We start from the raw sequence: 72,089 nt of genomic DNA, 5'->3' as shown, positions 1-72,089 counted from the left end.
CTACTGATTCTAGAACACGCACATAGCGGAATAAGTGGAGGCCATTTTTCAGGCGATAAGACGGCAAAAATTGTCTTAACCGCAGGAATATGGTGGCCTATATTACATATAGACGCTGAAGAGTTTGTAAAGCGTTGTGACGCATGTCAGCGCACCAAGGTGCCGATAAAGAGAGATGAGATGCCACTACGGCCAATGATGGAAGCAAGGTCATTTGCAAAATGGGGCATTGATTTTGTGGGACCTATTTCACCCCCTGCATATCGCACCCATACCCAATATATCATTGTGGCTACGGACTATCTCACAAAATGGGCAAAAGCCAAGGCAACACAAAAAGCAGATGCACGGACCACTGCACAATTTTTGTATGAGAATATTTTTGTACGATACGGTTTACCAATAGAAATAGTCAGTGATCAAGGAACACATTTTCTTAATGAAGTCATTGAATATCTGCTAGAGGAATTCATGGTCATACACAGAAAATCTGCTCCATATTATCCATAGGCAAATGGACAAGCTAAGGCCACAAATAAAACACTATGCACGGTTCTCACTAAAATTGTATCAGAGTCAAGAACAGACTGGGATCAGCAGCTACACTCAACACTATGGGCATACAAGGTAGCTTACAAAACATCGATTGGAACGACACCGTACAACATGGTGTTTGGCCTAAATGCTATATTACCCATAGAGTTCTTAATTCCAAATCTACGAGTAGCGAACACTTAGAATGGACAGGGCATGATCTCTCTTCAAGAATAAATGATCTTGAAAAGCTAGATAAACTCCGCTTGAGAGCTGTAGCTTCAATCTATGCTAAAAAGAGAAGACAAAAGGAGTTTTTTGACAAGCATGTGTGTACGAAAGATTTCAAAACAGGTGATTATGTACTTGTTTATACCTTGAAGCAACATGCCAAAAAACTTAAAAAGCGAGGGATGGGACCCTTTGTGATTAGTGATTTATCACAAAGCGCAGCTGTCAAGCTTGCTACATTAGCAGGAGAAGAAATGCCAAATTGGATTAGTGGGTGTCAATTGAAGAAATATCATTTATCACTAACACAAGAATATGCTTCAACAAATCCATCAAGGAAAACAACGAATGAAGGAGAAATAGAGGGTACGAGAAGAAGCTCAAGCATAAGCAAGAACGCATTGCAAAAATAAGGCTTCTACGACAACAACAACAATGTGAAGCACCATTGCGAATCAATGCCATTCGACTAACGAAGTTTGACGAAGACACAGTGGAGCCAATAATTGCAGTCAAAGTGGGTAGCAATCAAGTTGAATCGACGGCATTGCTTGATTCGGGAGCTCAAGCAAATTTGATCTCTTACAGATTATACAAACAGCTCAAGCCCACAGGTCAAGTTCATCCTACTCCATAAGTGTTGGAAAGTAGTACATCACATTCACTGAAAACATTGAGCTGGACTATATTGCATGTACATGCACATCAATATATTTACCCACACAAATTCTAGGATGAAAGCACACAACATCCCATGATGTTGGGACAACCTTGGCAGAAAGAGTACAATGTGCAGATAGATTGGAATACGAATGCAGTCAAAATTTAGCATGCACAAGAACAACAGATGGTAGCCTTTGCTCAGCAACCCCGGAATAATCCGCTGCTAGAAATGCAATCACTGGATAAAAATCCAAAGGGAAGGATGCCACTAAAGAACAAAATGATACCCAAGGCTAACCAACAGGGAATTGCCAACATAGTTCACTACAAGTATGACAAGTCACCGACCGCAGTGAACAGATCAGAGTTACCAACAAGAGAAAAACAAATATGGGTGCGGAAGGATAGAAATGACATGGCAGACAAAAAACAATACAACGGAAGAATTCAACCGAAGCAGATAGTTCAACCAAAAACCAAGGGAATAGAACAGATATGGATCCCAAAGAAAATGCTCAACAATAACTCAAATGCAGCTCGCATTTGGATCTCGAAACCAAAGCAAAAGGAACTCCATTCAGTACAAGCAACATCGGAAAGCAGACAACTGCATAAGAAACCAACACACCGATTTATGTGGATGCCCATCAGTAGCAATAAACCCTAAACTGGCAAAGACAAGCTGCCAATGGAAAGCAAAAGAGATACGGTCTACGGCCATTCCGGCCAAGCCAATTCTCTCTAAGGAGACAACTACGGCCATATCCACAATAGCAACAAAGCCAGCAACTTTTGCAAGAAATACAATCAAACAAAGAGCACTAGATTTACAGCTCTTACTTGCAAAGAATACAGGAAACCTCGATGGTGAATGCCAATAAGCATCTTGCTTATACCCTTCTCTTGCAGAGCATTAGTTTTTCCATGCATTGACCGAGTATGCATATTATAGTCCACATTACACGGCCAAGCATTCGCACAATTTTTTCAACCCATGCACGGCACATACTTTGAGGCGATACCTTGTCGTCCGTGAGGATTCCGGCTAGGAGGAGGGGAGGCATTCTCAAATGCGGACCCAATAGAAAGAGCAAAAAAGGGCATGTTTTTCGACTATTTTTAAGGGTTGTTGTTTGATTGCAAAATTTTCTGGACTAACCCAAGTACATATGCCCTTATACAGCATGAATCTATAGGTATATGGGGCCAAACGCCAAATCAAGCCCCTAGGTGTGTATATAAGTAAAAATAGCCATTTTTTGGGCAAAATATTGGTAAAACGGAGAAATCCGGCCATAAAAATTGCATGTGAGTATATATAATGTTTTGCGGTGATGTTTTGATTTATTATGATTTTTGGGGATTTTTTGGGCTTGATTTGCTAATTTCCTTTTAATTTTGCTAGTTTTCGGCACAAAAACTTCAAAAATACAAAAACCAAGTGAAAAACGATCGTAATGAAAAAAAAATATGGGGATGATCAGTGACTATAGAACAACCTATGGTACAGTGGGGGTGCAATTATGAGATTGGAGAGGAAAGCGTGTTTTAGCCAGATTTTGACCGAAATGCCAAATTTCTGGTAAACATGGCAAATGAAGTCCAAATCAAGAAATTTTTGAGCCTAAACCACATCTCGTAAGAAGTTGGGAGCACATGTCAAATTTCATGAAAAGTGGTTCGGGGGACCCCATCATAAGAATTTTTCACTTCATTTTTAGCTCATTTCCACTATTGACCTTTGAGAGAGAGGTCCTGCCACCTAGAGCGAATGGAACTTCCAGCAGCTTCTACGACGCGCACGACTACCCGACGGGCTTCAGACATGAGAGGTAGGCTCGCCACCTTGAGCTTTTCGTGCATGTTTGTCGTTTTGTCGCGAAAACTAGCGTAGGGTTCACACACAAAGCGAGCAGTAGAGACCTACAAGTAGAAGTGACCACCTAACGGCTAACCCAAAAGGAACGAAACTTCATCGGCAGCTTACCCTAGCATAGGAGACTAGTCTTAGATGTCCAAAGGCACTAGAAAACCATCAGGAAAAACCCTAATTCCTAGAACCCCGCAAGAGGCCACCAAATGGGGAATCGGCGGAGAGGCGCCCAAAAGCTACCAAAATTCATGGGTAGGAGCATCTCGACATGCTCGACAAGTCTATATAGCCCACATGACCAAAAGGTGACTCGAAGCGGCACTAAACTTCAGAAATGACATCAGACACACAAAGCGTCAAATAGCTCTCGCGACCAAACCGCATGTCCGTTTGCCACCAAACTTCACGAGCGGCTTTCTTAGACCATCAACAACCAAGACTTATGGTGGTAGACCACCACAAGTCATCAAAGACATGTAAACGCAACCACGGGTGCTTCTAGAGCGACAAATTGCCAAACGGAGCTCCGATGAAGCCAAAGTCGACAAAAACCATACGGCAAGGATCCCCAAGGGATCGGGAAGCTATGGAGACCAACATCAAGAAATTACATCGCCGAAAAGCATTCCAAAAGTCAGAAAACGGCTCAGAGTCTCTGAAATCCACACAGGGAGTTACTATCTATCCATTTGACTTCTTTGTTGAAATTAGGCTTAAAAGGGACTCATGAGGACTAAGGGCAAGCACCAGTAGCAGTTACCATTAAAAAATCATCAGGAAACATCCTACGCGTAGGATATCTCAAGGCCATTTATGGGCATAGAACCCAACAACTCTCATCACACACATTTTCTGAATAGCCTTTACATGCTAGCCACCAAGTTTCATCACATTTGAACCAAAATTGACCTCATATGCATGAAAAAACGCGAAGTTACGGCATAGAGGCAATAATGGGCCATAGACCTACCAAAACTTGTCCAAATCACATAAAACTTGCACAACACATTCATGAGCACATAGCCAACCAATCTGTGTGGTCACCTTCAAAAATTGATGAAGTAGACATCCTACGCGTAGGATGTCTATTTGACATTTTTGGCCTACAGAGGGTATTTTTACATTCCAGATCTTTTCATAGCATCTTCAAGAGCTCATATATCAAGTTTCAAGCCATTCTAATCATTTTTGACCCTTTATGAGCCCAAAAACACTACACATGGTCTTACCAACACCAAATCTTGTCCAAATCCAAATCCAAGAGCATGGCCATGTTCCACATGCCAAGGACTACCCACAGAACAAATCCCAAGCCATTTTGATGAAATAGACATCGTACACGTAGGATGTCTCCAGCATGTTTTTGAACTTCTGTGCAAACAATGACATCATGGGAGCCATTACCATGGTGCAACGAGCCCATATATCAATTTTTAACCCATTTGGATATCATTTGCCACCTGTTGTGGAAATCCTACCCAATTTGTGAGCCTAAAGCCTGAATCTGCCCAAAATTCCACTTTTTGATGCCCAAATCCAAATCCAAGCACATAGCTATGTTGTACAGGCCAAGGACCACCAGCATGTCATGTTTCACCAAAATTTGATGAAAAAGACATCCTACGTGTAGGATGTCTAGATGATAATTTTTTGCCAAAATTGTACTGTGAGCACATGCACAGTTTCACAAGTTCCTTTTAAGTTTTATTTTCAATTTTCAAGTCATTTGGATAGTTAAAACTCAGTTTCTAAGCTGATATGGAAAAAACGCTAACTTCGGACTACTGAGTGCAACAGGATCTAAGGCAGCCGCAAAGTCACCGGCAAAGAAGAAGAGGATGACCATAAAGGATTATTTGGAAGATGTAGAGCCCTTCGTCATACCAGAAGGAACTCTAAAGCCAACTAGCACATGGATCCAAGAATACCTGCTAGAGTCCAATGATCTAAAGATCTACCAAGGCGTTGTCGTGTTGTGACACGTACATAGTGGGAACGCATGCTACAAGATCTATCTTGTAACTTTTTAGATACATAATTATCTTTTCTATAATGTACATATGCATATTTAAGTATAATAATAATCCTTCTATCTCATCCTATTATTTTTCTCAAGGGTAACCTATCCTTACTTTACCATCAGAAAATACTATGGGAACAGCTCAATAGCTCCGCCTCTTTAACTTGGGGCAAAAAGCATTGATTCTTTATTTCTACTATCTCATTATCATCTCACACCCTAGCTAGATCCTATATCTAGGGTAAACTCCAATATATATATATATATTCTATGTATTTTTTATATTTTTCTTATATTTCTTTTTAAATAGCTACTAGGAGGAAATCACATCCTAGTGGCACATTAGGTGGCATGATTTCAAAGATACACTTATTTTAATGCATTATTGCAAGCATGATTACAAAACTTTGTCAAGGATCAATATCATCCTTTCATATGGCATGAGGTGTCCTTTGGAATTAAATGAAAGTCTAGGCTAAGGGGACCACGGAAAGACTTTTGCTGCCAGAAATGGACCCTATTTTCATGAATTTTTTACACGAGGTTCCAATCCGAATTGGAAAATGATTTTAGAATGAAAATCGTAGCTAATGAGCTGAAGTTTTTGCCCATATTTTTACTTTTTTATTTGGAGCCACGGTTAAGGAGATATGATCAAAATACTGGACCCCAGTCTACCCACATCATGCACGGACAGCTCATTTCCAACTTTTCCAATTCCTATTCACACTGGCTCCTCTCTTCTTGTGTAAACCCTTGGGGATTCCCTTCACCTATAAAAGGGGACCTCTTCTTCCTTGAAAAGGAACTCAAGCATTCAAGCCATTGATGAGAGGAATTCTTGAGGGAGTGAGTAGTAATGCCTAATTGTACTTAGCCCCATTAACATAAGCCCAAGCCTACACTTTCTCCTAGAGGAAGACTAGCCATTCTTGTACGCTATCCTTGGAAGATCAACTCTAATCAAAGAAGGTGTTGTACTTGGCATATCAATCAAAGTGGAGTGCTCCCCTCTTCTTCTCTCTCCATCAATAATGGTGCCGAAGGGTTTGTCAAGTAAGATGTGTTCTACATTGATGTTTTCTTGATTTCTTGTTGTTTTCTTTTTCATCTCTATTCCGATATATATATATATATATATATATATATATATATGTATCTAATCTCATCTCCTTAACCAAACCTATCTCTCTCATTCTTAGTAATTCATCCTCTCTGCACATTCTAGGTTCTCTTTTCTACAGGTACATCTCTCCCCACAGTATCCTTATTGCCTACAGGCAAGAATAGGGCTTGGGAGGAAAACTTCTCATCTCTTCACTTCTCTCATATCTACATTTCGCACATACTATCCTAGATGAATAACCCACATGATGATCATTTCTATCGCTTTCACTCTGTACGATCTATTAGAATTAACGTATGGATTAGCCGAAAAATACACTTTCAACAACGTATAGTGTTTCTCTTTGGCCCAGAAAGGCTTAATGAAATACTTCTATCACCGGATCCCATCATACTACCTCTCATAGACTATAACTTTTCTTTTGACGTAAGCGTAGTTATCTTGGTATGAACCAAGAGGATTTGTACACACAATTAATCCCAATCACTAGACAAAATATATATATTATGGTAAGCACAAAACTACAATTCCAAAGAACAATTCGTAGCCTATTTGGTCAGTCAAGATTGAATGCCATTAACTCATCTATTAACCCTTTCATATTACCCATGATACGATATGACCATAGCCTTGATGTTTTCATTTTCGTATTGTTTTGACATTCTCTTTTGTGTTCTTTCTTTGTGTGTGTGAGTGCAAGAGAGAAAGAGTGAGTCTTCTTTGATTGCACTTATTTCCAAACCCTAGTCTTCATGGCATCTATGGTTTAACTCCTTCATATAGTTTTTGTTGAGTTCTCTCACAAACTCTCACAGCCATAAGCCCGGTGCTTTCCTGGGAAGACCGCAAATTTCTCGATATATTTTTGGTGAACCTGACGCGAAACTGCCAGGGTGAGATTTTGTGGGTAACCATGGGTGATCATGTTGAGCAACAAGGTATGCATTTTGACCCAGCAACAATGCAAATGTTTGAAGCATTTGCAATGTTCATGCAACAACAACATGCCACTGAAAGAAGGGAGATTTCAGCAACGAAGGCCATACAAGCAGTCGTCAATAGAATGGATCAGTTCAATGGCAAAGATGTAACCAAGTACTTACGCGAGTATGTGAAGGAGATGGAGCTGCATCGCGTGTCAGAAGGTGAGATGATTCAAAGCTTTGAGCTAGTTGTTGCTCCAGAAATTAGAGAGCATGTTAGGGTAATTAAAGATGGGCATGGGAGAAATTGGGAAGAACTCAAAGTAGCTTTAAAGGAGGAATATTTCATGGAGGACTCTGAGAGAGTGACCAAAAGGAAATTCTTAGAATGGGTAGTCAAGCCAAAGCAAGGACTATCAATAACAGAGCTACTTAGGGAATTTGAGCGGCGCTATGCACAACTCACCAGGACAGAAAGGGTCACACTAGATGTAGAGAAGACAGATCTTTTCTTACAAGCTGCAGGTAAAGAGTTTCAAGAAAATTTGGAGCTTCTTCTTGAAGATAAAGATGCTGATCAAGGACTAAAGACCGACTGGAATGAGGTTGAAGGTGCTGTCTCACTGCTTGCCAAACGACAAAGAAGAAGGGACAAGATGGTAGTAAACACTACAAGTCCTTCCACCTCAACTTCTGACAAAATTGTAAAGCCTACTTTTATCGCTCCTAAGTTTGATGAGTCCATGCTATATGAGCTTGTGAAGGGAATGCGTGACTTGAAGGTGAAGTTTGTAAAGCTTGAAGAAAAAGGCTAACCATCAGGGCCACTTCCTAGGCAAAGACAACAGCCCAAAGAAGGGTTTGTTAATAGATGTATTTGGTGTGATAGTACAAACCATGTAAGAAGGGATTGTGATGATTTTAGTGATGCTTTGTCAAAAGATGTTGTCTTTTTTAAGGATGGTAAAATCCACTTCAAAGAGACAGGTCTACCCTTGAGAACTAACTTTGGGAAGGGGGGAATGCAAACCTTAGTTGAAGATATGGTAACTAAGCATGCCACCTCTTCAGTTGAGGCAGCTACTTTTGGAGTAAAAATTGAACATTTTTGTGATGAAGAGGTGAGTGACCATCATGGTCAAATTTGGCCAAATGTCATGCAATTAGCTAAAAAGGGAAAGCTTACAAAAGAGATTCTACATGAAGCAGGTGATTGTATACGTTTAGAAACAGGATGGAATGATCCAGTGGACTCATTGTCAGTGCATGCCTACATTACAAAATGCCAACAAAATGAGGAAATTATAGAAGAGAAGCGCAAACGTGAGAATGCTGATGAAGGACCATCAAAAAGAGATTCTAGAAGTGGGGGAAGAAGCGACTCAATGCCTTCTCAAACACCCTCAACACAAGGAGCATCTCCACCTGAAGTACTCATGGAGGAGTCTACAATAGGAAAGAAGAAAGAGCCAACGAAAGGTAAGACAAAAGGCCCAACTTATAAACTACAATCTAATATTGAGGTTGCTACAGATTTAAACAAAGTCTTGGAGGAAAGGATCTTGAATAGCAAGATTGAGTTTACTCTGGGAGAAGTTCTTGGCATTGCAAAGCGTGAATTCCATGAGGAGATCATTGACATCATCAAGAGGAAGAGGCAAACCCTTGCTGAAGTTTCTCGTCCACAGGTTGAAGGGGAAACCTCAAAGACACAAGGGATGCAACTGCAAAATAAGGAGAATGATGGAGCTATGGTAGGATGCTACCAATCTAGTGGGAGAGTGAAGCAAGTGTATTTCTCAAATGATGATGAAGAAGTTGAAGATATTCCTAGGAGTTACTATTCACGAAGTCATTGGGCAAGGGCTACTACAGAAACTTTGGTCAAGGTAGGTGATCTTGAAGAGCCATTTGTTGCCTTGATTGACCATGGTTCAGAAATAAAAATAATGTCAAAGAGTCTCTACAACAAGTGCAAATGGCCGATGGACACAGATCATGGCTGGATGGTAAAAGTGGCAAACAATTCATCCGGTGAATTGTATGCAGCATGTCCAGGTGTGAAGGTAACAATAGGTGATGTAAAGATTAACCAAAACTTCTTTGTACAGGATACATCTTCATATGATCTCATCCTTGGACAGCCCTACACTGTGGGAGTTCGAATGGAAACAAAGGTAATGGATGATGGTTCAGCATATGCTAGGATACGTAGCAAAGATGATAAACGAGCTGTCCAATTTCTCACAGTTTGTGTGAACCATGAAAGAAATCGTGACAACCTCAGAGAACATCCTCTACCAAAGGTGAGAAAAGGGTTTCATGATCATAGAGAAATGATGGGTTTTGGCCAAGTACCATTGTAAAGCGGGATTGCAGTGGTACAGAAATAAAAAGGGTCTCGCCTGATCCAAAAATAGGTGAAGCATTTTCAACGAGCTCCTTCGTAACAAAGAATGGATCAGTATGTTTTACAAAACTTGAAGGTTTGAAGAGATGTGAGAGGCAATATGTGCATAATGTACAAATAGGCATGAAAAAGAGTGGGTTGCTAGAGCCTACTGAAAATGTTTTGGGTTTGTGTGAACAAGTTTCTTTTGTAGATACTATGGGTGAGATTGATGTTATAATGGGGTCTAATTTGCATCTTGAAAATGAAGTTGTGGAATTTTGCTCTATGGAAATGTATCAAGTAATAGAAGCCTTTAAAGAAAGCCAAACAGTTGGCCTAAAAGTCCATGTTGAAACTAAATACAAGAGTGTAGCAAAGAAGGTGAAACCAGTAGCTTCACCCTTACCACCCAACAACAGGGAAAAGATTGAGCAGGCTTCTTTACAACCAAGTTTGAGGAATCCTAAAAAGATTGGGCATACCTTCACAAAGGAGTCTTTCCAAGACTTGCAGATTGGTCGCGAGGAGTTTCTAACACAGGAGGAGACAAAGTGCTTCAAAGAAATGCTTTCAAAGCATGGTAAGGCTTTTACATTTGAGCCACATGAGATAGGATGTGTTGATCCTTCTATTGTAGCTCCTATGGTAATTTTCACAATACCTCATGTGCCTTGGAATCTGCAGCCTATTCCGGTTCCAAAGGCTCATTTGCCAAAGTTAGTAGAGCTACTAAATGAGAAAATCAAAATGGGAATCTTGGAGCCTTCTTGTGCTCCATACTCAAACACGTGGTTCACAGTTCCGAAGAAGAATGGTTCTCTACGCTTCATCCAAGATATGCAACCAGTGAACAAGGTGACAATTAGAAATGTAGGTACAGGTCCAATTGTGGATGAGTTTGCAGAGGCATTTGCAGGGAGGGTAATCCACTCAATGGGGGATCTCTACTCAAGGTATGATCAATTTCAGCTTGCAATCGAAAGCAGAGACTTGACAACCATGAGGACACCTTTGGGTTTGGTAAGGATGTGTACCTTGCCACAGGGAGCAACCAACTCGGTTGCACATATGATGAATGGGATGAATAAGGTCTTACGTGACTTTATTCCTCAAATCACAATGCCTTTCATTGATGATTTGCCTATCAAAGGATGTGAAGAAAGTGACAAAGATGAAGCTTTGGATCTCAAGGGATGTCGCAGGTTTGTGGTAAATCACATAAATGATTGTGATAAAATTTTGTCTAGGTTGGAAGAAGTGAATCTTACATTGTTAGGGAAAAAGTCTATGTTTGGTGTCAATGAAGTGCTTATTGTGGGGCACATGTGCGGGCCATATGGTAGGAAACTTTGTAGATGCCATCCAAAGAATGAAAGAAACGTGCACTAGCATCACTGAGGTTAGAAGGTTTCTGGGAGCATGTGTCTTCTATGTTATTTGGATTCCACATTATGTACATGTAGCTGATCCTCTTTATCAGCTGCTTAGAAAGAATCAGAAGTTTAAATGGACAGAAGCACATGTAAAATCCATGAAAAAGCTAAAGGAGTTGCTCCAGTCAGCAACGACTTTGAGAAAGGTAGACTATGAGTGTCAAAGGCCAGTGATTGTGACAGTAGATACCAGTCCTACAGGGATTGGATGGGCAATAGGGCAAGATGACAAAGAAGGACACAGGTATGTGGTAAGATTTGGATCAAAGGTACTAAGTGCTCGCCAAAGAAACTATCCACAGATAAAGAGAGAGCTATGGGGTATGGTTACAGCCTTGAAAAGTGGGAAAGAGTACCTAATTGGTGCATGTGTGGTTGTAGAAACAGATTGTCTACCACTTCTTGGGATGATTACAAGCTGCTCAACTCCAGACATTGCTATGTTGCGGTGGATTGCCTACATTAAGTCCTTAAATCTTGAGTTTAAGCACATTGCAGGTAAAGACAATACAGTGGCAGATATGCTATCAAGGGCAAGGTATGAAGATGAGACAAAAATGATTGATGAGGGAGATGATGTAGGCACAAAGTTCTATTCTATCTCTCATGTCAAAGGTAACAATGTCTGCATGACTAATCTACTTGAATCATTCTTGAAAGAGCTTTATGAAGGTGATTGGCTTCTTATTGGAAGCTACTTGAGTACTCTAACAAAACAGGATGATTGGTCTGAACAAGAATTCAAGAGGATACGCTGGAAAGAATATGGGTACTTTTTGAGGGATGGTTACTTGTGGAAGCATCCTAAACAAAAGGGTGCTACACCTCAAAGGGTTATATGTTAAAAAGAGACTCAAGTAAAGCTCATGCAAGAGTTTCATGAGAGTTTATGGGCTGGACACAGGGGTGTATGGGCAACCTTCTCCAAGTTGAAAGAAAAATACTGGTGGAAGGGTATGTATAAAGATGTATCTCAGTTTGTAGAGACATGTGTAACTTGTTAAGTGTATTCAAATGTTCGACATCGTGATGGATTGCACCCTACATATCCACTAGCCATGCACTATAAATGGGTTGTGGATCTAGTCACAATGCCTCTAGGACTCTGGCAGATGAGATACTTGGTTCTTGCACGAGAGGACCTAACTAACCAGGTTGAAGGAAGAGTAATTTTTTAGATACATAATTGTCTTTCCTATAATGTACATATGCATATTTAAGTATAATAATAAGCCTTCTATCTCATCCTATTATTTTTCTCAAGGGTAACCTATTCTTACTTTACCATCAGAAAATACTATGGGAAAAGCTCAATAGCTCCGCCTCTTTAACTTAGGGCAAAAAGCATTGATTCTTTATTTCTACTATCTCATTATCATCTCACATCCTAGCTAGATCCTATATATATGGTAAACTCCAATATATATATATTCTATGTATTTTTCATATTTTTCTTATATTTCTTTTTAAATAGCTACTAGGAGGGAATCAAATCCTAGTGGGACACTAGGTGGCATGATTTCAAAGATACACTTATTTTAATGCATTATTGCAAGCATGATTACAAAAATTTGTCAAGGAGCAATGTCATACTTTCATATGGCATGAGGTGTCCTTTGGAATTAAATGAAAGTCTAGGCTAAGGGGACCACGGGAAGACTTTTGTTGCCAGAAATAGACCCTATTTTGATGAATTTTTTACACAAGGTTCCAATCCGAATTGGAAAATAATTTTAAAATAAAAATCGTAGCTAATGACCTGAAGTTTCTGCCCATATTTTTACTTTTTTATTTGGAGCCACGGTTGAGGAGATATGATCAAAATACTGGACCCCAGTCTACCCACATCATGCAGGGACAGCTCATTTCCAACTTTTCCAATTCCTATTCACACTGGCTCCTCTCTTCTTGTGTAAACCCTTGGGGGTTCCCTTCACCTATAAAAGGGGACCTCTTCTTCCTTGAAAAGGAACTCAAGCATTCAAGCCATTGATGAGAGGAATTCTTGAGGGAGTGAGTAGTAATGCCTAATTGTACTTAGCCCCATTAGCATAAGCCCAAGCCTACACTTTTTCCTAGAGGAAGACTAGCCATTCTTGTACGCTATCCTTGGAAGATCAACTCTAATCAAAGAAGGTGTTGTACTTGGCATATCAATCAAAGTGGAGTGCTCCCCTCTTCTTCTCTCTCCATCAATAATGGTGCCGAAGGGTTTGTCAAGTAAGATGTGTTCTACATTGATGTTTTCTTGATTTCTTGTTGTTTTCTTTTTCATCTCTAATCCGACATATATATATATATATATATATATGTATCTAATCTCATCTCCTTAACCAAACCTATCTCTCTCATTCTTAGTAATTCATCCTCTCTGCAAATTCTAGGTTCTCTTTTCTACAGGTACATCTCTCCCCGCAATATCCTTATTGCCTACGGGCAAGAATAGGGCTTGGGAGGAAAACTTCTCATCTCTTCACTTCTCTCATATCTACATTTCGCACATACTATCCTAGATGAATAACCCACATGATGATCATTTCTATCGCTTTCACTCTGTACGATCTATTAGAATTAACGTATGGATTAGCCGAAAAATACACTTTCAACAACGTATAGTGTTTCTCTTTGGCCCAGAAAGGCTTAATGAAATACTTCTATCACCGGATCCCATCATACTACCTCTCATAGACTATAACTTTTCTTTTGACGTAAGCGTAGTTATCTTGGTATGAACCAAGAGGATTTGTACACACAATTAATCCCAATCACTAGACAAAATATATATATTATGGTAAGCACAAAACTACAATTCCAAAGAACAATTTGTAGCCTATTTGGTCAGTCAAGATTGAATGCCATTAACTCATCTATTAACCCTTTCATATTACCCATGATACGATATGACCATAGCCTTGATGTTTTCATTTTTGTATTGTTTTGACATTCTCTTTTGTGTTCTTTCTTTGTGTGTGTGAGTGCAAGAGAGAAAGAGTGAGTCTTCTTTGATTGCACTTATTTCCAAACCCTAGTCTTCATGGCATCTATGGTTTAACTCCTTCATATAGTTTTTGTTGAGTTCTCTCACTAACTCTCACAGCCATAAGCCCGGTGCTTTCTTGGCAAGACCGCAAACTAAGTACACTAAGTAACACACTCTCTATTGTGTGCCTTGAGCTTCCTTCGTCTTCTCCAAGCTGTGTGTGTTTCTCTGCAACCCTAATTCCAACAATTGGTATCAGAGCGGGTCACGTCCTCCCGAGCTTAGTCGCCAGCTGCTCCAGCACACGCCTGCTCACTTTCTCCGATTTCAGTGAGCTTTGGTGAGCGTTCGCAGGTCCACAAAAATTTTGGGAAAGCTCGAACAGCTTGGTCTGCTCAGAATTTTGATTTGGGCTCATTTCGGCCTCCGTTTCCTATACAGGCAGCACTGCACAGGCTATTTCGTCATTTTGTGCAGAATTTTTGTCAGTGCCGTTTTCTGCATAATAGGTGCCTTATAGTCTTCTACGGTTTGTGCTATATAGCACAGGTAATTCCCACTCCGTTTCTCCTATTTTCGGGCAGTTTTCACATCAGGTGCAGCATTTACCATGGCTGACAACAACAACACAGATGTGTTCAAGATGTTTGCTGCTGAGGACAGGTTGGATGGGGACAACTACCCTATGTGGGCTTATATGATGCAACATGTTCTTGTGTCAAATGGTGTCAGGAACATTATGCAGGGCATTGATGTACGTCCTAGTTCTGAGGATGTAGGCGATGTTGAGGATGTTGCAGGTCTTGCTGCAAGGATTGCCGCTGTTAGAGTTGTTTTACCTACGGTAGAACAAGCTCGCTGGGATGTTAAGGATGCGCAGGCTCATGCATTGATTGCGTTGTCTGTGAAGCGCACCATTGTTCCTCACATCCGTTCAGGAAAATCTGCAAAACAGGCTTGGGATATTTTAGCAGGTCTTTATGCAAGCCACAATGAGGCTAAAATTGCTTTGCTGCGTAAAGAGCTGGAGTCGAAGATTATGCATGAGGAAGATGATATGGACACTTTCCTTGCTAGTGTCAAGGATATCAATGAGCAGCTTATTTCTGCAGGTGAAATCATTTCAGATAGTTCCCTTGTGCAGACTGTTCTTGATGCCTTACCAGATTCCTACCAGACTTTTGCTAGTACTTGGAGACTTATGACCCAAGGAAATCCTGAAGTTGTCAAGTTTGATGCATTATGCACATTGCTGTTGCAAGAGTCACTTTCCAGAAAAAACAGGACTAGGCAACGTGCAGTTGAACAGTCTTTTATTGCTTCTCAAAGAAAGGGTGGTAACAATAATGCAGCCACTTCTTATGGTTCTGCTGCGAGTGGAAAAAATTATGTTCATAATGCTTCTGCTGGCAGCACTTCGTCTGGCAATTATGGTGATAAGGGCAAAAAGAAGATGCGTTGCCATTATTGTAAAGCCAATGATCACTTGATCAAGTCGTGTCCTAAGTTGAAGGCCAAAGAGGCTAAGGAGAAAGAGGGTGGTTCCACTGCAAATGCTGGTTCCACTACAAATGCAGCCATTGTTGAGTCTTCTGTGAAAGGAGACTGTAATGATGATGGTGATGTAGAATGGGCTTTTAGCGCAGAGTGCACTTACAATCCTGATGTCCATGATGCATGCTTGTCAGTTTGCTGCAGATTCACATGTGTGGTATTTCGATAGTGGTGCTACAAAGCACATTACCTCACATTGTGAATTGTTTACCTCTCTTGAGTCTGTCCCTCATGGGAATTCAGTCACTTGTGCCAACAACGCCTCTTATCCAATTCAAGGAGTTGGAAAGATTGTGCTCACTGTTGCTAATGGCAGTTCCTTCACACTTGTTGATGCACTTTATGTACCTGGGATCAAGAAGAATCTCTTGTCTGTATCCGCACTTGCTAGACTTGGACTTGTAGTCAAATTTGTGGATAACAGATGTACAGTTCATGATCTCAGTTTTGGTGATGAAATTGTTGCATCTGGGCTTTTGTGCCGTGGGTTGTATAAGCCCACTTTTTATGACAAGTGTGGACAAAATTTTGCAAATGCTGTTGCAGATTCAAGGGCTATTTTTGATGCAAAACTTTGGCATGCACGTTTTGGTCATCTGAATTTTTCCAGTTTGCTGCGTTTGAAGAAATTCGATATGGTTGCTTCTTTGCCACCTCTTGAAGCACCTATCAAACATGTTTGTGAAGGCTGTATTTTGGGTAAGATGCAGCGTTCTAAATTTCCAAAGGATGGTTCAGTTCGGGCCACATGCAGGTTGCAGCTTGTGCATAGTGATGTTTGTGGGCCCATGCAAACTCCGTCCTTGGGCAATTACCTGTACTTCGTGACTTTCATAGATGATTACTCCAGGCATGCATGGGTATTTCCGCTTAAAGTGAAGTCCGAAGTTTTTATGTGCTTCAAACAATTTCTGGCTATGGCTGAAAATGTCTCGAAATGTACTATGGGCACCCTCCGTTCCGATCGAGGGGGGGAGTATATGTCTCATGAATTTAATGCATTTCTGGCTAGTCGTGGGATAAAACACCAATGTACAGTGCCTTATACACCTCAGCAAAATGGTGTTGCTGAGAGGAAAAACAGGTCACTGACGGAAATGGCACGATGTATGGTCAAAAGTCAAGCTTTGCCACATTCTTTTTGGCTTGAGGCCATTATGTGTGCCACTTATGTACTTAACAGGTGTCCTATGAAAGCTTTGCAGTCTATTACTCCATATGAAGCATGGCATGATAGAAAACCTTCTATTGAGCACATGCGTGTTTTTGGATGTTTGGCATATGCTTTGGTGCCACAAGTGCAGCGCAGAAAATTGGATGATAAGGCTGTGAAATGTATTTTTGTTGGTTATAGTGCTGAAAGAAAAGGTTACAGGTTGTATCATCCGCAAAAAAAATGTATTCTAGTTTCTCGGGATGTAGTGTTTGTGGAAGATTCTGTTCAGCCCTTGCTGTCATGTACTAGAGACAGTAATGTAAGCTCACAGGACATTTATGACACTTTGCGTGACAGTAACTTGGATGCACCTTTGTCTAGTCGTACTCTTTCAGGCTCTTGCCATGCATCTTATGCATCAGATTGCTATGCTTTGGTTGTGTCTAGCTTACATGATGTTGAGGAACCTCTGCCTGAAGCACATAATTCAAAAAATTGAATGCCTACCATGCAATCAGAATATGATGCACTTATAGAAAATGATACATGGACTTTATGTGATTTGCCTCCTGGCAAGAATGCCATTGGTATGAAGTGGGTTTACAAGTTGAAACGCAAGCCGAATGGTGAGATCGATCACCATAAGGCTCGACTTGTTGCAAAGGGTTATGCACAACAAAAAGGCATAGATTATGAAGAGACCTTTGCTCCCACTTGTCGTATGACTACTGTGCGTTTTCTATGTGCATTGGCAGCTCATTTTGGTTGGGATGTACATTAATCAGACATTGTTACTGCTTTCTTGAATGGTGACATATTTGAGGAATTTTATGTAACGCAGCCTCGCAGTTTGTCATAAAAGGACAAGAGGACAAAGTGTGCAGATGTAACAAGGCTTTGTATGGGTTGAAGCAATCTCCTCGGGGCTTGGTATGAGAAAGCTGACACTCATTTGGTTAAACGAGGCTTTCATAACAGTCCAACAGAAAGCACATTGTATGTAAAGCGTGAGGGTGATGTACTTCTCATTGTGGCTCTTTATGTCGATGATTTGTTGACCACTAGACCAAATGAGAGACATATTGCTGAATTTAAGGCTGATTTGAATGCTACTTTCAAGATGAAAGATTTGGGGCTGTTGCATCATTACTTGGGTATACAGTTTAAGCAGTGTGATGGTGGTATTGCCTTGTGTCAGAAAAGTTACATAGAGACATTGCTATGTAAGTTTGGACTTGAGGATTGCAAACCTATTGCCACTCCCATGGAAAGAGGTTTGAAGTTCAGTCTACATGATGCTGGCAATCCTGCTGATATCACTCTTTACCAAACTGTTGTTGTTGCCTCATTTATGTATGCAACACAAGGCCAGATATTTAGTTTGCAGTCTCACAGGTCAACAGATTTATGCATAGCCCAGGGTCTAAGCATTGGTAGGCTGTCAAGAGGATTTTCCGCTACCTTAGGGGCACTTTACATCTTGTCCTGTTTTACTCCAAGGGGGGATCATTGCCGCCAGACTTACATGCTTTTTCGGACTCCGACTGGGTTGGTTGTTTTGACACGCGGGTGTCCACAAGTGGTTTTTGTTTCATGCTTGGCAGTTCATGTATATCATGGTTGAGCAAGAAGCAACCTACTGTGGCCACTTCGAGTTGTGAGGCTGAGTACAGGGCAGTCTTCACAGCTATGGTTGAATGGCTCAGACCCCTTATGGCTGATTTGGGTGTTGGACAGGACACTGCCAACACTATCTACATTGACATTCAGAGCGCATTGGCAGTTGCGAGGAACCCAGCTTTTCATGCTCGCACAAAGCACATTGAGGTGCATTACCACTATGTCAGGGAGAGGCTCTCAGCAGGAGAGATCGTCTTGGCTTATGTGCCAACACAGGACAACCTTGCAGATCTTTTCACAGGACAACCTTGCAGATCTTTTCAGATCTTTGCGGAAAGCTTAAAGCTTTCCGCAAAGCTTTGGGCTTACTCCCCTTTGTGGACTGATCATGTCCTCAAGGCATGACACTTCCCTTTATTCATGTGCCAGCTGTCCTTCACCGCATCACTTCAGGGGGGATTTGTTACCATATACATGTGGTAGTGATGTGTGTGAACACACTAGGACCGCCGGGGCATTTTTTCCCTCTTTAGGAGATTTTCCCCCCCGAGCATTGTATATATGCCCATCACTCTAGCGCTATCTATCTTTCCATTGCATACTAAGTAACACACTCTCTATTGTGTGCCTTCAGCTTCCGTCGTCGAGTCTCCAAGCTGTGTGCGTTTCTCTGCAACCCTAATTCCAACAAGTTTGTAGTCACACACGAGAGCTTTGTAACACATGTCATATCTCAAGCTCTGTTCACTGCCTACATGCAACTTTCTACAGGATGTCATGCTCTGTAAGAGATGCAACGGACCCTGAATTACTTCAGTCCTTAACCATTAATTGTGAAAGAAAACCAGTTGTAAATGAGATCAATTGTACCTTGGGTGCATGACTTATAGATGAAGCACATATGCATGACTACATCAACAACTCTACTCCAATAATCTGTACTCACAGACCAGACGTCCAATACTATAACAACCTGGCCTTGAATAAGTTGTACAATCGACATTACCAAAGTTGAAATGAAGACGAATGGAGGTAACATAAATTTCCTTCAATAGTGGCTCCAGACCCTAAGTTCAACGAGCTAGATTTGATCGCAATTGGTGTGTGCTACATGATCACTAAAAACACCGACTTGACAATTGGTGTGGAAAACGGTGCAACATGCATCGTCGATGCCATAACACAAAACACAAAAGGTGAGGTTACATGTATCATTGTCCTCATTCATTGTACTAATAATAACTACAAAAGAAGAAAGAAAAAACACAAATAACTACAAAAGAAGAAAGAGAAAACACAAATAACTACAAAAGAAGAAAGGCAAAACACACTCGACATCCACCTTCAAAAATGCAAGCCCTTGCCAAATTAGTCATGCTCTTGTTCCCTTCAGTGCTAGATACTAAATGTGAATCTGCATATGTCATATGTATTCTACCGATGTTATATAGCAAGGCCCACCAAGCAAGCCTAGTTACTTGGTGAGCCTAGGGTCCTTTTTTCAAATAAGGCCACCGTATTGAGCCACTTGGTTTAATCCTCAGCATAGAGTCGGAATCTTAATCCAGTGGCCTGCGACCTCGCTCAAAGGAAAAAAAAAAGCGATGTGAACTTGCGCTGCGATCTCACTCGAAAAGCAGTAGGTAGATCAGAAGGCCAAGAAGCAGCATAGTATAGGAGGGTGCTAATTGTTGATGGTGTTGGCTTTCGGCAAGAAAAAGCACCAAAGCTAGGGGTTTCTTGAGGGAGCAGTGATGGCCAAAATCAAGGAGGGCTGACAGAGTCGAAGAGGAGCACTTCACAGATCGAGGACGAGAAGAGTTGATGGGAAAAAGTCTACGAGCGGCGTAGGCAGAGGAGTTAATCAGAGAGGACAAGGAGAAGTGCTAACAAGCCTAGAAACGGGTGAGGAGTTATAGGTTGAGGGCGTGAAGAAGATTTGAGAAGTTGGTGTCACCTGGTGTAAGGTCATAAACCAACATAAAGAGGAGGAGAAGGCAAGCAACCAAGGGAAAATGAACAAGATTTTACAGAGGGTGCCCAAGCAGGTGGTTGGGATCTACAAACAAAACGGAAAATCATTTATTGTTCTAAGGGGAGCTGTAACGTTATAAAGAGGCAACAGGTAGTGCTAGTTGAAGAGCAAGTAAGAACGAGGCAAGAGAAGCTAAACAAAGCATGCAGCTACAAAGAATAGGGAGCCACTAACGAGTAGTGTAGAGAAATTAATGGGGGAGCATTGGCATTTGGAGGAAGCAATGCTTCAACAAAGGAGGTTGTTGAGCAACAAGATTTGTAGCCGGAGCACTAGTGCCTAGAGAAAAGAGCACCAAATGTTTAAGGGGTAGCCATAATAAGAGCAAGAGCAAGCTATAGGGAAAAAAAAACGAGCAGTTGGGAGAATTTTAACGAGCAGGACATAGAACATAAAGTTACATTTGCGAGTTTTGTGTATGGCAGGAAGGACATATATTCACAACATTGCGCGTTCCAATTACACAAGCGCGACTCCAACTTAACAACATTGCAAGGTCCGTTATCTGCATCCAATTTCCCATGCGCATGCGTTTGCTTGGCGCAACACATAAACGCTACGAGGCAAGGCACGGCTTCCGTTTCTTATAATGTTTTGGAGAGACCACAATGCTAGCTCTCCATCAAACTTTTGTATGGCACCTCTGTATGACGTGCACTGTATACTTTGCCCTTTCAATCTGTGATGTTTCATTGCAAGATGTTATGTTTAACTATTCACATTGCTTTTTTTAGCTTCACTCAAATATCGGCTTATAGATTGGACCATCAAAAAGCAGTAGTACAACATTGCAGGTTAGTAAAGTACCTCATTTATTGTTGCAGTTCATTCATGCTTTATCTATTTTCTTGTTTTAGAATTTTTTGCATCACTTCCCTTGCTTCGGTTTATTTGGATCTCGTTTTTAGAAGTATACACTCGATGTCGATCAACATCTGCACATGATAGTTACACACATAACTCTTTGCATATGGTTGCTAGACAATGCATCTAATGTATTACAATAGTGAATGCATGTGGTGTATCACATTAGTGAATTCACCTTGTGCATCTTTACTTTAGCTTTAAATAATTGATACCATACTAGGTGTTTAAATAAATGATCACATACTATATATGTCCTCGTTTCTCTCGTACTAGGTGTCAGTATGAAATTCTCAATAAGCTAGGGAGCAAGCTACATCCAACTTGAAACTAGTTTATCCTCCATATGCTAGGTCATGGTTTGAAATTATTGCATTGTATAAAGATTGAAGCATGCAATGTGACATCTTTGCCCACAATCTAGAAATATGTCCTTCCTGCACGACAGTATATGTCACATATATAGTGATAAACGAGATCGACAGACAAATGAAATAGACACTCCTGCTGCCCTTACTTCTGTATTATTGGTGGCGCTTTGCCATCGGAGCGGCAGCAACAAGACTTAGCACCATTGCATCTACAATCCATTACCACTTCAAGATACCAACCACAAATCAACAGTATGCCCTCTCTATTCATGAGACCGATGAGAGATATTTGGACATAAAAGAGGCAGATATTATAATTATAGATGAGCTATCCATGTTAACCCAAACGACTTTTGACCTTATCGTAAGAAAAAATGTCAACATAACAAGCAGTACATTGGCAGATCCCTTCAGCAACAGATGTGTTCTCTTGCTCGGTGATCTTATCCAACTACCCCCAGTTTGTAGTCACACACGGGAGCTTTGTAACACATGCCATATCACAAGTTCGGTCCACTAGCTACATGCAACTTTGTACAAGATGTCATGCTCTGTAAGACATGCAATGAACCCTGAATTGCTTTAGTTCTTGACCATTATTCGTGAAAGAAAACCAACCTTATATGAGATGAATTGTACCTTGGGTGCATGTATTATAGATAAAGTGCATGTGCATGACTACATCAACAACTCTACTACGATAATTAATCTGTACTCACAAGATGAAACGTCCAACACTATAACAGCCTTGCCTTGAATAAGTTGTACAATCAAACTGGCATTACAAAAATTAAAATGAAGACGAACGCAGATAACATAAATGTCCTTCAGTAGTGGCTGCTAGAATCTAGACCCTAAGTTCAATAAGCTGGATTTGATCGCAATTGGCGTGCGCTGCATGATTATTCTATAGATGTTGTATAGCAAGGCCCACCAAGCAAGACTAGTTTTCTTTTTACATGTAAGAACAAGTTGGCTTGTAGCATGATTATTCTATAGATGTTAGAGGGCTCCCCCATACACCCTTTAAAAAAACAATTTAAAAAAGGGCCTTCTAAAGTTTGAAGGGCCCTGTCAAAATTTCATTATGTGCCCATATACCCTTTGAAAATAGGTTTTCAAGTGGACTGTGCAAGGAATTTCACTTTTGACTTGTTAACCTTCTATACCAAGTTGTAGAAGGACCCCCTAAAACTTTTGTGCTACATTTTAGGTGAAGTACCCTTTACTTTTCGGTAACCCTATGAGGCTCAAATTATTTTTTTGCAGGGCCCTCTAATAGCACCATTAGAGCACCGTTAGAGGGTCTATGGGGAGCCCTCTTATATAGCAAAGCCCACCAAGCAAGACTAGTTTTCTTTTTACATGTAAGAACAAGTTGGCGTCTGGCAGAAGAGGGTGATGCCATCTTCAGTCAAATAATAATTGGAATGCCAACAATTAGAAGCACACAGCTATGATTTCCCTGGCACGGGCCAATTTTCGTGCAGATCCTGTAGCGGGTCTTCGTGCTCTTTATGCACCATCTCGTAAAAATGGTGTTTCTGCCTATTTCTTTTGCGATGCTGCAGAGAAGCCACATAGTTATACCACTCTAGCGGAGCCATGTCGAAAGCAGCTGGAGGTCAAGAAAAGCAAATTCGTTGCTTTGGCGGCTCCTGTTCTCTCGGAACGGGCGGCTTTCTCTTTCCTGAGTGAGGTATTCCTCTCTTACTTACTTATATACACAGGCATGGCACCATTGCACGACTTTTTTGTTTTTGTTTTTGGTAAGCAATTCGACCAAGATGATTGGATTAGCTCACAAAGTCGTCCAGTGTACGCCAGTAGAAGCTAGTAAAATGTTATTAACAGGAACTTAAGCAGATATATAATTGCCAATTCATCATGTGATTTCATCATTTACGGAAGTCATGATGACATGAACCTACAAAAGCAACACATGAAACCCAAGACACACACGCTACTAATTGTAAGCTACATTCTTATGACATTGGATCAGTGCTAAATTTTAAATTTGAAGGTGGAAAAACCTACAAAATTCAGAAAAATTTAGTGTAAAAACCTTGAATTTTAGTCAATTTACCTCGACTATTTCTCAAATGTAGGTTTGCCTCGGTTTTGAAGAAAAGTTTTTTCGAGCATTGCATTCAATGCTCACTAACAACACATGATTATGCCTTGTACAATCATTTGTGCAATAATGGTTATGGAAGGGTACTGACTAATATTTAGAATCTGTCTGGCATGCATGCTGTACGAACAGGCTCACCAAGGTGCCAAACTAAGGTTGTCTATTCTAAGGATGGCTCTTACATGCCCTTATCATCAGCCAAAATGTCATCTTTTGCAACCTTACATTAGATCTTTTTAACTTATTTTAAGCTCCGGAATGCCGAGCCGTTCTGTAGCTTATTTATGTTATATCACATTTATAAAATATCTATGTGCAACCACCTGTCTTTTTCTTCTCCCCTTTAATAGTAAGACGAGGTTCATTTTTGTGGTCCAATGTCTCAAAGTGATGACATGGCGGATAGTAGAAACCCTAATTTCTGCCATAAACCCTAAAATTCCTGCAAACCCTAATTTCTACCAAAAACCCTAATTTCCGGAAATTGCGGAGGCTGAAAATTAATAAATTAGTTTTTTTTTGGAAAATGATGAGCGACGCGAATTTTGCTTTTTTTTATAAAAAAAGAGAAAAGACTCTCTAAGAGATAGAGAGAACTGATGCTTTTTATTTTAAAAGCTTTTGGGGCTTTGCTTTTGGGCATCCCTTGTATCTTTAAATAAGTGGTGAGGGCTTCACTTCTGAGAGCATCTGGACGCAGAGTCTGAGAGTGAAACCCTAACCGCTCTCTTGTACTTTGATGATTGATTAATATAAAAAGAAATACCGAAAGGGGCGCCAGTCTTTGGGGCCAATATCTCTAGGCACGGAACTCCGCCGGGCCAGTGCAAATCTATTGTGATCTGTGAATTGTTTTGAAGTGGTTATTTGGTGCTGTCTCGATTGATTCTTGACTTGGAGTGTCCAAGTCTGTTATAGTGGTATCAGAGCACGGCCGATTTCTCTTCTACGAGAAATCCGATCCCCGAAATTTTTTCTCCGCGGCACCTATGGCTTCAGGCAATGATCAGTCGACTCCCTCTTCATCTGGAGATGCAGGCAGGGATCACAACGAAGATTTCGGCAGAGAGTATGGCCCGCCTTAGCCTACTTAGGCGGAGCGGCGAGAGATGGAGCGTCGCCAGTTGATCGACGATGCGACAAAGATGATGCTCAATTTTGCCAAGGACCCAAAGATGGCAAAATATATGAACCAGACCTCTTTGGAAGAGGTACAGATGGAGTGGCAAAGAACCACAACACCACTCCCGAAACCCGCTCTCAGGAAACCTTCTGCCAAGCCGGATCACTTAGCGAGACTGTTTGTGGCCCAGATTTTTAGATTACTTGGCATGCCTAAGACAATTGTCTCCGACAGAGACCCCATATTTACGAGTTTGTTTTGGAAGGCAATTTGGGAGAACATTGGCACGTGGTTGCAGTTCTCGTCATCGTTCCACCCGTAGACTGACGGGCAATCCGAGATTGCCAATTCAGTGGTTCTAGATTTATTGAAGTCTTATATTTCAGATCAGAGGACTCAATGGGAAAGATATTTACCTTTGGTGGAATTTGCCTACAATAACACGATACACTCGTCGACGGGGAAGGCGCCATTTGAGATTGTTGAAGGTGCTGCGAAGGTTCCACCCTTCCTGAGCACGAAAGATAAGATCTTTGAAGCGGATGAATATACGCGAGATCTAGATACGGCTTTTGCCAAGGTTCGCGAGACTTTGCAGAAGTCTCAAGAACGACAGAAAAAGGCAGCGGATCGCCATCGTCGCGACATGAAATTGAAGGAGGATGATTGGGTGCTCTTACGTTTTGAGAAGGCACACCTACGAAAGAAAAAGGGAAAGGAGAGGCTTTTTCCAAAGCTTAGTATACGATACTACGGCCCTTTCCAGATTACTGAAAAGATAAATGAAGTCTCCTTCCGATTGAAACTGCCAGATACTTGGAGGATTCATAATGCATTGCATGTGAGTCTCTTGAACCCTGTTAAGGGTGATGTGCCTGATGATGGGGAGCCTGATGAGCAACCCGAAGTGGAAGAAAACGAGGAGATCCTTGTTCCTGAACATATTTTGGCACATAACGATACGAAGAAAGGTAAAGTCCGAAGGCGGTTCTTGGTTTAGTTCAAGAACTTTCTTGCATTTGATGCGAAGTGGATGGAGGAGGAGGACCTAGCAGATACTCCTCAGATTGTGAAACTTTACCTCGATGTTTTGGTTTAGCATAGTCTACTCCAAACGGAACCCAGAAACTCAGCTTGGCCGAAGATCTGGTGCAGTGGGATGCACAAAAGGGGAGTTACTCCGCTCCTTTGTCAACAGATGCCTCGATTTTGATACTAAAGTCACTGATGTCTCTTTGAGCTTCAGGGATACTGAGAGCTGACACTATTCTGCTGGATGACTTTATGAAATGGAATTCCTGATAATGATACTGATTTGTTCTTGACTTCTTGTGAGTGCAGGAACTGATAGACGAAATGACTACAGCATTTTGGTCTGATTGATCTTGAATAGACATGGTTGCAATAGGGGTTAGTCAATCGGACATCGTTGAGGTCCCGATTGGACCTAGATGTGATTGCTAGCTACATTGCCGATAAATCATAGTCCAAGATCTGAATGAATGTTGAATGTCTGGTGATGTCCTGTGATGTCGTGTGATGTGATTGTCGATTTTGTACATGTGCTAGATGTGTGTTCCTAGTACATAGGTACTAACAGTCAGTGTCTGCTAAGACGGTTTATGGCTTTTGTCGGTTTTGCAGGCGTAATCGCGGTCGATTACAATGCTTTCAAGAGGGGGGTATGTCACAAAGTGATGACGTGGCGGACAACAGAAACCCTAATTTTTGCCAGAAACCCTAAAATTCCTGCAAACCCTAATTTCTACCAAAAACCTAATTTCCGGAAATCGCAGAGGCTGAAAATTAATTATTATTATTTTTTTTGGGAAAATGATGAGCGACGCGAATTTTGCTTTTTTTTATAAAAAAAGAGAAAAGACTCTCTAAGAGAGAGAGAGAACTGATGCTTTTTATTTTAAAAGCTTTTGGGGCTCTGCTTTTGGGCATCCCTTGTATCTTTAAATAAGTGGTGAGGGCTTCACTTCTGAGAGCATCTGGACGCAGAGTCTGAGAGTGAAACCCTAACCGCTCTCTTGTACTTTGATGATTGATTAATATAAAAAGAAATACCGAAAGGGGCGCCAGTCTTTGGGGCCAATATCTCTAGGCACGGAACTCCGCCGGGCCAGTGCAAATCTATTGTGATCTGTGAATTGTTTTGAAGTGGTTATTTGGTGCTGTCGCGATTGATTCTTGACTTGGAGTGTCCAAGTCTGTTACATCCAACCTCATCCTCATATATACACTCATTCTACTCAAGACAGGAGCCAATTAGTCATCAAAGAAGCCTTGAATTGCTTCATGTTTTGCAGGAGGAGAAGAGCCCCTCGATCGACATTTATCAAACCCCCAGATGTTGAAGGAGATGTGAGAGAGCACATTGAGATGGCAACAAATGCCAGCAAGAGGGAGAAAGCTAGAGCAATAATGCTAGCCCATAACCTAGTAGCTCAAGAGTGCTATAATGAGACCTAGGCATGATATTCTAGTACATGAGGTGGCTTGTGAGACTGAACAACCTCCGCTTGCTACAATACGACGCCTCTTTGTGTAGCAGGGAGGTGTAGTTGTGGTCCTCAAACTATTTGTAAGCAGTGACTCGAGTCCTTCGCTAAAAGCAAGGGGGTGACTAGAGGAGGAACTTTGTGTGTCTTTATAGCTCACGCAAGAAGCAGCTTGACTTCGGTCCCTTGACTCTATTAACATCGAAGTGTAGCTTGTCTTGAAAAGATGTAGTTTTATTCACCCACTTCATTGGTGCTTTGCTATAAAAAAGAGTTGACCATCATGCAAGAGCATTCCCCTTTAGAAAAGATGCTGCCTTTCTAGAGGCTTCTGAGAAGTTGCCTCTAGAGAAAGCAGTGCCAAACTGTTGTATGAAAGAGAGAGCTCGATGGGCATCTTTGTAGCTCGAAAAAGTATCAAACTACTCCCTTCCTTGAACTCCTTTGTCCTCTTCTTCTTGTTTTCCAAGTTGTCTTACTACATAGCTCGTAATAGGTGATCCTTCTTGCTATAAAGTGCACCAAAAAGTGTGGGTATCACTGTCTGGACTATTAGAGGTAGTAGAGGTTTTCTCCAAACTGCTAGATTGCTTTTTGTGCTTTCTAGACTTTAAATAGCTTTTCTTGTGCTTTCTTCGCTTCGACCGTCTTTTCTCATCCTCGCTCGAGCTGGAACTAGAACTGGAAGAAGACGAAGAAAAATTGGGATCGTCCTCAAAGCGAACACACTTCTTTGATTCTGTCACAAGACGGGCACCACGTGCCGATAGAAAAGAAGAGACTGAACAGACTTTTAACACTTTAATAACAACGGATTTGAAAGAGAGAGAGAGAGAGAGAGAGAGAGAGAGAGAGAGAGAGAGAGAGAGAGAGAGAGAGAGAGAGAGAGAGACGACACGCGACACGGAGTGGCGGAATTCCACCCCAAAGAGTGTTGGCTCCAAACCTTGGCGCCCCTTTCGGTATTTCATTATATTGCATCAACACAATACAAGCCGATACTCGAGACTCTACACCTTCTCCAGGAAGCATGCCAGAGAATGAGCCCTAGCCTCATATTTAAAGGCCCTAGGCCCCAAAAGCAGTTTTTTATGAAAAGCCTTTTAACTCAAAAGCTTCTAGTCCAAAAGCAATGCCAAAAAGCTGCCAGCGTAAATCATGGAATTCCGTACAGCAGTCAGCGCAAAACGCGGAAATCCGTACAGCCTGCTATGTCATCATGTCAGCGCAATTTCCGGAATTTGATCGTACAGCTGCCACGTCATCAGTATTGGCGCAAGTCTTTCTCTGTGTGTGTGGGTCCTGCTTTATTTTAATCCTTTATGTCTCTTGGGGCCCCATCGTACGGGGTCCCCATAAGTTGGTAGGACTTCTTTTTCTATTACTTGTTCTTCTTAGGGTTTAGGCCCCTCGGCCGACATTTGCTAGTTGGCTTCCTTCTTCAGGGCTTTGACACGTCAGCAGTTTGTGACAGATTCCATTGTCTCTTTGAAAGTAGATTTCCGACCCAAATAGCCGGCATGATCCTTTGACTTTTCAGACGCTTCACATAGTCCTAATCCTTGGAGTATCTAACAAGGTGCCTTGCACAAGTGTCCACTTGAAGCTGTTGCTTGTACTCAAATCTATTGATCCTCTGTTGAAGGCTTGCCATGGTCCTGACGCATTAGAAAAAGGCTTGCCCTCGTCGGAATCTCTGTTGGTTCTCTCCGTTTCCCTGTTAGGATTTGAGTGCTCTTCATCCTCCCGCAAAACTATAGTAGGTTCGATGTGTTCCACTTTGTCGGTTTCCTGCTAGAACCCATAGGGATGACTGTGTAGTTTGTCATGTTGTGTTTGTTCCTTCGGGATAATTATTTTTAGCTCGTGATGTTTGACAAATTGATGTGTGTGGAACATGTTCACATGGTCTTTCTTTTCATAAGGACTTTGAATTGACTGGGTTACATTCTCAATAATGTTCTGGTTTATAGACTGAGGGGTGCTGTTTTCTACATAGGTTACTGATCCTCGTGCCACACACAATTGTTGGGCGTACAAGGTGGGCTTAACTACAAATTACTTCTGTGAGTCTTCTGCAGAATTGACAAAAACTCTGTGAGATACCGTTGAGCAGGTCCAAGGTGCTTATCGCTTCAGTGACGATGGGGAGCCTGGTGGCACTGCTGGCAAGCCGATCTACTCATCTATTGTTGCATCTGGTCTTGATGGAGTCATGGTGGTTGTGACCCGGTGAACTATGCAATTCAAAAGAGGTTATCCCTTGTTTTTTTCTGCAAGTGTCAATTGATTCGCATCAACTTTATTGTTACAGGTATTATGGTGGCATTAAGCTTGGAACTGGAGGCTTAGTAAGAGCTTATGGAGGAGTAGCCCTGGATTGTTTGAAAGAAGCGAAAACTTTAGTTCTGAAACCCAAGGTACTTTCTTGGATGTGGACTGCACAAGTAATATACAGTTGTCATACGTCATCAGGAAATTCTGCGCATTTTGTGCTCCTCAGCTAAGTGAAACATAATGATGTACATGTAATTTCCTTTACTTTATTTGTAGAGCATAATTTTCTGTGTATCAGAAGAATATGGGATGAGTAGGACTTTGTACATGCTGATACCACTGTCTTCATTTGCCCATTGCTTGTAACCAATCTGGCATTACATTTTGATTTAGGTGGAGATGGAAGTTCGCTTGCCATTCCAATTCTTGGGAGCCATTTATCCATTGGTAAGTGTTCATGAGCTTTTCTCTAACACAAGGTTTATGATCGCTATTGCTTATCTTGTTTTATCACACATGACAGCAGCATCTCACTAATATAAGCTCTTGCAATTAGGTAGAGCCAATAAAGCAAGTGGCTTACTGTCAAAGTAGTGGAATTAAAGTGAGAAGAGAGGTGTTATGAAAAAGACTATTCAATGACAAGAATTTAGGAAACGGTAGACTAAACCTTTTTCTAACACTATACGAATATAGTCTAAGAGCAATAATATATGCTCCTAAACCATACCATCTTACGTTATTTTCTCGCCTTTCCGGCTGACGCTGCCACCTCAAGGAGAAACAGCTCGACTTCAGAAGACAAACAGCTGCCTGGGAGGCTGCATTATATATGAACCAGACCTCTTTGGAAGAGGTACATGAACCAGACCTCTTTGGAAGATGGCAAAATATATGAACCAGACCTCTTTGGAAGAGGTACAGATGGAGTGGCAAAGAACCACAACACCACTCCCGAAACCCGCTCTCAGGAAACCTTCTGCCTCCAAGAAATATATGGAGAAGGAGCTGGAGAACGTGGTTCATGCATGGATTGCTCAGCTTTTTGACGCGCAAAAGAAAGCCAAAAAGCACGGCAAAAAGTAGAAGAAAAGCACTGACCTTCCAGGTTATTTGGGTCGTCAGTCGACTTTTGACAAGGCAAAGAAACAGAAGAAGCGTGTTCGATTTGAAGGAGTACCCACCTCTTCTTCTTCTTCTTCTTCTTTTGATAGTTCTTCTAGCTCCTCGGATTCGAGCGAAGAAGACAGAAAAGGTAAGAGAAAGGCAAAGAAGGTTAAATCTCGCCCAAAGACTGACAGTCCTACTGAGGGCTCGTCTACAGACAGCTCAGATTCCGATGACGGAAACTTTTATGCGAACAAGAAGAATTTTTGCAAAGCCAACCAGTATGACTTTCTCGAAGATAAAAGAAAGAAAGTTCGAGAGTTTAAGGAAGGTGGCCACTCGATCAAGTTTGATACTTTTCAGGATACTCAGATGCTTCGAAGGCTTTGTCTTTTATATAGCAGTTTGACATCGCTTTCGCGGGAGGACGCTATTCAGAGCACTCCAAGATTCGGAGAGCTGCCTCTTACTTTAAGGGGAATGCTCGTACTTGGTGGTCCACGCTTCTTTTAAACAAGACTGCGTCCGTTAAATGGCTGAAATTTAAGAAGCTTTTTATTTCTTCTTGGTTGACGCAAGAATATGAACGAGATGTACGAGCTTCTTGGAACCATCTTCGGATGACCAAGAAAGATACAATCAATGCTTATTGTGAAAGATTCTGGAGCTCTTTTCTACCCGCCTCTTCATTCAAGAAGATCTCGTTCAGAGAACAGATTGAGCGGTTTACCTTGGGTCTACCTATAGAGATCCGAGATCACTGCTTGGAATAGAAGTCAGCTTCTATTGAGGAGTTGATGAGTCATGCGAAGCGGGGCTTTGCCATTCACTCTGGCAGTCTGACCTACCCCACAGATGAGGCTATGACACAACGAGCCGAACAGACTTCTGGGAATGAAAGTAGAAAGAAAAAGAACAACCCAGAGAAAAATGATGCACAACCCAAGCTTACTCCTGAGGAGATAGCTCGCTTCATCAGAGAGGGGAAGTGCTTTGGATGCGTGGAACAACAACATATCTCCGCGAAGTGCCCTAATAAGGCACAGAAAGAACGTAATGATAAAGACGACGACAGGTCTGAGAGTTCGAGAGTAGCTGAGGAATGTGGCAGAAAAGGACATAGAAAAGCAGAACTGGTACCACATGGCGTGGGACTTGCACCGAATCAAATGAATGAAAGTACAAACTTTGCCGCTTTTTGGGGCAAAGTGAAGGATCGGGAAGCTCTTTTGAAGGAGCCAAGGCCAACTTCTTTTCACTTGGAATTGGCGGCTCGATTTGGAATTACGCCCGACAGACTGACGCCACAGGCGGAGGTAGTTCGACTGGCACCCGGATGGGATGTTGCCATTACACCGAGCATTGGCAAACTTTGTTTGCAATGACAGGGTTGCTCAGGGCACGCGAGTGACGTTCTACTCAGGATCCCTTGGTACCACAAGAACTATGCCGTGGTTGACTACCGGGCCGAGAAAGCGACTTTGATAAATGAAGGGCTTAGAGATTGTACTTGATGTACTTCAGTGTCTTACTCATTCTTTAGGGAGAGAACTGAATGATGGATAAAGGTTGAATATGTTTTGACCTGATCAAAAGAACGCTAAGATTTTTCTCCACACTCATGCCGATTGCTTTTCAGAGGGCCTGAAGATCAAACCATTGATCTGACACCTGGAAGCAGGCCACCGAACCGGCCACCTTACCGTGTGAGCCAAGTACAGAATGAAAAGATTATGAACCCAGTGAAAGACCTCTTGGAAAAGGGTCTTGTCCAGCCTAGTACTTCACCGTATTGCTCTCCAGTGTTGTTGGTTTTGAAGAAAGACGGATCTTGGAGAATGTGCATCGATTATAGCACTCCCAACGAAATCACCATCAAGAACAGATTTCCGATTCCTAGGATCGATGATATACTCGACAAGTTACAGGGATCCTCGTGCTTTAGCAAGATTGATGATTTTGGTGATGCCTTTTGGCTTAACCAATGCTCCTGCAACATTTAACCGGATGATGGATAGGATTTTTTGAGAGTACAGGTCCTTTCTGTGGGGATATAAAGCCCAATGTGGTCGCCCAAGTAAGTGGGCGGGCCGCCAGGTATGTACACATATTCTTTTTTAAAAACCTAATAAGAACTCACTATACTCTACACATTACAGTAGAGCGAGTTCACCATATCGTCGTGCTCTTCTTCTCGCACTCTCTCTCGCGTCGCACTTCCGCTCGTACTCCTTCAACTGGTATCAGAGCTCAGATCGAGGCTCGGGGCAGCACTGCAGGAGGCTAGAGTCACCAACTCAGATTGGAGTGGGGCTCGGTGTTGTCAGAATTTCATTATGAGGTCATCTCGGCCACCGTTCGGCTTCGACAAAGGTCTGCGCAGGCCATTTTCGACTACGTGGTCTCGACGGGTGCAGATCCGACTCTGCAAATTTGGGGTTTTCGACCTACGACTGCAGGTGCTGAGGATATCGACACTCTCAGAGTGTTGATTTGTGGTTGTCTATACATCAAAGGACGGCTCAGAGTTCTTGGAGGCGTGTCACATATGACACGGGCGCATCTACACACAGACTGTAGGCGACATCCACTAGTTCATCAGGTAGCTTGTGTTTGCTGCTTGATATTCTAGATTTCATCCTGACATTGCAGGTACTTCCACATGGGATGTATTGTCAGAGATGATGTATGTCTGTTGAGGGTTTGTTGGCTGTGAGTCACACAGCAAACAACCGCCGCAGCGGTTACAGCATACAGTGGGAAATTTGTGGATGTATGACTTTATGGGAAGTCTATGTACTGTCAGATTTACTGCAGCCTTTGTTGAGGGTCGAGTGAGGTTTTATTGAGTTGGGGGATTCTCGAATGTTGAGATCCTTTCGGTGATACAGGTCTTGGAGCGATCCCTCGAGCACCCTTAGATAGGCAGCTAGGATGTATTGACTGTGAGTTAGTGGGATTGCATCTTTGCTTTACTGCCATTGAGGCATTGTCGTAGTCTATGCTTACAGGACAGTGACAGGACAGTGAGAGACAGTACAGGTGCAAGACAGGTTTACTCGCAGCTTACAGTGTCAGAGAGACAGTGTTTTTTGAGCTGTTTTTTGGTCTGTTTTTAGTACACCAGAGCCATTTTACAAAGGAGACATTGCCAAAATTTCTGCAGAATCTGAAGCTTTCTTGGTTCATTTGACAGGTTGATATTGGTTCAGAGGTCAGTTTACAGGGGAAACTCTGGCGAATTTTTCCCAGAAAAGTAAACTACTGTGAAGCGTAGCTATGGCTGGATCACAGGACACTGCTCTTTACAATATCAAGAAGCTGGATGGAACCAATTTCCCATTGTGGAAGAAGCAGATTTGGCACGTGTTGGTACAAAAGAAGCAGATAAAACCTATAAAGCTCAAGGGGATAAAACCAGAAGATATGGACGAAGATGAATGGAACGAAATGGATGAATTGGCACTTTCTACCATTATGCTGACTTTGGCAGAAAGCGTTTACTTCAATGTAGCAGACGAGATGTCAGCTTATCAAGCATGGTTAAAGCTGAGTGATCTTTATGAGAAGCAGAGTGCAGCTTCACAGTTATACTGGCTTAAGAAGCTTGTTGACTTGAAGATGAAAGAAGGGACACCTATGTCCAATCATCTGAATGAATTCAACACAATCTACAGTCAGTTGTCAGCTCAAGGTGTCAAGTTTGATGAACCTGTTAGAGCTATGTTCCTGTTGATCACATTGCCGGAAAGTTGGGACACTTTTCGCACAGCTTTGAGTAATTCTGCACCTCCAGATGGTTTGAACATAGCAGGTGTAGAAGGAAGTCTGCTTACTGAAGAAACCAATAGAAAGACAATGGACAAAGGCAAAGGAACAGCCTTAGTTGTCAGGGGAAGGACCAAAGAAAAGTACAAAGGTGGAAAGAGGAATCAGTCTCGTAGCAAGTCCCGCAGTGCTAAAGGCAAGAGTGACATAGAATGCTACCATTGTGGCAAGAAGGGTCACATGAAAAGAGACTGCAGAGAATGGAAAGCAGAAAAAGGCAAAGAGAAAGCTGAAGACCATGGTGAGAAGAACAAGTCCTCATTGAAGATTCAAGAAATAAATGTGACAAACACTGTTGCAGAGGATGACAGTCTAGTGTCAGGAGACATCTACTTCTTGAATAATACAATGGACTCAGCTCTTCTTACAGCATCTGATGGAAATGCACTGAGTGACTGGATTATAGACTCAGGGGCATCACTTCATGTGTCTCCAAACAAGGAGTGGTTTACCTCTTATGTGACCACTAAAGATCATGTTCGGCTAGGCAATGGGCAGACATGTGAGATCTTAGGTGTTGGAGATGTTCAATTGAAGTTTCAGAATGGCTCTTCTTTCACGCTGAAGAATGTGAGACATGTTCCCGCAATTACAAAGAGCTTGATCAGCACAGGTTTACTTGATGATGCTGGCTATGTCACCACTTTTGGACAGAACATGTGGAAGATATCCAAGGGTTCTATGACAGTAGCACATTGAGTAAAGTTTGGAGGACTTTACATGATTTATGTATCAAATGTCTCTAAAAATGTAATCAATGTAACCGAGCAGCCGAACGTTTCTTTGTGGCATAGCCGGTTAGGACATATGTCCAAGAAGGGAATGGAAATCTTGTCTCGTTCTAGTTATTTTCCTGGCTTTTCATTTAATGATTTTGAATTCTGTGAACATTGTCTGTATGGTAAGCAAACACAGCAGCCACATAAGCATAGAAGCAGTAGAAGAGATACACAGTTGGCACTTGTTCATAGTGATTTGTGTGGACCTATGCCTAACCTATCTCTAGGGGGAGCTTCTTACTTTATGACATTTATAGATGATTACTCAAGGAAAGTATGGGTTTACTTTCTCAAGCACAAGGATGAAGCGTTTAGTGTTTTCAAAACGTTTGTGACACTTGTGGAGAATCAGAGTGGCAAGAAGCTTAAATGCTTACGCACTGACAATGGTGGAGAGTATGTTTCAAAGGCCTTTCAGGACTTTTGTGAGTCAAAAGGTATAAAACGTGAACTTACTGCTCCTTACAATCCTCCTCAAAATGGTGTTGCTGAGAGGATGAATAGGACTATACAAGAGAAGGTCAGAAGTATGTTTTCTAATGCACAGCTGCCAAATGGGTTTTGGGCTGAAGCTGTATCAACAGCTGTTCATCTTGTAAATAGATCTCCTAGCAAGGTTTTGCAGAAGGATTCAGTGCCAGAGATGGCATGGTCAGGCAAAATGGCCTCATACAAGCATCTCAGAGTCTTTGGCTGTGAGGCATATACTCACGTTCCAAAGGAATTTAGGAACAAACTTGAGCCAAAGAGTAGAAAGTGCATCTTTCTAGGCTATGGTAATTGTGGTGAGATGGGGTACAGACTTTGGGATCCCGAATCCAGAAAGGTTGTCCGCAGCAATGATGTTCACTTTAATGAATCCAAATATCATTCTAAACCAGAGAGGGTTGAGGAGATTAGAAGAGTTGTCTTCCAAGAAGATGGACCTGCACGTGCAAGACAAAATGTCAGGGCTCAAGAGGAGCAAGGACAGGATAGAGTGGAACCACAGGTTGTGGCTGAGCCTGAGCCACCTATTGTGCGTAGATCTGGACGTGTCACCTGACCTCCTGATAGGTTTGTTCCATCTATGAACTATGTCATGTTGACTGATTGCAATGAGCCTTCATGTTACAAGGAAGCAGTGCAAATGAAGGACTCTGGGAATTGGCAATTGGCCATGCAGTCAGAGATGACAGCTCTGCATAAAAACAAGACATGGAAGCTAGTTAAATTACCACAGGGCAAAAAGGCTCTACCTTGTAAATGGGTTTACAGGTATAAGATCACCGCTCATGACAGTCAGCCAAAGTACAAAGCAAGGCTTGTTGCCAAGGGCTTTAAGCAAGAACAAGGCATTGACTTTGATGAAGTCTTCTCTCCGGTGGTCAAGATGACTACATTGAGATGCTTTCTTGCATTGGTTGCCATATTAGATTTGGTGTTGCACCAAATGGATGTCAAGACAGCGTTCTTGCATGGTGATTTAGATGTGGAAATTTACATGCAGCAGCCAGAAGGGTTTGTTGAGAAAGGCAAGGAAGATTGGGTATGCCAGTTGTTAAAGAGTCTTTATGGCTTAAAACAATCATCGAGGGCATGGTACCATAAATTCCACAAGTTTATGCTTTCTCAAGGCTACAAACGTAGTGAGTTCGATCACTGTCTATATACAAAGAAGGCTAAGGATGGCAGTTGGCTGATCCTTATTTTGTATGTGGATGACATGTTGATTGCTGGCAAGCACTTGGAAGAAATTTCAGCTTTGAAGTCAAAGATGGCAAAATCGTTTGACATGAAAGACATGGGTGAGGCAAGTCATATACTTGGTATGCGTATTGAGAGAGACAGATCAAAGAAGTTGATTTGGTTATCTCAAACAGAGTATATTGACAAGGTTTTGCAACGTTTCAATATGGAGAAGGGAAAGGCACTGAGTGTTCCATTGCCACCATATGTGAAACTTAGCAAACAAGATTGTCCTGTGTCTGAGGAAGAACAGGCTGAAATGGATAAGATTCCATATGCGTCTGCAGTGGGTAGTTTGATGTATGCAATGATTGCTACTCGCCCAGACATTGCATTTGCAGTGGGAGTAGTAAGTCGATACATGTCAAACCCAGGCAAGAAACATTGGGAGGCAGTGAAAGGAATATTGAGATACCTGAAAGCTACAAAGAGTATGCGTATATGCTATGGGAGTCAAGAGCTAAGTGTGAAGGGTTTTACAGACTCAGATTATGCAGGTGACTTAGACAATCGAAGGTCTACGTCAGGGTATGTCTTTACATTGGCTGGTGGAGCAGTATCATGGCGTTCTAGATTACAAGATTGTGTTACTCAGTCTACTACAGAGGCTGAATATGTTGCATCATCAGAGGCATGCAAAGAATCAATTTGGCTTAATTGACTAGTAACAGATTTGGGAATCAAAGAAGAGATGCCTGTGTTATATTGTGATAGTCAAACTGCTATACAATTGGCTCGCAATCCAGTTTATCACTCAAAGACAAAGCATGTGGATGTGAAGTATCATTTCATCAGGGAAATGCTCGAGGATAAGCACCTTCAGCTTGTCAAAGTTCACACCACAGAAAATCCTGCTGATCTACTTACAAAAGGACTTCCCTCAGAGAGCTTTGCGCATTTTTGCAAGCAATTAGGTGTAGGGTAGTACATCACTTCTCTACATCTTTTGTATATTAGCTTGTATAGTAGCTTCTCTCACACTTAAAGTACCACATTGGACTTTAAGTGGGAGGTTGTTGGGGTATAAAGCCCAATGTGGTCGCCCAGGTAAGTGGGCGGGCCGCCAGGTATGTACACATATTCTTTTGTAAAAACCTAATAAGAACTCACTATGCTCTACACATTACAGTAGAGCGAGTTCACCATATCGTCGTGCTCTTCTTCTCGCACTCTCTCTCGCGTCGCACTTCCGCTCATACTCCTTCACTTTTGTCTAGTCGTACTCTGTCAGGCTCTCGCCATGCATCTTATGCATCAGATTGTTATGCTTTGGCTGTGTCTAGCTTACATGATGTTGAGGAGCCTCTGACTTTTGATGAAGCACAAAATTCAGAAAATTGGATGGCTGCCATGCAATCAGTTGGACAGGACACTGCCAACACTATCTACACTGGCAGTCAGAGCGCATTGGCAGTTGCAAGGAACCCAGCTTTTCATGCTCGCACAAAGCACATTGAGGTGCATTACCACTATGTCAGGGAGAGGCTCTCAGCAGGAGAGATCAGCTTGGCTTATGTGCCAACACAGGACAACCTTGCAGATCTTTTCACAAAGGCATTGTCTCGTGAGAAGCTTGAAGCTTTCTGCAAAGCTTTGGGCTTACTCCCCTTTGTGGACTGATCATGTCCTCAAGGCATGGCACTTCCCTTTACTCATGTGCCAGCTCTCGTTCACTGCATCACTCCAGGGGGGATTTGTTACCATATACATGTGGTAGTGATGTGTGTGAATACACTAGGACCGCCGGGGCATTTTTTCCCTCTTTAGGAGTTTTTTTCCCCCGTGCATTGTATATACGGCCATCACTCTAGGGCTATCTATCTTTCCATTGCACACTAAGTAACACACTCTCTATTGTGTGCCTTGAGCTTCCTTCGTCTTCTCCAAGCTCTATGTGTTTCTCTGCAACCCTAATTCCAACAAAGAGCACAATCAATGGGCTTAGAAAGTGAAATGGCAACTCTCCAAGCCACTGAAGTGAAAATCAAGCTTGAAGTCGACACTTTACAAAAACAAAGCCAAAGGCAGATAGAGAGAGAGAGACAGAGCTGCAAGCCAGTCTGGCTAAGGCATTGCAAAGATGTCAGGAAATGGAAAGAGAGAATCAGGTAGCAGGTCAAAGATTGCAACGAGCCGAAGAGGAATATAGACAACTGAGCAAGTCATTGACAGATGCAGGGAGGGAAAGGGATAACCTAACCCTACAACTTGATGAGGAGTCCAAGGAAGTGGAGGCCATGCGGAATGCCAAAGAGAAGGCAGAAATAGAGCAGGAGGCTAGCCAAGATGAGTTGCTTGAGCTCAAGGACCAGCTTAAAGTTAAAGATCAAACCATCCAACGGCTACGGGCATCTCCAGCCAGAGTCAGAGCTACTAGCTCGACTCACACTACTTCAGAGAGCCAGCTTTACGAAGAACAAATGAAAGAGCTCCAGAAGGAGTTGACTTTGGAGAAGAAGCAAAGGCTGATGATGGCAGAAGAATCAGTAGTCATGCAAACCTGCATGGAAGAAGAGCAGAAGGCAATGCAAGATGAGCTAGAAAATATCAAAAGAAAGCTCAAGGAGGCGGAGAAGATAAACGCCGATTTAAACAACCTCCTCGTGAACATGGGAGAACAAGCTGAAGCAGAGAAACAGACATTCTAAAAGCAGATAGAAGAGTTGAGAGGCCAGCAGGTAGAAGAGCAGGCAAGCACAAGGCCAACAGCCATGGAAGGCATAGACCTAGAGAATGTGGCAAATCCTGTGGGGCACACCCATGCAAGAGGAAATCCTTGTAGGACCCTCTCAAGAGCCACAAGATCTGACACAAGAAGAGAAAGAGAAGTTGCACAAGGCCATAGAAGCAGAAATCAGAGAAACGGCCAAAGAAGCTTTGGAATGGGAGGAGAGGGTTTTTAAATCCATGACCATTCAGAAAATAGATGCCAGCAACCTTAGGCGTGAATGGCTACAACCCTCTCTCTCATATCCTTTGCTAAAGTACGAAGCCGCCACGATCAACAAAAGAATCAGAGAAGAGCCAACAGTGCCACTATACAGAGCAGATATCTCCAAGCCTGAAGGGGTAAAGTTGATAGTAGAATCCCAGCCCAGGTGGAGAAAGGCATGGCTAACAAAGTATCCACAATACCTAATCCATTTGGTAGAGGTACCAAAAATCATCAGAGATAACCTAAGCTTCTACCCTCTACCAAGGATGCGGACGTGGAAGACCCATGAGCTACTGCAAAGAAGCCAACCCACGTGGCTAAACTATCCGAAGCTGCCACGCTTGAAGGCAGGCGAGAAATAAGTGTTCAATACATGGTGAAAACCCTAACGGCGCCATCAAATTGTTCATTGGCTCGCCTGACCTTTCTTGCATAATGATGAGGAAGATTTGCAAAACCCTTTTGGAAATCTTCGAGACGTTCAAACCGGGCCAGGCGACAGGCAGTATCTTCTTCTTTCAAGATACTTACAGATGTGCATATGATCTGTCTAGTCAGCCTTCCAAGGAGGTGATACATGCATTATATCAAAGGATCATGTTTTTGCCACCTCCAAGCCTTTGAAGAAGCTTTCTACACCGGCTTCTTCACCATCAACGACATATTTGGCCCAACACTACTGGCTCAACATGCAAGATACGAGTCGCTGCTAAAGATGAGAGAAACAATAAGATGAAGAAGCACCTCAACAGCCATGTCGGCGACGACATGAGCAAGGAGGGGGAGAGTGTTAGAAGCTGGACACACCCTACAGAAATTTACTGCTCGACAGATTATTATTTTTTGTAATTATTCATTCATTGAGGAAACCCGACATTTCACCTTGTAAATATTGGGGCTTGTAAAAGTTTCCAGATTGTATCCTAGTTTTGACATGTAGATTGAGTAGATGGTTAATTTGGAACTTTAGGGTTTGAGAATTGTCAGGTATTTGTACCACTTTTTGACCTTAATGAAAAACCTTTGTCATTTTAAAAAAGTTTTGAAGTCTGTGAGTGAGCGTACTGTGTACGAGAGAGAGTGAGAACTTCATCTTGACGCTACGCACGTACCGGTGGTCGGAATCGAGTGCGGAGAAGTGCAGCGTGTTGCCCCCGATGAGAGCTACGCGCCGATACCTACATTGCGTGCGTACGGTCCGGTTTTGCAAGCTCCATCTACGAGCTTCATCTGGTGATTCGGTGAGCATACGTTGTCTGATTTTGCATTGCAGCATATCCACGCATTCTCATTGAGTAGAGCTACACATTAGGCACTTTAGATTTCGGAAACGAAGACCTACAAATTTCGGTCAGACATCCTACGTGATTTTGCACCGGGTGTTTTGGGGTGGGGTTTTGGTTCATAGTCCTTAGGGAGAGCGACCTATTGGTGTTAGTAGGGTCTCCTTCAAGTTCTATGGTGTTTCGAGATTGTTTGATGGGTGTTCGGCTCTAGAAAGCGTTGTAGAAAGTTTTCTCTTATGCACTCTTGAAGGCTATGACTTAGACATTGGGTAGTGACCTCTGTAGGAATTAGTTAGGAGTCGATCGAGTGTAGGTTGACACACTATGCTTGCTTCCACGCGCCTGAGGATCGAGCTTCATCCTTAGCTGACAAATCTTGTTAGGTGATTTCTCGCTGTGCTTACGTCCGTTGCGGCGTATCCGTCCAACAGGTTGCAATAGCGAGAGGAATGGCATGACTAATCTCCATTTTACTTCACACAAAAACTACATTGGTTGCAAAGAGAAACGTGCCGACCAAAGAGAAAGGTTTGAATGCTTGTAAATAAAAAAAATACTTCTCTAAAAAAAAATCACTTTTTAAGTGTCCGCTTTTTAAGAAACAAAGAAAATACATCATCTCTATCTAGTTGTGAGAAATAACAAAGGATCGCATGAGAAGTGGCAAACAAACCAAAATGCTCATCAATCATATTTGAAAATTGAATAAAAGTTTTGCTTAATACATTATCAACCCCATCTACATTTGAAAATCGAAAAAGAGCATTTAGTGCTAGGACGCTTGAAAGCAGGCTCCTTGCAATTCTCTATCTTATGACGTCCAACACTTCAACGCATTACTTTTTCTATAAGCTTCACACATAGAACAACAACCTAACTCAGAATCAAGGTAGTAGGAATCCGAGTATCCCAGTTTTACTCGTATTTGCAATAGGTGTAGGTTGCGGAACCATTGACTAGGATCATTCTGGATTTTGACAAACAAATCCTGGTGAAAGGGTACCCCATCTCGAGTCATGGAAGTGCGATCGTAGGTTCTCCAAGCTTCTTCTACAGTAAAACCCGGAAAAAAAACTCGAACAATGCTTTGAAAGAAGTTAGCTTTCTTTTTTCGAGATAATGAATCATTATGTGATCCATTACTATCTCCATTGCTTCCAATCCATGACCAAAACATTTAGCAGATACCCTAGGTGCCATAAGGTTCCTAATGGGAAAATGGGATAAAATAAGAGACAATGTAAGTTTAGTTACTCTAAGACTTTGTCCACAAACCTTGACATTACAATACGTCTCTTAAGATAAGTGCTCAAAGCATTAGAGATTTCTAGCTCTCTCTCTCTCTCTCTCTCTCTCTCTCTCGATTTTTCATATGTCTCTAAGCACATTGAAGAGTGGCCTTTGAAATTTGTAGGGTTCGGAAAGAAACATAGGATCTCTCAATCACACATTTTCTTCTCTCTATCAAACCATTTTGAAATCTATCTCTTGCTTTTATGAGTTCTCTATTCATGTGGTCACCTTTTAGTGATCAAACTGTGGTTTTTTTTGAACTATAATGCATGTGTCTTTGGTAATTGCATCTGGAGAGATGTTGGGAGCTTGTTGGCCTTGTTTCACAATCAAAACATTTAGACTAATAGGTTGAGTTCAAGACTTTCAAATTAGATATGCAAGGTCTCTTGGGACTATTTCTATGATGCTAACATCATCTCCTTGTGAGCTTGAAACTCTCATGAGGTAAAAGTTATCAAACCCAATACAACTTTTCGATTTGTCGGATTGTTCCACAGGTTTTAAGTTCAACCCCAAGTGGCATGATGTATAGAACAACTAGGTGTGGTAGCTTATTGTAAAGAATAGGAGCTTGATTATTGCAATGCACTCTTTAGTATCCATAGCTGAATTGCACCGCCCTACCATTAGATAGTTCTTCCAATACTTCCATAGATAGGATGCTCAAAATCTCTTCCCAGATTAGGTTCCTTGAATTTTTACCCAATTGTAGTACATTGTACTGCTATTTTGAATATTCGAGTACCCACTTGAAGAAAATATTGAGTTCAAGGACCATACAATAGATACTCAAGGCCTCTTGGTTTAATACCATGCTCTCTTGGGATTGCCTTTTGAGTATCATGCCTTGATTTTCAAGACTACTCAAAGATTTCTAAGGTCTACTGGATTGCTCTACGCATTTACATCAAGCTCAAGATCATTGAAAACCATTTCTATGACATTAAATCTATGCCTATGTATGTTAGTTTAGATATACGTTTTGGAGTGGAGCTCTGCGAGGACTCGAACGCCTTAAGTGAACTTGTCAGGTCTACTCTCATAGGCAATGTTCATATAACGTTTTATTTTAATTTCTCTCTCTCTCTCTCTCTCTCTCTCTCTCTCTCTCTCTCTCTCTCTCTCGCAAGCTATGTGCACTCTTGTTTCTCTGTGGAGTTTTTTGGATGTAGCATCATAGCCTCAATGTGTACAATGTGTGGGTGTCCACTTTTTTATGGCATTCAACTTCAAGCTTCTCTCTCTCTCTCTCTCTCTCTCTCTCTCTCTCTCTCTCTCTCTCTCTCACAATTGTGTGTATGTATACTATGTGTGCGTGTATGTGCATAAGTGCATTACAGCATCCTTTCATTTTCATGTGTGTGTGTGTGTGTGTGTGTGTGTGAGCACAAAGCCCTCTACGCATTGATGTAAAGAAAAAAAATTTCTTTGTAATAGAAGGCTTTGCTGTAACAGCATCTCAGAACTAAAAAAAACTGTCAAAACTTTTTTTTTTTTTGCCGACTTGAAGGCAATGTCAGACAAAACTCGCAAGGGTGGAAAATCCACACTCGCCATGGAGAATGATGAAAAATATCCAAGGAATTTGGATGCTAATCCAACCACATCGTCTACAACAACGAAAGCAATGATCATGGCTTACTTGATCTCATCACAAGAAACCATCAACAAGCAAGGTGAAGAGTTGTGTGCACTTGCAATAGAGAATGGCACTTTAAGAGTTCTAGTTGTGAAGAATGAGCACCTCAAGAATGTTCTTGAAATGCAAACAACACGCTTGATGCATTTTGAGAATGAAGTTCAAGAATGTAAACGCTCTCTTGTTGACATGAATGTATTGAAAGAGCTCTTGAGCAAAGTTGAGAGTGATCATGTATTGAAAGAGGAAACAATAGATACAATACGACATGATGTATGTGAGATGAGAAATGCATCCAAATCATGGATTGTATATGTAAGGATAATGTGGTTTCTACATTTCCTATCACGCAAGCCGTTGTCCAAGCAAAGAATGTAGAGAATGTGGACACTCAAGAATTCCAAGAGTGACAAAAACACTCAAAGAACATCGTCATTCATGGAATCAAGGAGGAAAGCATGGAACACCCCAATCTCTTGCGGTTGCTGTTGAAGATTTTTTTGCTACACACTTTGGCATATCAAGAATCATGGCTTATGTTGCACATCGAGTTGGAAAACAAGGAGTCCCTCACTCGGGAGAAAGACCTATATGTATGTACGATGGTTGATGAGGTAAAGAGAAAGATCATCCTTGACAATAGTTGGATCTACCTCAAAGGAATGGGTTTTAATGTATATGAGGATCACACTCTTATGCAAAAAAAGGTACGTCGCAAAGCATATGAATAAAGAAGCAAGAAGGTTAAGGTGTCATCTCAAGAAAAAAAGCCACTTGAGGAGGATGCAAGTCCACCCAACAAATAGGGACACATGATCTATGACACCAACTCACGCTTGCAAATAAGCTTTTGGAATTGTAACGGATATCCATGGAATGCGGGAATTGGCATTGATGAGCTTACTAATGACTTCAATGTGATACTTCTTGTCGAAACATGGGATCATGTTGCACAATGAATTCTCGGATTTGATAAATACGATGTGCATTCTTTGATGTGGGCCAAAAATACAAAGCAACGAAGAGGCCAAGGAGACGTATCATGTATGAACAAAAAGGGTTTGAAAGATGTTTTCATTGTCAAAGAAGATAAGTATAAACGCTACTTATGGCTGAAAATCAGCCCACCAAATGGTCAAGTCATGTTTGTGGCTGGTTGCTACATTCCTCACTATGACTCCAACTTTTATACTCACTTGGATATGGATAGAGATCAGCCCTTTGTTGAACTAGAGGAAGACATTGCTCATTACAAGGATCAAGGTGAAGTCATTGTTTTTGGAGACATGAATGCTCGCACAAATACGTTACAACACGACACACAACAAGTTGACATGCCGCATGTCTCAATAAGAATGGATTACTCATACATGTATAATCGAAGTTCTAATGATGCAAAAGAACTGGATCACTATGGAAAGTCACTTCTACATATGTGCAATAGTACCGGAATTGTCATTGCAAATGATGTATCTCTATGGCAAGGCACCAATGACTTTACATGTAGAAACCACAATGGTGATAGCGTAATTAATTATATGTTGTTCTCGGAAGCCACTCTAGAATGCATACAAAGATTTACACTTGGTGAATGGAATCCGGAATCGGATCATAGGATGTTATGTAATGACCTCAAGTGTGGTAAACGGCCCAAGCATGTAGCCTCCAATCATGATGTGAATCATTTGTACCTACGTCTAGACTTCAAACGAGCACTTATATATACTAATATGATGGACCAAATGTTAAGCATGATAGAGCATCAAGAGAGCCCAACATTAGAATGCAAGTGGAAAGTTTTCAAAGATATAATTTTCTCTCGTACGAAGGAATGCTTTTCGGTGAAACACATGTCTTGCAAAAGGTCTAAGAAGGGTAGCACCAAGAAGAAATGGTTTGACATGGAATGTAGTCAAGCCCAAAAACACTTGCTAAGATTGGATGCAAGCAAAAACAAGGAAGTTTACTTGGAATGTTCACACACATACAAAGCACTTGTTCAAAAGAAGAGGAGAAGGTGGGAAGTCAAAAAGAAACTTCTTTTAGCGCAAGAGAAAGCACATGCATGTGGCAAGTTTTGGCAAAATCTAAAAGGCAAGCACGTTGAGAGCTTTGGTGACTTGACTCTTGAGGATATGTATATTCATTGCAAGAACCTCTATGAGAAACCCAATGTTGATAAGATGGAGTGTTGTAGCTCCCTTCCATTTATGTCTCCCTTATTTACCATTGAAGATGTATGCTGCGCGCTTAAGAAACTTGCTACTCGCAAGGCAGGGGACCTTCAAGGTGTCAAGGCTAAAATGATTAAATGGACAAGCAAGAAAACATGATATTGGATATATGATATGTTTAACCTTGCACTTCAGCATGGCATGCCTCATAATTGGAGTGCAAATTGGATCAAACCTTTGCACAAAGGAGGAGATGTAAACAATGTGAACAACTATCGCACTATAATGATTGGTTCTTTGATGGCAAAGTTATTCGGATGTATCATGGAGATGAAGATAAGTAAATGGGCTGAAGAAAATGGCAAACGTGCGCTTGGCCAAGCAGGTTTTTGAAAGCATCATAGCATTATTGATCACCTTGTCACTCTTCGAGTTCTTATGGAAGCGTCTCGATTGAAGGGAAAAAGTTGTATTGTTGCTTTGTGGATTTCAAGAAAGATTTTTACCGCAAGGAAATCTTTGCAGACGTATGCAAAGCCTTCAAGTGTCGAGAGACTTTATGCATGCAGTCTTTCGCATCTACCAAAAAGTGATATGTTGATTACGTATAGGAGATGGAATTTCAGAATTTTTTGCAAGCACCATTGGTGTCAAACAAGGATGCCCACTTTCCCCAACCCTCTTTGGGCTACTCATTTGATGAATTGGAATGCACGGTTCTTGATTTATGGAGCAAGAAGGCATAGAAGAGGTTAAGATCGGAAATGCGATGACCATGCTTTTGCTTTATGCCGATGATGTAGTGCTCTTGGACATACCTTAGAAGATGCACAAAAGCTTATGAGTGTCTTGGAACACTTTTGCCTACATAGCGGGCTGATCATGAATGGATCTAAAACCGAGGTTATGCTTGTAAAGACCCTCAATGACGAGAATCCATGCATTGTATACAACAATGAGCAACTTGAATTGGTAGATCACTTCAAGTACCTTGGCCTTGAGGTTCCATCCAATCATAAATGGAAGGATTGTGCAATGTGTCGCTTGGAAGCCGGAAACAGGGTTTATTATGCATTTGAGAACATGTGCAATGCTGGAGAGATCAAGTGTTGGGCTCTGAAAAAGTACCTCTTTGACACATTGGTGACATCGGTGCTTCTTTATGGAGTGGAGGTGTGGGGTGGAAGCATCGGGAAGTCTACTTGGAAAGAGTTTGAGAATATCCAAAAGCATTTTCTCACCAACTTTCTCCAAGTCAAGACACAAACACCCTATAATGCTCTTACTTCTTGAGTCCGGATTGCTTCCCATTGAGGTCTTGGACATGCAAAGGGTTGTGGAGTACATGCTTAAGACACAACGTAGCCCTTTGGATCGACTTCCTAGAATCGCATACAAAGCAAGTTAAAAGGTCCAAAAGACATGCAAGAGTAATATACAAAGTTCAGGGTGGATGCTTGACATCAAGAAATGGTTTGGAAGATGGGATGCATGTCACTTGGTCAAGGATGCATCGATCGACCCCCAAGTTAATGAGGCCTTCTTACAACGCCAATGTATCACGGCTTGGGAGAAATCCGGAGGTTCTCGCTTCAGCCATTACACCACACACGTTGCCCCAAACTACAAATCTCTCTTCTTCTCTGAATGAGGTAACCGAACCCATCCGTACATCCTTGAGCCCATCCCGTTGAGTGTGATCTGCACCATTGCATCCATTCGTCTTAGCTCCCATTCTCTTCGCTGCGAGACAGGACGTTGGGGCACTAGCGAGGAGTCTCATCGACTTTGCACCTTATGCCCTCGTCAAGTGCGAGAGAGTGAGTACCACACACTACTTGAGTGCTCAGCTTTTGACCACATTAGGTCCTCTTTTTGCCATATATTCAGCCATGAGATCTCCCTACATACCTTCCTCTCCCAACCATGATGTGGACTCTCTATTGCGACGCTCATTTCAGCCATTTTTGAGCATCGAGAGTCACTTATGACCTCCACTCACACCATGTGACATGTTCATTTGGTCCCATAGGTCATATTTGACCTCCGAGGACGATAATAGAACTATCTATCTATCTCTCTCCATGTGTGTGTGTGTGTGTGTGTGTGTGTGTGTGAACATGTATGGACCCAATATTTTGGTTTCATGAGAAAGCCAATATATCATTTCAATTCACTATCAACTCTCTCTCTCCCTCTCTCTCTCTCTCTCTCTCTCTCTCTCTCTCTCTAGTCTCATAGGCCATTTGACCCTTTTGAGTAAGTTAACATACCATTTTAATATTACCCCCCTCTCTCTCTCCCCAATATTTCATCTTGTCTCACTCACATTTAACTCTCTCTCTCTCTCTCTCTCTCTCTCTCTCTCTCTCTCTCTCTCTCTCTCTCTATGTGTGTGTGTGTGTGTGTGTGTGTGTGTGTGTGTGTGTGTGGTCACATGGATCTACTCTTTTGAGCACATCATCACAACATTTTGATTCATTGTCATCTCCCTCTGTCTACCTATCTTTATGATCATATGGATCTACTCTTTTGAGCACATCACCATAACATTTCATTTCATTGTCATCTTTATGTTGTGTGTCTATGTGTGTGTGTGTGTGTGTGTGTGTGTGTGTGTGTGTGTGTGTATCTTTATGGTCACATGGATCTACTCTTTTGAGCACAGCGCCATAACATTTCATTTCAATATTGTCATCTTTGTGTGTGTGTGTGTGTGTGTGTGTGTGTGTGTGTATCTTTATGGTCACATGGATCTACTCTTTTGAGCACATCGCCATAACATTTCATTTCAATATTGTCATCTTTGTGTGTGTGTGTGTGTGTGTGTGTGTGTGTGTGTGTGTGTGTATCTTTTTGAATTAGGTTAATTTACCATAGCCTCTCTCTCTCTCTCTCTCTCTCTCTCTCTCTCTCTCTCTCTCACACACACACACACACACACACACACACACACACACAGAGGTTATTTTGGCACGATGAAGACATTACAATAACATTTCATCTCTCTCTCTCTCTCTCTCTCTCTCTCTCTCTCTCTCTCTCTCTCTCTCTCTCCCCCCTTTTTTCATTGTTTTTGGTCTTTTTTTTTCTTTCTATGTGTGTGTCAGTGTATCTTTAGATTTAATTTAAGAGAATGAATAAATTGAATAATCTTCTTTCTATGTGCGTGTGTGTGTGTGTATCTTTACAAATAGCAGTTCATGTCATTGCTCTCTCTCTCTCTCTCTCTCTCTCTCTCTCTCTCTCTTACAGGTTATTTTGGCAATAGAAAGACATTATGATAACATTTCATCTCTCTCTCTCTCTCTCTCTCTCTCTCTCTCTCTCTCTCTCTCTCTTCCCCCCCTTTTTTTTCATTGCTTTTGATCTTTTTTTTTCTATGTGTGTGTGAGTGTATCTTTAAATTAATTTAAATTTAAATTAAATGTTTAAATGATTGAATAAAATCAATAATCAAATGAACAAATTAAATAATTGAAATGGATTTAAAATAAAAAATCAAACCTAATTTTTAAAAAGTTACCTGGTTGAGCTACTTTACGCACACCTCGACTATTGCCGCCTCACTTGCCTTGGCTTGCGCACTTGCTCCCTACAATAAGAAAGAGAATGTTAAGTGTAGGTTGTTGATAGAACATCTCATTGAATAAACTGAAACATTTCATAAAGTCACCTTGCTTCACCAACACCTCGATAACTATCAAAAGCACTCGCTTCAATTTGCATGTGACTACAGCTGCCATAAATAACATAACATTTCATTTCATTCTCTCTCTCTCTCTCTCTCTCTCTCTCTCTCTCTCTCTCTCTCTCCCATCCCCCAAGAAGATCTTAATATAGCTTTTCATTTCTTTCTCTCTCTCTCTCTCTAAGAAGATGTTAATATAACTTTTCATTCTTTCTCTCTCTCTCTCTCTCTCTCTCTCTCTCTCTCTCAAACACACACACACACACACACACACACACACACATGCGCGCACTACAAATGCTTCTATTGGTGCGAGAGAGCTATCTCAGCAAAGGCCTGTCGCTCTTCCCTCAACTGGACGTTGCCATGAACCACATCATCCTCAGCTCCGCCTGCCACTCTTCCCTCAGCTAGACATTGCCATGAACCACATCATCCTCAACTCCAACTTGTATATAATGAAGTGCCCCCGTTGCAAGACCCCGGACTGCATCTCCGTCGCTACCTCGTTGATGACTCAAAATCCCTCAGAGCCCCGTGCCCTCTTGAGCTCACACCCTTCTACATTACAGGCCCCTGTCGAGTACTATGGCTCGCACTCGAGCCTGTACCTTCCCCTCCCTGCACCCAACTTTTATGACCCGTCGCTATAGAGAGAAAGAGAGAGAGCGTGCAGCACGGGTGAGAGAGAGGTGAGGACATGGAGGATGGAAAGAGGCTGACGCCATCGGCCAGAAGAGCAGGCCTAGCTTCACGTGACTTGAACTGCAACCTCACAAACACGTACGCGCGCTCTTTAGCTCCAACAATATAACGCTACGTTCATGGATCTGTCAACTTGCCAAGAACATACGAGGGTACAAAGGAGTGTGTCTATGAAAAGAGAATTGCAGGTCCGCGTGGTGGTACACACACAGTACGTACACATAGCTCACCTGGGTACACGGGAGAGTGTCCACGCCTTAGATAGATAGATAGAGAGAGAGAGAGAGAGACAGAAAGAGAATTGCATGGTACACGGTACATGGTACACGCCGCTCACATGAGAAGGCACTGGTGATGGAGACGCCCTGCTCATGTCTCTCTCTCTCTCTCTCTCTCTCTCTCTCTCTCTCTCTCTCTCTCTCTCCCCATGTCGTGGATAATGGTGGATTGGCAATTTGGCTCTCTCACGCCGGGCCCTTTGTGCTCCCATTTGTAGCTGCATCAGAATAACCACGCTAAACTTTATAGTTACTTCTATGGATTGGTTTTAAAACAAGCTTGGTTGGGTGGGCTTATCCTTAACAAAAGGGGCCAGCATTAGTGGCCACTTGCAATCCCAACAACATTCAATCTCACTACATGTCACAAAACCCTTGAGGGTCAACTCAAGAGTATCACCTCTTAGCCATGTAAGCTACCACGTGAACCCAAATGATAGAAGGATTATAATTTAAAAGTTTTATTAGGATTATATGAATAGAAGGGGGTTTTCTAATTGGTATAGAGAAAAACCCGTAAGTTTTTGAAGGAAAAAGGGTCATTTTATTACCTTAAGCACGTTTATGAATAGTTTCTTAAAGGTACAGCCCTCGAGAGTCTCAAGAACGGCATCTTGACCCTTACTCTCTCTCTCTCTCTCTCTCTCTCTCTCTCTCTCTCTCTCTCTCTCTCTCTCTCTCACACACACACACACACACACACACACACACACACACACACACACACACAAAGACTTGTTGGATAGACCTTTGAGGTCTGTTGGATCACCTTAAACCCCCGATCCCCCTTCTCTCTCATGGGCATATGCCCTTGGTTTATAATTGTAGTATGCAGTAGTGTAGTTGAGGCATGACTGTCCTAAATTTATTTGCTCCTCCATGACCTTGTCATGTGTCTGAATAGAGAAATGGATGAAAGCATTCTGCCTTATACACCCTATTGCAAAATTGTAATCAAAGCATATTCAGAAAGGAATAAAACCAAACCATATGCGTAGCTAGACGTTGAGCATGTTGGAATTAGGGTTGCAGGAAAACACACACAGCTTGGAAAAGACAAAGGAAGCTCAAGGCACACAATAGAGAGTGTATTACTTAGCCTTGGAATGGAAAGATCACTAGCCCTAGAGTGATGGGCATATATACAATGCAAGGGGGGAAAACCTTCTAGTGAGGGAAAAAAATGCCTCACCGGTCCTAAGTGTGTTCACACACATCACTACCACATGTATATGGTAACAAATTCCCCCTAGAGTGATGCCGTGAACGACATGGAGTAAAGGGAAGTTTCATTCCCTGAGGACATGATCAATCCACAAAGGGCAGAAAGCTTTGAACTTCTCACGAGATAATGTCTTTGTAAAAAGATTTGCAAGGTTGTCTTGTGTTGGCACATAAGCCAAGCTGATCTCTCCTGCGGAGAGACTCTCCCTAACATAGTGGTAATGTCCCTCAATGTGCTTTGTTCAAGCATAAAAAATTGGGTTCCTTGCAACTACCAATGCACTCTGACTGTTAGTGTAGATAGTGTTGGCAGTGTCCTGTCCAACATGCAATTCATCCATAAGGCGTCTGAGACATACACACTCAACCATAGCTGTGAAGACTGCCTTGTACTCAGCCTTACAACTGGCCACAATAGGTTTCTTCTTACTCAACCATGATATGCATGAGCTGCCAAGCATGAAGCAAAAACCCCTTGTGGACACTTGTGTGTCAAAACAACCATCCCAATCTGAGTCCGAAAAAGCATGTAAGTCTGGCGTAATGATCTCCCCTTGGGATAAAACAAGCCAAGATGTAAAGTTTCTCTCAAGTAGTCGGAAATCCTCTTGACAGCCTGCCAATGCTTAGACCATGTGCTATGCATAAATCTATTGACCAGTGAGACTGGAAACTGAATTTTTGGCCTCGTGTTGCATACATAAATGAGGCATCCAACAGCATTTTGGTAAAGAGTGGCATCTGCAGGATCATCAGCATCATGAAGACTCAATTTCAAACCTGTTTCCATGGGAGTGGCAATAGGTTTGCAATGCTCAAGTCAAAACTTACATAGCAATGTCTTTATGTAGCTTGTCTGACACAAGGCAATACCACCATCACACTGCTTAAACTGTATACCCAAGTAATGATGCAACATCCCCAAATCTTTCATCTTGAAAGTATCATTGAAATCAGCATTAAATTCCAAAATATGCCTCTCATTTGGTCCAGTGATCAGCAAATCATCCACGTACAGGAACCACAATGAGAAGTACATCACCCTCACGCTTTACATACAATGTGCTTTTTGTTGGACTGTTACAAAAGTCTCATTTGACCAAATGAGCGTCAGCCTTCTCATACCAAGCACGAGAGATTGCTTCAACCCATACAAAGCTTTGCTACATTTGTGCAGTTTATCCTTTTGTCCTTTCTTGACAAAACCGTGATGATGCGTTACATAAACTTCCTCAAATATGTCACTATTCACGAAAGCGAAATCAAAGTGTGATTGATGTACATACCAACCAAAATGAGCTTCCAATGCACATAGAAAACACACAGTAGTTATATGACAAGTGGGAGCATAAGTCTCTTCATAATCTATGCCTTTTTTATGTGCATAACCCATTGCAACAAGTCGATCCTTATAGAGATCAATCTCATCATCCGGCTTGCGTTTCAACTTGTAAACCCACTTTGTACCAATGGCCTTTTTTCCAAGAGGAAAATCACATAAAGTCCATGTGTCATTTTCTATAAGTGCATCATATTTTGATTGCATGGCAGCAATCCAATTTTTTGAATTTTGTGCTTCATCAAAAGACGGAGGTTCCTCAACATCATGTAAGCTAGACACAGCCAAAGCATAACAACTTATGCATAAGATGCATGGCCAGATCCTGAATGAGTATGACTAGAAAAAGGTGCATCCAATTTACTATCACGCAATGTATGCACCAGCCATTTTGGCATACCTCTAGTCTGCTCATTCTCAGCCCTTTCCTCATCAAGTACATCATATATATCTATATCAGTAATAGGCTTATTTGTAACATTTTTAGAAACCCCATGGGTTGTACATTTGCCTCATTGGAATTTACATTCAAACTTTCAGCACTGAAAAGAGGCAATAAAGTGTCATAAATGTCCTGTGAGCTTACATTAATTGTATCTAGTACATGACAGCAAGGGATAAAATAAAATCTTTCACAAACACAACATCCCTGAAACCAGAATATGATTTATTTTTGGATGATACAACCTATAACGTTTGCTTTCAGCACTATAACCAAAAAAATACATTTGACATCATTATCATCCAATTTTTTGCGTTGTGTTTGTGGCACCAAAACATATGCCAAACAGCCAAAAACACACATGTACTCAATAGAAGGCTATTTATCATGCCATGCTTCAAATAGAGGTCATATACTGCAAAGCTTTTGTAGGACACCTGTTTAGTACATAAGTGGCACACATGATGGCCTCGAGCCAAAACGAATGTGGCAAAGCTTGACTTTTGACCATACATTGGGCCATTTCTGTAAGTGACCTGTTTTTCCTCTCAACAACACCATTTTGTTGAGGCATATAAGACACTGTACATTGGTGTTTGTTAGCAGCAAGCTAACACAGATACCATGAAAATCATTTTTTGGAGTTCTCATTGTGAACACTTATATTTTGATAAATCGAGAATATTGTAACTCCTATTTTTTCGGATAAACCTTGTAATTGATGAGCCGGGGCTACAAGCTTCCAGATTGTATCAACCTGTCATTACCCATCTTTGGTAGAACTCCCAAATTATTAGTTTTGACCACCAGAAACCTTGGCTAAAGTATAAAAGCCAGTTTTGGATAATGAAATACACATTGTGAGCTAACGGCGCTCACTCCTCTCCTTCTCGCGCTTCCTACTCCCTTCCCGATTGTCACATTGCAGTCTTGTTTGTTGCATTGCAACCGCAGGTAAGAACTCTACGCATTGACGTAAACACATCACGGTATTTCGTAACTTTTGGTGTCATCGGCCCGCGGCCAAATTTCATCATAACTAGGAATTTACATTTTCAAATCAAAAACTAAGCATAGGCGGGGTATTGGGGCATCATTGCTAAGCATTTAGATGCATTCTGGGTTGGAAACAACTAGGTCAAAAATCCATTGTTGTTATTAATCGCGATTTTGGAACTTGACCTAAAGTGGGATTTGTGACCATAGGCATGTGTGCTTAGGTCTTATAAACATGTTCTAGAAGTTCCATTATGTTTGGATGTCATAATTTGATGCTGTGACGGATGTGATTTGTTTGCCGATGAGCGATTGGCTTTTGGTGATTTCAGTCACTTGAGTGTAGCTTGAGTTAGATGCGAGTTGTTACTTGTTTTTCGAGAGACTGACAATCTCTTGTAGCCTCTATGCACTAGTCGAGTCACCTTCGTCCCATGGATTGACAATTTACTTGTGGTTCTCGCTAATACTGCAATAAGATAGGATGGTGAGGTTAGACACTTGTCCCACATTTGGCGCCGCTGTCGGGGATCAAAGAGACCTAAACTAGGAAAAAACACGAGCGTCTTGTGGAGTTATCCTTTAACTTCCTCTAGGATCGCTTAGAGTTCAAAACTTTCTTTTAGAAACCGCATAGCCTAAGATTGTTGTCTTTTGTTGTGTAAAGGTAGCTTGGAAGTAATAGTACTTGCTGAGTTCCTTTAGGATTGTAGGATTGTAGTTATAGATTAGGATTATCAGGATGATTGATAGACGAGACAAGTCTTAAGATCAATGCTCAAAAAACCATAAAAGACAAGAAAACAAGTGTTTGTGGACACTTTCCACAACCCCATTGCATGAGAATTTAGGAGTAGGGTAAGTAGGATCCGAGGTGGATTTCAGAACATTGCTCTCTCTGAAAGAATCATTGTGAGTTGTTATTGGAAGTTGCAGAATTTCAGGTCTACGGCTAGAAATAGCACAAAAAGACTCCAAACCACTGAATCCGACTGGAGAATAAGCTTAAAAGTTGTATGAACCAATGGGTAAGCTCAAGGACACTCCGAGGTAAAAATTTCAATAGTTGGACAAAACTCAAATTATTTACTTTTTCTTGATATTTTAGGCCAAATTAAGTTTTGACTTGATTCATAGGCTTAAAATAGACCATAAAACGACTGTCCATTGAAAAATTACAAAAATTGGTTCATTTCAAGCTTGAAGTTAATAATCGCGATTATTAACTTTCAGCTCAGATTTGACCAAGGTTCATACCATTGACTCATTACATGTGTACAAACAACTTTTGTAAAAGCACAAAAGATTTGGATCACCAAATTGTGGGTAAAAACTAAAGTTTGTACTAACTTTCTGAATCTTTAGTGTAAATTGGAAAAAAATTTGTCCAAACTTGTTGAAATTTGATTCATAGGCTTATATTGATGTGATAAACATGTGTACATGCTCAGCTGACCAAAAAGATGCAAAAAGTTGTCAGATGTAAATAATCGTGATTATTTACATCTGCCCCACTTTTCAACTTTTTTGACCAAGTTGGCATACCACTAGTTTTACCATGTTGTAATAAGCCTACAAACCAAATTTGGTAAGATTTGGATCATTGGATTGAAAATTGTGACCAAATTTGCAAAGTTAGTTTGCGAACATAGTCTGCGGACAGAAAATTGATGACCATTTGACCAAAACTTGTCCAAACTTGTTGAAACTTGGCTAGAGACCTTAACTTGAGGTGCTTAACAGATTTGTGTCAAAGTTGGGACAAAAATTTGCAAAAATATAACTGGAGTAAATAATCGCGATTACTTACATCTGCTACAAAAATTGACAAATTTGCAAATTTGAGTATACCACAAGGTCAAGCATATCAAGTAGACCCCACAAATATTTTTTGGTGAAATTTGATCACAAAAGTGAGACTTAAGCCAGATTCTTGAAATCAGAGTCTGCGGGCACAAAACAATTTATAAACTTGAACAGAATTTGTCCAAACTTGTTGAAACTTGTCCTGGGACTTTAACAGGTTGTATAGTTACCAAAACAAGCCAAAAAGTGCAAAAAACTAGCAAAAGTAAATAATCGTGATTATTTACTACTGCTATCCAGGGACACCAATTTTGACTTTTGCACTTGTACAGTGTTAGACCAACATAATACAAAGCCACCATGCAATTTTGGGTTCAATCGGATTCAAATTGGTACATGTTCACTCAGTTTCCAAGTTGTAGATTAATCCTTTGATTTTTTGCCAAAGTCAAGTCTGAAAGTCAATTGCTGACTCCCATAGCTCGATTTGAAGTGATACACATAGACCAATCATGACAGTCAGCAAAAACTCTACTATCTTTATAGAAGAATAGCTAATTTGATCAAATTTGTACAGGAATCAGGTTGCAGACGAGGAATCGGTAACTTGACACAAAGTTGCAATCAAATCAAGTGGACTCATTGACAACAAGTCAATCCAAAGGTAAGTACTCTAACTAGGGCTTCATAAGTCTATATGAACCTTAGATCTGGTCGTGTACTAGGAAATCAGGGCATACTCGGAGAAACCTCCAATAGAGTGTCCACCGAAGAAAGCGTGAATCAAGGCAATTCCTTGCACACTATTCTTGAAGAAGTCTCAGACACTTTTTCATATTCAACATCTGAAATGTCTTCTTACTCAACTCACTCGGAAACCGGAACAACAATGCGTTATAAGCATATACTCTCTTTTTATAAGACTAATTGCCATGGAGCTCAAGTTTACCTGGATCCTTACGAAGAGTATGCTATTCGCATTGATGACCATGGTATTGAGTTTGAAGAAGAGATTAGGGCAAACAAACAAGGAAAAATGTACATGGACAGAAACGGAACTCAGTATGTACAAGTCGAAAACCCTGATGTGATAGACAAATGGGGATTAGAAGTCAACACAATAATCCCAGATATGTTAGCAAAAGAAGGACCACCAACTTTAGAATTCGAGAGATACGATCAAGTAGAGTTGAAGCCTTTGAAACGTCTTAGTACGGATAATCCTAGGATCGGAGTCTATTGTTGGAGGATAGAAATGTAAAAGATCTTTTGTGGACTTCACATGCCAAATCAGGACAACTAACGGCCATGAAGATCATCTATATCTTCAAGATCAAAGATAAAGGATCAGCAGACCTACCAACCTACCTGTTTAGGGATTGTTATAACAACAACTTTGTTATGATGACTCTTGAGGAGGTCGAACAAACCAAATACCAAGGGTATTCCATCAGGGACTAGATATTGGGACAAGGACCAAAAACAATTCCAAGAGATGAACACTGTGAGAGATCATCTAAGAGTAATGTTAAGAAAGCAGAAACCACCTCATCATGAAGAAAATTGGGTGACACTAAGGCCAGTCCAGAGCTACATGAGTCACTATTTCCGACAGATTGGTTTGAAGGACTCGGAACAGGACCAACTACCAAAAGACCGGGATTTAAACCAAACAGACGGGTCAGACCAGCTAATTTTCAAAAATGGGTCAGAAAATACAGTGGATCAGGGGATCCATACTACCACTTAGCAATTTTTAAGCAGGTGCTAAGAGCAAAATGTATATTCGATTTCCATACTCAATTCGAGGGGTTTGGAATGACATTAGAAGGAAAAGCATTGACATGGTTTCAAAACATTCCACCAAGGTCAATCATGGACTTGAACACCTTCGCTCAAGGATTTGTAGCTGCTTGTTCCAAAACAGGGATCAAGCATAATACGGTAGCTCAAATCTATAGCTTTAAACAGAAACATGGTGTCTGTTAGGGATTGTGCAACTCGAATGAAACAATACATTGCCAGATGCCCAGGGCTAGAGATACCTACGAAAGAACGACTCATATCTTTGTTTCTAGAGGAATGTTAAACAAAGAACTTCATGCTATACTCTATAGTAAAAAGCATACAACCCTAGAAGAGTGTGTGTCAGATGCTATTGACTTAGGAGACAATTGTGATATTTTCAACGAAGAAGATGTCCCTAAGGATAACCAAAGCGAGAAAATAGTATCCACTAAACCAGCACAAGTGGGAATGGCGGCTATAGCACCACTTTCAACCATAGAAGATATGCTCAAAAGGATGAACGACATGATGAACAACATGCAAAAATCACCTATGAGGGGACTAGGACAAGGGATGCCTCAACAGGGACAACCAATTAGGCCACAAAAATGGTGTGCAATCGAGGGTAAATGGACCAACCATGAGACCCACGATTGTTATTTCCGACCAAAGTATGATGGGAATGTTCAGTACGTGCCTATGAGGCCACAAGGACAACCCATGTATAGATATCAACCTAATATGGCCCAATCTCAAAGACCACCGATGGGTATGGAAAGACCTCAACCTGTGTTGGGTCAGCAACCTCCGTACCCAGGACATAATGCAGTGCCTGTAAAGTACATGCACTCCGAAGGAGTCATAGATGAACAAGCATTAGTGCATGTTACACCTTATGCGGAGCCTAGTCCATCTACAGTAATGGTAGAAGGAGATCGGTATAATTCACATCCACCATCAATGGAAGAAACTGTTACTTATGCTCCACCAGAGCTCGTACCAATGTATTATGTAGCTAATCAAGATGTCGGACCTCCCATGGTAAGACCCATGATTAAGCTAAGAATGGGAAACTTTCACAGCTGTGGTGCAGATGATCATTGGAAAAATGAATGTCCAGAGCCTGAAAAAAACCTCAAGCCAGTTGAAGCCTATTGCATACAATGTTGCAAAAAGGGAGGACACTTTCCGGAAGATTGTCCTAAAAATCCTCTAAACAAGGGTAAAACAGTAGTAAACATAGTCATCTGAGAGTGAACTGATTGTTCCAATCAAGGTAATCACTAGAGCCCGGGCTAAGAAAAAGAAACACAACTCCTCTGATGATTCAAAAAATATGAAAGTTTTCTCTCAAAAGATCAAAAGAAGCAGAAGCAAAAGATATGAGATGAGAAAATAAAAACAATGGGCTGAAATTGAGGAGAAAGCAAAAAAGCTATTCCAGGAAAAGGTGAAAGAAACTAGAAGTGAAATCAAGGACCGTGAAATCTGGAAGATCCATTTTGGTTGATAAAATTTTTGAGCCTATTAATGTAGCCTTGGAAGCTTATCAAGCGGGACTTAAAGCAGGCCAAAACATGGAAAAAAAATAGAAAAACTATCCTTCTCCAAACATGGAAGCAGCTAAGTTGGAAGCTTATTAAAATTTGGTAAGAATCACACAAGAAATGCTGAAAAAACAAAAACCCAAGCTTGAAAGTATCACAAAACCTGAGGAGCTTGTGGTAAGAGACACTAAAGAAAATTCTGATGTGGTGGTGAACCCCCCTTGAAACAAAAGAACCAGAACTTATAGTGCCGGACAGCGAAGATGCCTTAGACGGAATTCCATTCGTAGAGAAAGACTGGCCAGGACACTTATGGGAAAAAGTTAGAGAGATCAATGATGGGAGCCAAACTCTAAAGTCGGCTCCTATAGAGGAAGTTTGGTTGGACAAACTACCTTCTGATATGAACATGGATGTACAATCCTTGTACGGGGATTGTGGATCTGAAGCTTCAGGAATGTCAAACTATTGATCTTGAAAACATTACCCTCTTACTTGGGAGATAACAACGATGAAAATCCATAGTGTGTAAGACCGCTCAAGTAAAAAGAGCTGAACAGATTCTAGAAGTAGACAACATTCATTCAATCATGTCTACACCCATCCAAAGCACTATTACCTTGAAAGAGTTGTCAAAACACAGACCATATTTATGAAATGATCGACAAAAAACCCTAGATAAGGTGGGGATAAAGGGGCTAATCTCAAAAAATTGGGAAAAATGAAAAGTGAAATGGACAACAAAGAGATTCAATATGTTCCAATGAACAAAGTCGGAAAATATTACGAAGGGGAAGGAGGAAACACCACCCTTCTAGTGAAATATAATGACATTGAAACCATGGCAATACTGGATAGTGGGGCAGGCATAGCCATAGCCATGAAAGCAGTATGGGAATCTTGGGGACAACCAGCCATTAGACAAACTCAAATGAAATTGCAATTGGTTGATGGACACATTGAGAGACCATTAGGGTTGCTTGAAAAAGTGAGTCAATTCCTGTGGAATTGAATATCAACACACTTTTGCCATAGAAGACTTTGGGAAAAAACTCAATTATGAAATCATATTGGGAAGGCCTTTCATGCGACAGGTACAGCTTATCCAAGATTGGGAAAACAACTATCTGTACTTGAAGCAAGTTGGATCTATAATAGGGGTAAATCTAAAAGATCACACTTATAGAGATGTCTTGAAAACACCCATACAAGCGTTTGATTCGGTCTCTTTGGCTGAAACTAAACTTCTATCTTGGTTAAACAAAGACACTCCTATCTGGATGTGTAGAGCCTCAAAAAATGGGAGTTTAAAACGAGAAGAATGCATTCTAGAAATGGATTGCACAGACGAAGCCTATATACATGAACCCTTTTTAGAGCATTTGTTTGAGCCATTTGAGTGGACTCAAATTTTAGCGACAATCGATGTATGTGTGAATACATCTATGCCTACTCAATTTTGCAATGAGGATGGCTACGACATAATTCCCATCCAAATGATTTCAACCCTCAACATTGAAGATGAAAATGGGAAACCCAAGGACTTGATAAAATCTCAACGAGTCTTTTCAGACCTCTACTACGATGCAACAAATGAGTTAGATGAACACTCAGCTACCATAAAAGATTCGGGGTCAAAAAAAGAACATGTGAGAGCTAAGCTACTCTTGAAAGGAGGGGAGGAAAAGTTTGTTGACTTTCCTAACCAGAAATCAAGAAGACAAAAATGATATAGACGAAAAAGAGACACCAAAAACGTGAAAACACGACCTATGTCATCAGTCTCCAATAGAACACAATTCTTGATGCAGATAGAGGTACATGATTGTGTCAAGGACAAAATCCCTGGTAGGTATCCTTCAAACAAAAAATCAGAAATGTCAAAAACATCGGAAAAAACAAGGAAGGATACTCAAGCAAAGCTTAACAAACAGGACAAGGAGCCAATCATGACACAAGTTGAGCGGAAAAAGAAATATCAAGAGTTGAAAAAAGCTCTAAAGGAGATATATACGACCAAAATGGAAACCACGAAAGAGGATGGTAAGGATGTAATGAGTGTTCCATCCCATTACAAAAAGTATACTCTCCAAGATCAAAAAATCATAGTCAAACAACTTGTTAGGGAATTACGGAAACCGGGCAAGTCCTACGAAGGGCCCGAGAACGCAAAAAAGATAGACTTGGCTGAACCAGGGGACAAACCTAGGCCTATCGAAATATCCTCTCTTGGTCTTACAAGGATCTCAAGGGTGTTGATCCAGAAATTTGTCAGCATACCATACCCATGAGAGATTATGCGAAACCAAATAGACAAAGGCCATACACATATAATGAAACATTTGCCAGGAAAATCAAGGAAGAGATTTAGAAACTAAAGGAAGCCAAATTCACGAAATTGAACACACAAATTGGGTGTCTCCAGTTGTGGTAGTACCCAAGAAGAATGGAAAACTATGAGTGTGTGTCAATCTCAAAAAGTTGAATGCAACTACCATTAGAGACAATTTTCCAATCACTGAGCATGTTTTAGAAAGAGTTGTAGGAAAAGAAGCTTACATTTTCTTTGATGGATTTTCGGGATACAATCAACTTTGACCCAAAAGATCAGCATAAAACTACTTTTGCAACGGAATGGGGTATTTTTGCCTATCGGGTTATGCCTTTGGGTTAAATGATGCTCCAGCCACATTTCAAAGATTGATGAGCCATGGTTTTAAAGAATATCTTAGGAAATTCTTGGAAGTGTATATGGATGATCTATGCGTACATTCATCGATCCAAACTGAACATTTTGAACACCTCAAAAAGGTATTCGAAAAATGTCGACTTTATAGGATTTGCCTAAATCCTGAAAAGTGCACATTCATGGGTAGACAAGGAAAACTTCTTGGACATATAGTGTCTAAAAATGGCATAGCTATTGATAGCAAAAAAAATCATGTCATTGTTGATTTGCCTAGACCAACAATAGTCAAGGGGGTTCAAGCCTTCATGGGGCATTGTGGATATTACAGACTGTTCATTTACATGTGTGTTATAATTGCAAAACCCATGTATAGCTTGATTACACACTTTGAATGGACCGAGGCATGTGAAGAATCCTTCATGAAGCTTAAGCAAGCTCTCACCTCAGCTACAATATTGAAAGCACCAGATTGGAATAAGATATTCCACATACATGTAGATGCTTCTAATTTTGCTATCAGTTGTATACTAGCTCAACTAGGAGATGGGAAAATTGACTTTCTTATTTCTTATGCTAGCCAACAATTGAACATGGAAAAAAGAATTACACTATCACTGAAAGAGAAGGGGTAGGAATAATCTATGCCGTTAAAAAGTATAGACATACCTATTAGCCAACAAGTTTGTGTTCTTTGTAGACCACCAAGCTTTGTTGTATTTGGTCAACAAGCCATGCAGCATAAGAAGAATAGTGAGATGGTTTATCATTCTTCTGGAATTTGATTTCACTGTGGTTGTAAAAAAGGGCACTACACATCAAAAAGTAGATCATTTGTCAAGGATTGTTTTAGGATAATCACCTAAAGGGGTAGACAATGATCTACCAGATGCCTATTTATTCTCCGTGGAAATGATACCTCCATGGTCGGAAAACATGGTATCATTGATGACAATAGCTCAAGTGGATTCACAAATACCACTTCCTATTACAATCGGATTGATCGAGCAATTGGCTATGTATCAATTACTAGCTGGTAGGCTATACAAAAGAAATCGAGATGAAATATTGCTCTTATGCATTAATCATGAGGAGAAAAACCAGTACCTAAGTCAAGCACATATTACCATAGTAGGACTTCACTTTGCAAAAGAACAAACTATGCAAAGAATCTTGAGACTTGGAGTATTTTGGCCGACTATGAGGTGTGATGTTTGATCTTTTGTAAAGGATTGTCTTCAATGTCAAAAGAAGACACCCATACCTCATGTAACATTGTTTCAAATGCCACATGTTCCTAAGTGGAGTAACTATCTGATTACTTACTTATCAAGCTGAACATTTCTTGAGGATATGAGTAAACGCCGTCAAAGAGAAATTGAAACTAAAGCAAGATACTATGCTCTTATTGGGAACCAATTGTATCGAAGAGGTAAAGATCAACATTTGCGTCTTTGTGCAAATGAAGATGAGTATATTTTGATTATAGAACAAGCACATGTTGGATTAGCTGGAGGTCACTTTTCTAATGAGACCACCGTAAGAGCAATCTTGATGGCAAACATATGGTGGCCAACACTTTTTGCAGATGCCAAAGAATATGTTTGAAGGTGTGATGCTTGTCAACGAGAAAAAATGCCAACACGCATAGATAGCATTCCCTTAAGACCAATGATGGGTGCTAGAGCTTTTGCAAAGTGGGATATAGATTTTGCTGGGCCGATACATCCACGTGCTTATAGAACCCAAGCCCAATATATCATTGTAGCTACGAACTATTGACCAAGTGGACCGAGGCTAAAGCAACTCAAAAGAATGATGCCAGAATCACTGCAGCATTTTTATATGAGTATGTATTCATGAGATATGGACTGCCAATAGAATTTTTCAATGATCAGGGAACTCATTTCCTCAATGAGGTAATCGAGTATTTTCTTAATGAGTTTATGGTCATCCGTAATAAATCAGCTCCCTATCACCCACAAGCAAATGGACAAGCTGAGCATATGAACAAAATTATTAGCTCGGTACTGACTAAAGTGATTAGTTCAGGAAGGACAGACTGGGAAATGAATCTCCATGCTGCTCTATGGGCTTATCAAGTTTTATTCAAAACAGCTTCAAATGCTACACCCTTTAACCTTGTTTATGGTCTTGATGCCATACTACCAATTGAATTTATATTGCCGACATTAAGGGTAGCTAAGGATCTTGAGTGAACTGGACATGAAATGTCAGAAAGACTTGAAGATTTAGAAAATCTAGATGAGCAAAGGCTAACTTCCGTAGCTCATATCTATGCACAAAAGCAAAAACAAAAACAGTTTTTTGACTCCCATCTAATAAGAAAAATCTTCAAGAAAGGGGACTTAGTTTCAGTCTATTCCCTTAAGCAACACATTCCCAAGTTTAAGAAAAAGAGAAACGGACCGTTTATCATTGAAGATGTATCTCCAAGTAGAGCAGTAAAATTATCCACCCTAGATGGCGAACCAATGGCTAATTGGATTAGTGGATGTCGTTTAAAGAAATACAATTTGTCGCTAACCAATGAATTGCTAGAAAGAATGCATGCAGCCAAGCAAAGGAGGATTAAACGATAGCAGGTTATTGATGAAGCCCAAGAGGAAGCTTGGCTTTGGGTACTCAAACAAAAAGCTTCTCTCAGGAATCAACAGATACCGATTCCCATCAACACTCTGGAACTAGATGACCAACAATGGGAATTACCTAAAGATGCAGTTTCAACAGATGATGACTAGTTAAACGGAATGGACCTGCGCTTTAGTCGACACAAGAGCTAGAGTAAATGCAATCAGTTATTCCACGTACAAGAAAGCAACAAGTCAATCTTTAACAGTAGGAATAGCGACAATCAAAGGATGCAACAAGAATCCAACGCCAACATTGGGAGTAGTCAACTTGAACGTGATAGTACATGGATGTTCATGTCCTCATCAGTTTGTATGCTTACCAGATGAACGCATGAATGAGTCGAAGGTTCATGGAATTCCCTGGATGCGGACATACAAAGCAGTACCATATTGGGATACATATCAACTCAAGCTATCACCTAAAGGTGGGCAACTCATTCTTCCAATTGCACCAAGCAAGGAGGAATGGAAAGGAATCAATCAGCAGACCAAACCACAAAGTAATCAATATTCTCCATCCTCTTGACAAGAAAATGCTACAAGTAGCATGCAAGGAGTCATGCAAATTTGAGTACCAAAAGCACAGGTTAAGGATAAGCCGATTCAAATCTGGGTGCCCAAAACATCATTGACAAAACCAAAGAAGATTCCAAGGATCAAAACATAGAGATGAGCATCTTCGAGCAAGGAACCTAACTTGAAATGGATTTGGTAGAAAAAGGAGCACTTATCTTCTCCACAAACTGTAAAAAGAATCAAGCAATGGAGAGTTAAGTCTCAAAAGACTCCACCACACCATTCCACACCAAGCAAACCAAGCTACCAATGGCAAGAAAAAGCTCAACAACAGTCAAAGGTGCTACCAACAGCTCAGGCAATCAGCATGCTAAAGCATCTTGATGGTACAATCAAACAGAGAGCACACAAGCTACAAGATTTTCTCTTTGGAAGACAGCATCAGAAAGCCTCGATATCAGAAACCCTTGAGTTAATTACTCAAGACCCAGCTCTTGCACAACATAGTAGTTTGAATTGCATTGATCTTCAAAGCATGGTAGATCATACCACGGCTATGCATATACACAATTGTTCAACCCATGCACACGGAGTACGCCATTTGGGAGGGGTGGAAGGGCACTAAGTAATTAACGGCAATGTTTGAAGAGGAAGGAGAAAGTTCGATGTTAATGTGTGATTTTTTGCAAAATTACCAAATAATTCCCTTATAACTTATCATCAAGGAAAAATTCACTGATAATATCTTCTCAATGAGTGTAAATAGTGTATATATTATCAAAAAATCATCAAAAAATAGTCCTTTTTTGTTATTTTTCATCATTTTTCTTGATAATGAGACTTAAAAATGGAGAAATCCAACAAAAAACAATAGAGCTGTATTTTTCAATGGATTTTCTTAATTATTGGATTTTCACTTTGCATTTTTAGCGCATTTTGTTATTTTCTTTGATTTTTTCAATAAACATGTCAAAAATTAATAATAAATAGCAAAGGAGCTCAGATGGAAAAACTGAAGACATGGTGGTGATCAGAAAGACAAGGCGGACAAGCATAAAAATTTTCAATGAAATTGGAAGATGGAAGTGGGAAGCTTAAATTAGGCGGCCATACCTACTTTTGCAAAATTCTTGCAGAATCAGCTACAGGAATCCGATTGGGGAAATTTTTGAGTTTAACATAGATTTCACGGCCTAGTAGGACTAACGAAGGAATCTGGGGGAAAATGGTTCGGGAAGTCCGGGTATAGATATCCCAGGTAGACTAAAACAACCTCATTTCCACTTGTCACCTTTGCAGAGAAAGCTTTTCCACCTCTTTCGCTATCTATCTTTCCATTGCACACCAAGTACTACACTCTCTATTGTGTGCCTTGAGCTTCCTTCGTCTTCTCCAAGCTGTGTGTGTTTCTCTGCAACCCTAATTCCAACAATTGGTATCAGAGCAGGTCACGTCCTCCCGCGCTTAGTCGCCAGCTGCTCCAGCACACGCTGTCGAGAAATTTGCGGTCTTGCCGGGAAAGCACCAAGCTTATGGCTGTGAGAGTTTGTGAGAGAACTCAAAAAAAACTATATGAAGGAGTTAAACCATAGATGCCATGAAGACTAGGATTTGGAAAGCAGTGCAATCAAAGAAGCCCCACTCTTTCTCTCTTGCACTCACACACACATAGAAAGAACACAAAAGAGAATGTCAAAATAACACAAAGATGAAAACATCAAGGCTATGGTCATATCGTATCATGGGTAGTATGAAAGGGTTAATAGATGAGTTAATGGCATTCAATCTTGGCTGACCAAATAGGCTACGAATTGTTCTTTGGAATTGTAGTTTTGCGCTTACCATAATATATATATATTGTCTAGTGATTGGGATTAATTGTGTGTACAAAACCTCTTGGTTCATAGCAAGATAACTACGCTTACGTCAAAAGAAAAGTTATAGTCTATGAGAGGTAGTGTAATGGGGTCCGGTGATAGAAGTATTTCATTGAGCCTTTCTGGGCCAAAGAGAAACACTATACGTTGTTGAAAGTGTATTTTACGGCTAATCCATACGTTAATTCTAATAGATCGTACAGAGTGAAAGCGATAGAAATTATCATCATGTGGGTTATTCATCTAGGATAGTATGTGAGAAATATAGATATGAGAGAAGTGAAGAGATGAGAAGTTTCCCTCCCAAGCCCTATTCTTGCCCGTAGGCAATAAGGATACTGCGGGGAGAGATGTACCTGTAGCAAAGAGAACCTAGAATTTGTAGAGAGGATGAATTACTAAAAGTGAGAGAGATAGATTTGGTTAAGGAGATGATATTAGATATATATATATATATGTTGGATTAGAGATGAAAAAGAAAACAACAAGAAATCAAGAAAACATCAATGTAGAACACATCTTACTTGACAAACCCTTTGGCACCATTATTGATGGAGAGAGAAGAAGAGGGGAGAACTCCACTTTGATTGATACGCCAAGCGCAAGACCTACTTTGATTAGAGTTGATCTTCCAAGGATAGCGTACAAGAATGGCTAGTCTTCCTCTAGGAGAAAGTGTAGGCTTGGGTTTATGTTAATGGCTAAGTACAATTAGGCATTACTACTCACTCCCTCAAGAATTCCTCTCATCAATGGCTTGAATGCTTGAGTTTTTCTCCTCTTTCAAGGAAGAAGAGGTCCCTTTTATAGGTGAAGGGAACCCCCAAGGGTTTACACAAGAAGAGAGGAGCCAGTGTGAATAGGAATTGGAAAAGTTGGAAATGAGCTGTCCCTGCATGATGTGGGCAGACTGGGGTCCAGTATTTTGATCATATCTCCTCAACCGTGGCTCCAAATAAAAAAGTAAAAATATGGGCAAAAAATTCAGCTCATTAGCTACGATTTTTATTTTAAAATCATTTTCCAATTCGGATTGGAACCTTGTGTAAAAAAATCATCAAAATAGGGTCCATTTTTGGCAGCAAAAGTCTTCCCGTGGTCTCCTTAGCTTAGATTTTCATTTAATTCCAAAGGACACCTCATGCCATATGAAAGCATGACATTGCTCCTTGACAAAGTTTTATAATCATGCTTGCAATAATGCATTAGAATAAGTGTATCTTTGAAATCATGCCACCTAGTGTCCCACTAGGATTTGATTCCCTCCTAGTAGCTATTTAAAAAGAAATATAAGAAAAGTATAAAAAATACATAGAATATATATATATTGGAATTTACCCTAGATATAGGATCTAGCTAGGGTGTGAGATGATAATGAGATAGTAGAAATAAAGAATCAATGATTTTTGCCCCAAGTCAAAGAGGCGGAGCTATTGAGCTTTTCGCATAGTATTTTCTGATGGTAAAGTAAGGATAGGTTACCGTTGAGAAAAATAATAGGATGAGATAGAAGGCTTATTATTATACTTAAATATGCATATGTACATTATAGGAAAGATAATTATGTATTTAAAAGATTAGAAGATAGCTCTTGTAGCATGTGTTCCCACTATGTATGTGTCACAACACGACATCCACCCTCTCTAAACCTACACATCCTCCGGCATGTGCCAACCTCATGGTAACGTGTGAAAGCAATTGTATCCCCTGTCATCCCATGACCTCCTCCAGGATCATATGGGTAACTCAAAAACTTGTATTGTACTAAGCATTGAGATTCTCTGCATCTTTTAATTGCTCTCGGATCAGAAGGAATTGTTATATACATCTGTCTCCAAAACATCTGTAACAAATCTCCATTATGCGCAAAATCTTCATGACGTAGAGACATAAGCTCCTCATCCTCCTCTTCAAAAAACACTTCCAAGATTCCTGTAATATACTTGAAAGATTTTTAAAACTGCACTTCAACCTTCTGACCAACCTGTAAATCCATATGTACCTCTTTCGCATAGAAGTCTGAATCTGCATCTTCATTCTCAAAAGAATCCTCTAGATAGCCTTTCTCAACATCGAGAGAAACCTCAGAAATATGCATGGTAAACCTCTCATCAATTATCTCACCTTTTACCAAATACCTCTCCAGCTTTACATCATAAAACTTTGCATACCTCTCAAATATGGTGTTTAATTCCCTCTCCAAATCATCCTGGTAGGTATGCTCCCGGTCACTTGTAACCGCCTGCTCAAAAACCTCCTTGGAGTTAGTCTCTGACACAATATCTTCACCCCTTCTTCCTTTTTGACCCATCGCTAAATTATCTTCAACTTAATCATGTCTCGACTTATATAGGGAGAACACTTCTTCATTACATGACTCTGGTGTCAGCATAGAGCTAGCATCCTCTTCTTGCTTCAAGGCATCACCATGTATACCCTTCCTATCCATAGCAAATAGATTCTCACAAACTTGCTTGCAATTTATACCCTGTGACACAAGACCTAAATCCCTTTTATGCCTCAGATATTGTTTGCATACCTACAGGCAACCCTGTATAGTAGGCACTTTATGGCAAGCATCTTTATTTGCATCTTCACACAGATAAGAAATATCACCCCAATCACAGACCATATCCGAAGAGGTTTCTTGCTCTTCTACTCTATCCTCTAATGTCACTTCAACCTGTATAGCATAACCAAACACTTTTATATCTTTGATTTGTGAATCTTGAAGATTCATAGCTTCATCTACAGAACCCCAATCCTCATGCAGAGAATCTGCATCTGTCATTCCTTCCTCTACCATGGAATTGTGAAAGCTTGCTGCATCTAGCTCTAAATAAGGCACAATTTCATGAGTCATCTGCATCACATCTACTACTCCATATATACAAGACATACATATTACTCTATCAATGCACTCCTCTTCTTCCACCTCGTCTAATTGAGGTACTTCACAATCCGCAATGCTACTAGCAGAGCTATACTCACAAAGGAAGAGATTTTCAGTCACCCCCTCTAAATCAGCACTTTTGCAGCTAGGCATATCCATTTGGGTAGTACCACATGCATCAAACTCGCATAGGAAAGCATTGATAATGGATTCTTCATCCTGGTATATGTCTTCAGTATAGGCATCCGGCTCTTCTAAACTTGGTAAAAGTTCCTGGATCTGCTCAAAAGTAGATTGTAGCACATCACTAATATAGCCGTCTTCCACCTGTTTTCCCTTCACATCCTCTGTCAAAACCATAGCATCCTCATCCTTGTATATACACTCATGTGCATCTTCAAACAAATCAAAAGGAGCGTCCAAATCATCTATCATAGCCGACGAGTTTGCATCATCCTCTAAGTCGCTTTGAGCCGTTTCAGGCGCTTGGATAGCATCATGAGAGTCATTATCTTGAGATACGAAGGTTACAAGACCCAAACGTGCATAAATAGCTTGCACTATGTCTGCTTCATCTGCATACAATAAATTTGCATCTTGAAAAATATATGCATCTATTACTGCTTCTAAATTGGCCTGTATGGATGTGTTGACACTTGCATGGCTTACAGGAGACACCAACTCTATCTGGTCACATCCACTTCCACTCTGCTCCATCTCTTGGTCTTGATGTTCCAAGAATACCTGTGTTATATCTGTAGAAAACTCACCCCAGTTGCTTGCATATACACTTGCATAGTCTTGAACTTGGTGCTTGAAATCATCACTCACAAGTTCAACAAATGCTGCAATCATCCGAGCTTCTGGAATTGCTTGAAGCCTCATCTCTGTCACATAGCACTCAAGATATCCTTCTGGATCATAGCCTTCATATATCTTAAGCTCATTATATACGGATTGCATAGCGCATTCAATCGCTTTTTGAATCCGGTCTTCTTCTTCAAGCCATTTGCATCTGTCTTCAAGCTCTTTTATTTCACCATATAGCTGCTCCACTTT

At 41.0% G+C, this 72,089-nt stretch overlaps 1 protein-coding gene across 2 annotated transcripts; it reads left to right on the top strand.

Moving 5' to 3' along the window:
• Positions 1 to 23,119: 23,119 nt before the first annotated feature.
• Positions 23,120 to 57,730, top strand: LOC147443214 (uncharacterized). 2 transcript variants are annotated; one of them, XM_086529124.1, is made up of 6 exons: positions 23,120 to 23,474; positions 29,539 to 29,580; positions 29,656 to 29,771; positions 29,854 to 29,959; positions 30,210 to 30,263; positions 44,286 to 44,807. In XM_086529124.1, the coding sequence occupies exons 1-6, from the start codon at positions 23,232 to 23,234 to the stop codon at positions 44,790 to 44,792; spliced, it is 1,068 nt and encodes a 355-aa protein (XP_086385250.1). In that variant the 5' UTR covers positions 23,120 to 23,231; the 3' UTR covers positions 44,793 to 44,807. The 2 variants fall into 2 exon arrangements, with proteins under 2 accessions (XP_086385250.1, XP_086385251.1); XM_086529125.1 differs by lacking the exon at positions 44,286 to 44,807 and adding an exon at positions 57,647 to 57,730 and having other exon boundaries at positions 23,131 to 23,474.
• Positions 57,731 to 72,089: the final 14,359 nt, after the last annotated feature.

Source organism: Adiantum capillus-veneris, chromosome 14 (assembly GCF_014529385.1).
Source record: "Adiantum capillus-veneris isolate H3 chromosome 14, ASM1452938v2, whole genome shotgun sequence".
In the NCBI taxonomy this organism is placed as follows: domain Eukaryota; kingdom Viridiplantae; phylum Streptophyta; class Polypodiopsida; order Polypodiales; family Pteridaceae; genus Adiantum; species Adiantum capillus-veneris.
The sequence above is the reverse complement of the archived record's forward strand: the minus strand, read 5'-3'. Positions and strand labels throughout refer to the sequence as shown.

Excerpts from the sequence above, each read along its gene's own strand:
- LOC147443214 (XM_086529124.1), top strand. The coding sequence starts at position 23,232 with ATGATTTCCCTGGCACGGGCCAATTTTCGTGCAGATCCTGTAGCGGGT. Across the intron at positions 23,475-29,538 it reads CTTTCTCTTTCCTGAGTGAG|GTTACTGATCCTCGTGCCAC; the intron begins GTATTCCTCTCT and ends TTTTCTACATAG. Across the intron at positions 29,960-30,209 it reads CTTTAGTTCTGAAACCCAAG|GTGGAGATGGAAGTTCGCTT; the intron begins GTACTTTCTTGG and ends ATTTTGATTTAG.